The sequence below is a fragment of the Diplotaxodon limnothrissa genome, linkage group LG2 (assembly GCF_057381915.1).
Source record: "Diplotaxodon limnothrissa isolate DT_005_m linkage group LG2, D_limnothrissa_male_GT1.1, whole genome shotgun sequence".
NCBI lineage: Eukaryota > Metazoa > Chordata > Actinopteri > Cichliformes > Cichlidae > Diplotaxodon > Diplotaxodon limnothrissa.
In genome coordinates, this window is record NC_140597.1 from 26,409,280 (window position 1) to 26,464,235 (window position 54,956).

General features: G+C 40.8%; 5 protein-coding genes across 6 annotated transcripts; 3 read left to right on the plus strand and 2 right to left on the minus strand.

The window, feature by feature from the left end:
• Positions 1–4,410: 4,410 nt before the first annotated feature.
• clint1a (clathrin interactor 1a) lies at positions 4,411–16,221 on the plus strand. Of its 2 annotated transcripts, none has more exons than XM_085369174.1 (12): positions 4,411–4,562; positions 8,269–8,373; positions 9,090–9,186; positions 9,621–9,729; positions 10,092–10,256; positions 10,402–10,576; positions 10,758–10,974; positions 11,105–11,195; positions 11,761–11,820; positions 12,365–12,672; positions 13,657–13,867; positions 13,974–16,221. In XM_085369174.1, the coding sequence occupies exons 1-12, from the start codon at positions 4,522–4,524 to the stop codon at positions 14,321–14,323; spliced, it is 1,929 nt and encodes a 642-aa protein (XP_085225300.1). In that variant the 5' UTR covers positions 4,411–4,521; the 3' UTR covers positions 14,324–16,221. The 2 variants fall into 2 exon arrangements, with proteins under 2 accessions (XP_085225300.1, XP_085225307.1); XM_085369181.1 differs by having other exon boundaries at positions 12,368–12,672.
• Positions 16,222–18,698: 2,477 nt separating this feature from the next.
• On the minus strand, positions 18,699–20,526 carry lsm11 (LSM11, U7 small nuclear RNA associated). Its single transcript, XM_085369191.1, has 4 exons — positions 20,073–20,526; positions 19,484–19,623; positions 19,326–19,409; positions 18,699–19,025 (listed from the first exon to the last, which is right to left on the minus strand). Exons 1-4 carry the CDS (start codon positions 20,524–20,526, stop codon positions 18,699–18,701), a joined length of 1,005 nt encoding a protein of 334 aa, XP_085225317.1.
• Positions 20,527–21,101: 575 nt separating this feature from the next.
• On the plus strand, positions 21,102–27,573 carry thg1l (tRNA-histidine guanylyltransferase 1-like). The gene is made up of 6 exons (XM_085369204.1): positions 21,102–21,292; positions 21,380–21,556; positions 21,654–21,823; positions 21,907–21,995; positions 23,665–23,772; positions 27,320–27,573. Exons 1-6 carry the CDS (start codon positions 21,105–21,107, stop codon positions 27,479–27,481), a joined length of 894 nt encoding a protein of 297 aa, XP_085225330.1. The 5' UTR covers positions 21,102–21,104; the 3' UTR covers positions 27,482–27,573.
• Positions 27,574–30,273: 2,700 nt separating this feature from the next.
• On the plus strand, positions 30,274–46,255 carry adam19b (ADAM metallopeptidase domain 19b). The gene is made up of 22 exons (XM_085369215.1): positions 30,274–30,409; positions 30,646–30,758; positions 32,271–32,341; positions 38,473–38,551; positions 38,742–38,818; positions 40,668–40,869; positions 40,949–41,014; positions 41,364–41,435; positions 41,526–41,692; positions 41,820–41,904; positions 42,026–42,165; positions 42,286–42,463; positions 42,551–42,640; positions 42,768–42,963; positions 43,994–44,102; positions 44,211–44,427; positions 44,660–44,737; positions 45,128–45,236; positions 45,341–45,470; positions 45,551–45,653; positions 45,756–46,073; positions 46,160–46,255. Exons 1-22 carry the CDS (start codon positions 30,274–30,276, stop codon positions 46,253–46,255), a joined length of 2,832 nt encoding a protein of 943 aa, XP_085225341.1.
• A 6,743-nt stretch (positions 46,256–52,998) lies between these two features.
• Positions 52,999–54,324, minus strand: gpr151 (G protein-coupled receptor 151). The gene has a single exon (XM_085369228.1). The coding sequence runs from the start codon at positions 54,322–54,324 to the stop codon at positions 52,999–53,001; it is 1,326 nt and encodes a 441-aa protein (XP_085225354.1).
• Positions 54,325–54,956: the final 632 nt, after the last annotated feature.

Genomic DNA, 54,956 nt, shown 5'->3' on the forward strand with positions numbered 1-54,956 from the left:
AATCACCACTGCTGAGGTTATGCTGGTTTAGCAGGACTGACAAGTTGGCTTTGGAGGTCTAAACTGCGGTGGGAGCCTTCTCATCAGCCTCCTTGTATTTATTTATTTTTTATCATCTTCTATCCTTTTTCTCACCAGAGAAAGTGGCAATCCACTCCGGTTTAGAGAGAAAAATAAACAGACTGGTTATCCGCAGGAATGCGAATGCTACTCTCGTCCCATTAGGAACATCTGCGAGTGTGGCTTGAGATCACAGCGGGTTGTCTGTACGACTTTGAACATGTGACAAGCGGCCTCATTGTTTAAGCATATTCAATACCTACACACTGTGCCAGATACGCTCTGTGCACTTGCATAACATATCTATGAAGGGCACACATATTTACAACACATTTACATGAAAGCAAAGACCCACATAAAAGCGCACACCCATCATTCCTTGCTCACATACCCACACACACACACACACGAACACCACTGTGGACCTGTCATGTGTCATGCAGACAGGGGTCAGATACTGTGTGATGTGTGTGGGGGTTATATCGCTTGGGAAAAAGGACTAAAGATCTTACCGGGGCTGCAAGAGGGCCAACAATAACAGCCTGAAATATAACAGCAGCAAAAGAACCCTCGCAGTGACAGGAGGAAAGCCGGGCCCCAAGCCAAGCGACTCCACAGATCAGAAACTCTTCCACGGGGCACAGAGATGGGCAGGATCACTAATTCATTGCTAATGTGCAAAACAAAGAACATTGTTTTATAATGACACTGTAAAACAGCAAAAGAAAAAGAGCGCCAAGTGTTTCGGCAGATTGGAAGCACATGTTTGAGAAGGAAGAATAATGGCAGAGCTGTGCAAGTTTTTCTGCGCGCATTCCCAGTTCAAGATGATGCTCTGACCACATTTGTCATGGGAACTTCAGCCATGTAAACACACAGCCTTGACTCCCAGTGGTTGCACCGACTGACACACACACATATGCACGCACACACTTGAACAGCGCTGAGCACACTCACCCGTGTGCAACACACAAGCATTCTCCAGTACCAGAAAAGTCAGAGTGCCCCCTAGTGCTGCTTGCTTTACCATTACCATGTGTTTGTCTTCCCCAGTATTTCATCTCCTAAAACTCACAAGTCGTTAGTGACAACTTGGTCTCAGTAGACCAAATTGATGATCAACTGAGGAGCAAGATGATGAATAGAAGACATGGTTACAAAATATGAAATATCAAGAAAGGGTTTCCTTTCTTTTTTCTTTTTTTTTTTAACATATCCAAAGAAAGAATGTCTACACAGATTCTTGCAAAATATGTTTTTTTTCCTTTCTTTTTTGAACTTTGAGACTGTGCAAAGCTTTCTTTGGCATCACCTCTCAGCCATGAATAATGCTCAAGATTATACTTTTACAATTAAGTCTTCTGCCAGCACCTTTTCCCCTCCCTGTGCCGCACAGCATTGCACTGTTTTCACAACAAAATTCTCAAACACTCACATTCACCCCTTCATACGGGATTCTGATCTTTAAGGACACAGGGCTTTTTCAATCAAAGCTTTGATTGAATACTTTGCCATCCTCAGCACTCGCACAAACGCAAATACACACCAGTTGTTGACAGAGAATGTCTCGAGCAACATCATTTACCACTTAGGCCCCTCCCCGAGGACCGTGCCATTCCTAATGCGAGTCAGATAGTTTGATAGCCCTGGTTTCTGTCGAGAAGTCCACGTCAATCAACAGCTCGTGTCAACGTCACCAAGGCAAAGTGTTTCTGAAAGATCTTTTTACTGAGTGCCTTTCTAGCCATCCCTTTCCCACCACACCCTACACGCAGTCACACACACACAAACAAAAACACACTCAACACATGCACAAACATACACACAGCCATTTCCATCTCAGCAATCACTTCTCCTAGAGTTCTCCTTTTTCGGACGTGTAACAGTAATTGAGGTTTTTCCCTTGGGTGCAGTGCATTCTGGGCCGTTAAGTGCTGTTTCTTGTTTTTTTTTCTCAAATGGGTTGTATTTTGGCTATTGTGTTGTTTCTTTCTGCTTTCCTATAGAAGTGTAAGCAGTGGGCCATATTTACATGTATCATTAGAGAATAGAAGCCCTGTCGATTGCGGGGCATGAGTGGGTTTATCTTGCCCCGTGGAATATCAATCAATACGACAAAGAGGCTTAACACTTTTTGCACACGCCCAGTCACTGGAGAATCAAGAAAAAAAAAGATGTTTCAGATAAAATGACTACTGCCAATCATTTAATTCATCCCAAATAAAAATGACCCTCTGGAATACATATACGGGTAACTCATGAGCCAACCGTGTCTATTAAATATAATACACAGTCTTTCAAGGGTGTTCACTTGCTATGCTGACCTCCCTGCACTCCACATAAGGCCTGGTTTGAGTACACTCCGTGACCTTTCTGCACGTTGATGACGTTGTCCGTCCAGAAGAGGGAGTGATTGATCTGGATTGACACAAACAGCCAGTGCCCTGCCTGGCCTGTCACACAGCATCACTGGGTCACTGTAGCATGCCTGAATGCCAGATGAGGAGGGATGGTGAACACATGGGGTGGTGACCCGCTGTCTGTGATGCAGCCCATAGTTTGGGGGAAGCTGGAGTTCATCTGGACAAAGAAGAGCACCCATTCCAATAGTGCAGGAAGCTGTGTGAAGTCAAAGCCAAAGAATTTTGCTATGAAATAACAAACTGAGGAAAACGTGTTATAGAAATGGTAACTCTAGACAGTATAACATTGTATTTTGGAGATGTGTGATAGCATAAAATATCTAATGCTGAACAATATATTCAAAGATCTCTTACATCCAGTTTTATCTTCATGTTTGTTTTTGAGTTTGTTTTTTTAAGGAACTGAAATTGTTTAGTTCTCAGTGCTCTCTAATAGGAAAAAAAAACCTTTTGTCACTACTATGGCAACACTGGCCTAATGCAGCATAATGCATCTTGTCTCAACTTCCTGTGAACCTTAATGACTATAAGCTGAAAGCACAAGTGATATAGAAGAACACATCTTTATAGCAGGAATGTCAAACTAATTTTATACAGCCCACTTTCAGTCAGTGTAAAGAAGTATACCTATACAGTTTGGACAGTTCTTATACATGATAAAGAAATGCTGCTGTAGCAACAAGGAAATCTGTTAGCATGATTCTTTGGGCTTAAACTGTAAAAAATAAATGTGTTTTTAAAAAGGAGTTCTGGTAGCTCATTGCTCAGACTGCCCTGTAATTATTAAAGTTTTTGTTAATTCACAAAAAAAATGTGTGTGACTCAGAAAACCCCCCCATAAACATTTCTATAGTAGATCGAAAAATACTGCTGGCTTCCAGTGCGACCCCTCAGGCTCCTAGTAGATGCAGATATGTTATCAATTTGAACATCAAAGGTGACTTTTTTACTGAGTTATCATATTCACAAGATTTTCAGAAAACTTTACCAGTGGCCTTGACCTTGAGCTCAAGATCACCAGGATTCAAATTTGCCGAAGACTTTTAGTAGATGCACCTATGGTATGAATGTGAAAATCCTAGGTGACTTCCTTCTTGAGTTATGGCATTCAGAAATTTTTCAGAAAACCTGATCTCTGACCTTCACTGGGAGTCAAACTTGTCCGCAAGCTTTATTAGATGCGCCTTTGGTACGAATTTCTACATCACCTTGTTCTCAAGTTATCGCATTCACAAATTTTGGCGTCCACTCCACCCACCTGGCTGACAACAATACCCTGTCAGGCTTGTTACAGCTGATGGGTAAGAATTGTTATTTAATTGTTTTTCTGTTACTTAATTACTTTGGTGTAGTATGAATGGTGATTATGGGGTAGGTCTTTATTAGTAGAAAAAGCTGTAAAAGTTGTGAAAATACAGTTAAAAGTCTAAAATGTATATCTATATATATTCTCTTTTTTCAAAGAGAATATCAGCAGAATTCTGGCTGATTTGTTGGCCCAATTCTGGCCCCTGGACCTTATGTTTGACATCACTAATCTATTGCGTAAATCAGAATTACTATAAGTACTTTATATAGGGTCTTAGTATGTTTTACTTGTTATGTTTTGTTTTTTAACTTTACTGTTTAATTTAACAATTTCTCAAATTCAGTGAGAGGTCCTTATTCTAAAAATATGTCTACGTCCTAGAACGTTTTTTCCATTATTTAAATATCCCCATAGTCATTAATAGATGTGAATAATTTGCGAAAGCTCTTTCTCTAACTTTATATAAAGGTTAATGTAATCATGTATCAAGGTGGTGTCCGAATACATGCTATAAACTACAACTCCAATCCTGCTTTACGCAGTTTTGATGACGTTGCACGGGCATTTCCCATAGTAACCTTTCCTGTCTGCTTGCTGGTGCGTTTGCGCCTCCTGTCTTGAAAGCGAGGTGAAGAATAGTTTACTTTCCAGAGTTCAAGGTTTGGTGTCGGTGTTCGTTTGGAGTAAAGGCTTTTGCCGAGGCGTTAAGCCCCCTTTCTCAGAGCCAACATGCTGAACATGTGGAAAGTTAGGGAGTTGGTTGACAAAGCGTGAGTATCTTCTTATCACAGTACGGCTGTAACGAGTTATTTGTGCTTGTAGTTTACCTGTTTGAAAGAGACACGTACCCAAAACTTTGACGTCACGTCATTCTTTACAAGTTAGCTAGCCTGTATGCTACTAGCGAATTAGTTAACTGACTTTTACAAACACCATACTTCTTGTTTTAAGTGTGGGTGTCTTGTTTTTCTTACAGTTCTTCTTGCCTTGTCGTTCAGCTAAACTGTAACTAAAAGGATATGGTGTGACTGCGCTTGACATTTGTTCGTTTTCTCCGAAAGCGCATGCTAACCTGCTTGGCTAACAAGCTAATTATGTAGCCTGTTGACTGGGTGGGTAGCTAGCTGACCAGGCTAGCCAGCTAAGCTAGTTTGACAGCTCCCAGGCTGAATAATTAAACAATGGGTGTTTTTGGAGTTATGTGAAACAGACTTGTCGTCCAACCCCTGTTTAGCTGCTACTGCCTGGAAATACATTTTTAATTAATTAATTTAAGGTAGAAGTGCTTTACGATCGTCTTGACACTTGTAGCTAAGTTACACACGACGTTGTGGTAGTTGCACGAGAGCCCTTGAGTTGTAAGTTAAATTGTTCGTCGTTAAGTTACAATACAACAATTGTCTAGATTGTTGTAGATTTTCCACCAGCGTCACGCTAGCATACACATAAATACATAAATTAACACATCGTGTTAGTTTTAAAATAAAAACACACCCTTAAAAAACAACTACCTTTACACTTTTGGCTTACAATCATGTTGGTGGCAACTAGTTCCCAGTAAACGTAAGTGTGTGTTAAGAAGTTTGACCACAACTTACGACAGTTGTTATTTGAGTTGGCTTTACTGTTATTGAGGGTGCTTTATGTTTTTATTTATTTTTCTACTTAAAAGAGCCACTACAGAGTATTTATTAATGAGTGATCAGTCATCTGCTGGGTTTTGTAACTTGTTGGTGGATGTCAAGCTTTCTCCCTCTCTCTCTTTTGTTTGCTTCCGGTGCATTTTTGCATAGTTTGATGGGAGTGTTGGTCAAAGCTTCCATGGCAGTAATTTATTACCTAGCTTTATCAAAGAGCAATCCAACACCTTTGTTCAGCACATTTGTTCTCCTTTGGCTGCTGGTTTATTTTCAGCTGATGACTGTACTCTGAAGCTTTTGTAGGCTATTGCACAATTTTCTTAAAAATGTATTTTTATTTTTTGTTCTTTCAAGGGCTTAGTGGCTTATTGTGCACAGTCAGACAATAGTGTGTTAAGTCTATCCAAGAATGCAATCCTGTGGATGCACTTGACTCCCCTCTGTGTGTGACCTTCTGCAGCATGTTTTGCTTTTGTTGGAGCGAGTCAGACAAAGAAGGAAATATTTACTTTACAAAATTTAACTCAGTAATTCCACATTTGAAAGAACTTAAGTTTCAGTTGAGATAAAGGAGACGAGGCATAGATGTATAAAGATGCCGCAACTTGTAAAAACAATGGTCATGACATGCCAGACATTCATTCATCTACACACACACACACACACACCCAGAAGCATGTAAATTATTTACTAAACTTAATGTTATATAGATCACACTATCCTGCAGTATTGTATAAATACTGTATATTGTTGCATATATTTATTTTCTGATGCATCTGCACCATTTTTATTTTAACTTATAATATAAAGCAATTTGAATTGACAGACTAAAAGAGAGATTATTTTTATGCCTGAATGAGTGCGCCTTCATTCTAATCTGGCTTTATTTGAGACCTTTGAAATTGGGAACTTGTTGACTTGTTTTCATAAAGTGTCAATAAATGCTGAGTCATTAAGACTGATTGTTGCATTCTTCCTCTGATTAATCAGAGGGTTTTATGTGCATTTTTTTTTGTTAAATATAATGAGTAAAATGCTGATTTGTTTTTCTTATTTTTTTTAACTTTTGTAATGAGTAAAGTTAACATTAATATAAGAACTAAAGTGCAGTTGCAATGAAGAGCAAGGGAAATGCTTCAGCAGTATAGCAGCGGAAATATGTGTGATTGTGTGTCACTGAGAGTATCACAGCTTCCGTTTTATCTAGCTGATATCTAGAACAGCAGCAACCTCTGTGTGAAGATAAGCAGTTGCATCAGTGCCTTTTATTTTTTGTCTGTCATTCATGCATGGCAGGTTAGCATTTTCCCTAACTAGCTAGAGAAATTCTGGATATATAAAGTTATAACTACACATGGAGTAACCAGAATCCTTTGAAAACTCTTGGATATAGAATGTTTGAATGTCTGTCTGGGACTTTTCAGCAAATGTTGACTGTGATCCATGGTTGGGCCCAGAGGCTTATTTTAATTAGCTGTGAAAGGACTCTGGCGTGGTAATTTTCAAATACTTTTCATGGCTTAAGCCACATTTTACAAAAGAGAGTATGTTGTCAGAGTTGTAACCATACCCTGCAACTTTTAGCAATGCAGTCTGCCTGAAAACCACAGAGAGGGTGTATCCTTGTTAACAATATGGCATCAAATCAGTGTTGCTCTGTCAGGCGCTGTGCTGTTTATTGCTGATGTGGCAGTAGTGAAGGAGGAGGTTGTAGAAATTTCAAATTGCTTATTTGCCTTGCCACATTTTATTGCTAAAGTTGCAGCAGGGCCTGCTTACTTATTTTAAAGATGATGCCTGTATGATTATTGATCATAGTTCTGCGGTTCTGTAACAAACAAGTTAATACTCTAAATCTGAATAAGGTCTCAGGTTGTGGCTCAGTTTTACGTTGCATATACAATTTGGGATAGTGGCTATACTGCTTCCCTTAATGCAAACACTGCATTAAGGGATAACCAGTTTATCCAGTTATGACTGAATAGATGCCAAATGACATGTTAAATTAAATCCCCTTACACAAACGGCGATTAGTCAAATAAAGATGCAAAATCTCAATTAAAAAACACAAGGACACCATTGTCAAATAATGCACAGCAGGTGATGTAAATAGAAATTACAGAAGCAGAAATGAACTTTATAAAAAAAGGTAAAGAAAAACTTTATAAAGTCCTTTGCTTTTTTCAAGATCTTGGTGGAACCCTTATACACACTGAAGCTAAGACGTGATATTTTTTTCTTTCCCTTACAGAATGCTGGCTATATTTTTAAGTAGAAACAAGATTTGTAGACTCTAATCCTGGATAAATATAAGGCAGAGTTTGATTAGCCTTTGTTAGTTCTGTACTGATTGTGATTGCGTTTTTTACTTCTTTAGTCTTTTATAATATACGAAGTCCTATATATTTGGAACACAGATTTTAGCCTGAAATGCTTAGAGAGATTCATTGTTTTGATTTCTTCCCATTTGAGTCTCTGATTCCTGTTGTACTAGTTTCTAACTAGAGCTCAAAATCAGTCAGCAACTCTTGTTTTATTCATCGCCATTTTAGCCTGCATGTATGTGTTTACACTGAACGCATTGTGCATTTGCCTGTGTGGTAAGCTGTTTTAGGTTTTGACAAGGAGTTATAGAAAACACGTGATCCTTTTGTTCTTTTAGCCTTTAAAAGGGCACTTGTGGTTGGCTTAAGCATCTTTAAGTCTCTGATTTTATATGATTTTTGTACTGTCATTCATGTTGGTCTTGCTGGGCTGAGGTGCAGGTGCATACTTTGAGCAGAAATGACAAATAAAATGTATTATAATTGAAGTTTGTTTTTGTTTGTTATTATAGAACCAATGTGGTGATGAACTACTCCGAGGTGGAGTCTAAGGTGAGAGAAGCCACCAATGATGACCCCTGGGGACCATCAGGACAGCTGATGAGTGAAATTTCTAGGTAAGGTTTGTTGTTTATTTCATTTATGTTTTACTGAAAAGCACCCACTGTAAATAAAAAGAAAACCTTACATCCCTTTATCTGCATTTCCATGAACATTATTTTTAAAGATCAGGCTTCTATGACAAATCCAGCTCTTACTGGATTTTAAGCCTCCTCGCTCATCAAAACAGGAAACAGGGCTTCTTTGAAAGTCAGCAGAACGTTTCTGAATAAACAACCATAAACAATTATAGTTTAAAAGTTAAGCTGTAAATTACCTGCATCTGAATGTCTAAGAACTCCCGTGAACTACCTCTGATGTGTCTTACGTGACTTTCTTTAAGTGCAGAAAGCTTTGTCAAAAACGTATGAGCCCCGAAGTTATGAGTGACACAGAAGTTTCTAATGACTCATTTAGAAGCTGTTTTTACAAAAAATGGTTTTTGATGTTCAAGCGTCCCGTTTGACCTCAAGTCTTTTCCTGCACAGAACTGCAAACAATGAGAATATTAAACCCCCAAGTGTTCATTGTTGATTATTTATCATATTCAAAGTGGACATCAGTGTTTGAGTTCATCTGGCTTTTACTGTTCATGCTTTCTTCTTATGCAACTATGCATACACAGATATGCTTAATTGCAGATATGCTTTTTTTTTTTTTTTTTTTTTTTTTTTTTAACATGAAAGTAAAAAGTCTAATTCCCCCCCCACCCCTCCGTTTTTTTTATAAACAGAGCCACCTTCATGTATGAACAGTTCCCAGAGGTGATGAACATGCTGTGGGCCCGCATGCTGCGGGACAACAAAAAGAACTGGAGGAGAGTCTACAAGGTCTGCCTCAGTGCTGTTGTAAAATGACACAAACGCATGTTCTTGCATTAATTGTGAAACAAGGCTTGAAGACCTAAGTGCTGAGAACATTTTTCATTCTGTGGAACACTTTGGACTTGCTAAACTAAAATTAATAGATTTGATTTAACTTTAAAGGCCTTTCTCCTTACTTTTAGCAATAATCGGGTATCAGCAAGAACTTTAAGATTGGGTTAAGCTTTTTTACAAATAACCTACTGATGGATTTCACTCAGCAAGAGATGTGAAGACAAACCACATTGTTTGAAACACTGTGATTGAGAGTAAACGAAAGTCTGACACAAGAATCACAACTTGAACAAACTGGGTTAACTCCAAACTTGAAGTTAAAAATAAAATCTTAAATCTTTTTTTTAATTTCCCATTTTGTTTTTTTCTTCCCCCCCTCCCTTCAGTCTCTATTACTGCTAGCCCATCTCATCAGGAACGGGTCTGAAAGGGTTGTGACTAGTGCCAGAGAACATCTGTATGACTTGAGATCACTAGAAAGCTACCATTTTGTAGGTAAGGTATCATTCTGGTCTTCTTTTTTTTTCTTTTTTTTTTAATTTAGATCTTAGATGGCTAGACATTTTGTTTGCTGAATGTTGTTGTAATGAGGTGAAAAGTTCTGTATCAACAACAGCTTTAATGTGGGCTGCAATGAATGGAAGGAGGAAGGAGGCCCTAAGCAGTGCTTAGTCCAGAAACTCTTAGCATACTACTGTAAAGCTGCTTTCAGTGGCCCAAACCATGTGTGTATTTTAGACTTTGTTTAGAAGGAAGGACACAATAATTATTATTCTTTGTCTGTGTCTGGATTTTGTGTATTACTGTTGTAATTTAATCAGTTTTGTTATTCTTTCTCCTTAAATTGCTACCCTTAGATGAGAATGGGAAGGACCAAGGTGTGAATGTACGTCAGAAGGTGAAGGAGATGGTGGAGTTTGTTCAGGATGATGACAGGCTTAGGGAAGAACGGAAAAAGGCAAAGAAGAATAAAGACAAATACATTGGTGTATCCTCTGACAGCATGGGACACAGAGGCTACTGTAAGTCCACAGATGTGCACATTTTGTAAATAGAGGTGTTGGGAAAAGAGCAGCTGGAACTGATGTGATTACTTTTTGGTGCGGAAGTATAACCTGATATCCTATGATGTCCAACTCATGTTTGCTTCTCTTTTTCCACTAATAGCGGGGGACAGGTATGACTCTGGTGATAGAAAGTGGGATGATGACTGGGAGAAAAAAGGGCCATTCCCCTTCAGTGATAAGCTGGGGGAAATCAGTGACAAAATTGGCACCACCATTGATGACACCATAAACAAGTTTAGAAAGAAGGACAGAGACGACTCACCAGATCGATTCAGGTAGGATACAGCCTCCGATCTGATGCAAGGAAACTAAACACAAAAGGAAAGTTTCTTGTTGCTATTTAGGACAAAGACATTTGAAGATGTGATCACAGAGCTTTGTGTGTTTCTTGATGGGTAGAATGTGTACAATGATTGTGTCTGGTCACCTTACCTCTCATGTTGTTTTTGTCCCTAGTGACAACGAGGAGGACAGGGGTCGATCATCTCACAATGGCCAGCAAAGAAAAGAGTTCAAAGATGAAGAGGAGACTGTTACCACAAAAAGTCTACAGATTGTCCAAGCAACAGAGACGACAGCAACACGGAAGAGAGGAGGCCCATCCAAGAAAGTAGACCTTGGGGCCGCAGCCCATTACACAGGAGACAAGAGCCCAGATACCACCGCCAAACAGGTAGCAATAGCGCTCTTCAACAAATGAAATGAGAGAAGATTTTATTGATATGAGGCTGGTTATGTTTACTCTGAATCTTGAGTTTTTAGCTTTCTTATTTTATTTTTTTGGTTGTTTGTTTTAATTCCAGATGCAGCCAGCCGCAGCCCCTCAGCCAACCAATGCTGCCCTTGCTGATCTACTGATGGTGGACACAACACCTAGTCAGCCTGCTGCCACAGGTATAATGTCACTAAGTTTGAGAAACCTTTTGTGAAGCACACTTATAACCTGTCTTATGAGAAGATTGATGAGACTATTATCAGTAAAAAAAAAAAAAAATTCCAGTAGACAAATTGGACAGGATCCTTAAAGAAACTGATGGTCTCTGCCCAAAATGAAAAATACCTTCCAGTCACTGCAATTGTGACATACCAGTAAATCCAGGACTAACCGTTTTAGTTCAGCGTTACAGTACCACAAAGAAAAAAACTCCAGAGTAGCTGCACGAACACACTAGACTCTACTGAAAGTGTGGTGCCCAGCTGCTGATAGCAGCTTCCCATTTTTTGGGGACAGCAGGAGGAGGGAGTTGATGTATAGGAACTAAGTGCACCAGATGTTTTTGGAGGAGTCCCTAGGGAATGGAGAGGGCAGAAGCACTGAACAGATGTTTGGTCCCCTCCACCTATTCACTGCTTCCCCCTCCCCTCCCTCCTACACTTCTGACACTAAGGGAATGCTAACTATGGTGGAATGACACCTGGAGCTCACTTGTTTTAAATTTATTTCTGTTTCTCAATGCAGGCCTGATCGGTGGATTTGCCGACTTCTCCTCACCTGCTGCCTCTGCTGGACTGTCCTCGGGTTGGTTTTAAAAGTTTTTGGAGTGTGTGTTGGTGTGTGTGTGTGTTGGTGTGTGTGTGTTGTTGGTGTGTGTGTGTTGTTGGTGTGTGTGTGCATGTCTATGCTGTCCTGTTGCAACCATACCACTAGAATATTCAGAGGGATTCTGGGAGGGAGCCCTGGCCATATGGAGCCTGCTACCTGCTCTGCATAATAAGAACAGACACACATCAACTCCTGTTATGGATGACAAGGAGATGGGGACAGAGGAAGAAGTTGGTGGGGGTGGAGAAAGATGAGAGAGACTGAGAGAGGGAGAGAGACATTAGGCCAGGCCAGTTCAATAAAAATTTAAAAAGAGCCATCAGTGGTCACTGAGAATGTCCTCAAAAACATAACCTCTTTAGCTTTCTATTGTTTACTGTCAGGCTCAGATTTGTGATTTTGCTGAATCATATATTTGCACGGCTCACAGTACAAATATCACTGTTTCGATGGCAAATAAAGACACTCATGCAGCTGTCTGTTTTTTGTTTTTGTTGTTTTTCTGCCTTTCTTGTTGCAGCAGCACAACCCTCTAACCCCAATGGAGACTTTGGAGAATGGAATGCTTTTCCTGGAGGTCAGATGCCAGCATCTGCTCAGACTGGCAACATGAGTGGAAATGACCTTTTTGCACCCATGAATGCAGGTCCTTCTGTTGCCACCCCAACTGCTGCCCCGGCCCCAGCTTCAGGCTCTGGTCTTGCCTCAGCAAACCTGTTTGACTTGATGGGGCCAACACAGTCTCTCACCTCCTCTCAGAGCCTCAGCTTTAGCATGAGCAACACACAGAGTGTGAGCACCACGGTCCTACCCCAGTCTAAGTCACAGGTATGCATGATTGCACTCATTCATACACACATCCTTGTTAAATTATTGATTGTTCTACACATCATTACAAGAGTCCTATCGGGTGTAAATAGAATACAGGTGGAATCAAAATCTCTTGGGTCACAGACTCTTAGGCTTCATGGATACAGAGCTAGAGATATGGATTAGTGTGTGGTATATAAAGCATAGCATGAGATATGAGACATTGCTAGCTCCAATAGTAAGTTCGAGTGATTAGATCTGGATTTTCCTCAGCAATATTTTTAGATCTTGTCAATGCCGAATCTGAATTAAGCATGTTTTTGTGAATTCAAAATGTGTACCTTTTATCGTACCACATGCTTGTTTGCTCTTGGCCTACAAATTCAAATGCTGTGCAAAATTTCTTTCACATGCTGTTTATAATAGATTAATTCCAGATGTGACAAGCTAGATAACTATTATCACTAAGGGTCAAATACTTCCATTTATCCTCTTACTCCCACTTTTTAACATTGCACCTTGACCTCCTTGTGTGATGGAGACATACTTCATGTGATTGAAAGACAAAGGACAAGCGGGATGGTGGAGAGTTAATGTGCAGCCACTCCAGATGCTCATCTTCCCCTGAGACCTTTCCATAACCACCCACTCCTCATTTTACTGACACCGAATGAGAAAAATGAGATTTGAGTCACAAAAACATTAAAAGTCCAAGGAAAGTTCACATATGTTGACTGTATCTTCATGTAAAAAGGGTGTTGACCTACTTTAAAGGGGGGAAGACATTCACCTCTTCCATTTCGTCTATTTATTTTAAATGATATGTTTTTATTGAGTTAAGAAAGAGACTCGGGTAGATTTCCCTCTGTCGAGGTTAAGTGGGTCATGCTAAAGGTTTAGAGGCTTGAATAATGAAGTAAAAACTGCATCTCAATTTTTTTATGAATTTGGCACAAATGAGCTCTTTTTCTAACATTTTGCCTGCTTGTTTATCTGTGCCAGCCCCTCCAGACAATGGGGGGTCCTCTTCAACCACAGCCCATGCAGTCTCTCCAGCCTGTTCAGCAGGGAGTGTCATCTCAAGGTGCAGGAGCCAAAGCATCCCTTCCATCCACCTGGTCAGATCACTCTGTTAACATCAGCCTGGACTTCCTAGGCCCTGGAATGCAGCCCCCCAAACAGGCCCAGCCCAGTCTCAACACTCTCCAACAAGGTGAGAGGATTAGTACTTCAGATCTGACATGAATGGCAACAACCTCACAGTCCAGGTTCTGGCTTAAGTCTTTTTAAAATTTGAATTTCTCTTTTGTTATTTCCAGGCAACCAGGCACCCGGCAACATGCTCTCCCAGGGATTTTCCAATATGAGTCTGGGACCTACAGCTGCCCGACCTCCTGTTAATCCCATGATGCACCCTGGTGCTGGCATGGGGATGGGGATGGGAATGGGCATGGCCCCCAATCAGGGCATGATGGGAATGGGGATGAACATGGGGATGCATCAAGGTGGGATGAACATGGGGATGCATCAAGGTGGGATGAACATGGGGATGCCACAGGGAGGTATGACCATGGGGATGCCTGGTGGGATGGGGATGGGGATGAACCCTGCGATGGCCCAGCAGCCCAAACAAGATGCTTTTGCTGACTTTGGAAATTTTGGAAAGTGATGGAACTGGAGAGCAAAGATTATAAGAGGAGCAGTGGCAGTCTCCCTCTCCGTCCACTGGTGAAGGATTGTTAAGAGCTGCAAACAAAGAGTACTTGAATGTCAATAATGTCAACTATCATAATACCAACACCCTGCAATCTCTTTTTTATAGTAATATGATTTGGATCTAAGTGAATGAGTGTGTGCGTGCGTTTGAACGAATGATCTGTCAGGTCTGGGTTCATGGTCAGGCACTCTGATGATGGTGTGCCTTGTAGGTTAGTTGTATATCAGTGAGCAGAAAGAAGAAAGTGCCACTGAGAGAATGTCAGGGGGATTTGCTTTATAACCTCAATCAAATGAAATCACCAGAATTGCAAAAAAACACAACTAGCTGCGTTTGTTTTCCTTTTTTCCTTTTGCTATATAATGTCGATAACTTGATGAATCATGAATTTCGATAGCTTGATCTGCCATTTTAACTTCCTAACAAACATTGAAGGATGTCAGGTTACCTCTTTCTTTAATGTCATCGTTCTTCCTTCAACGTGTAAATAGAAATCTGAAGCCCTAACAATAAGTTATGAAGCTCATATATGAGAGGCAGTGACAATGTGAAGAATTGTATCATGTAGACCAAATCTGATATGAATTAAGAACTATAACAAAGCACATTGACACCTTCTCTTTGTACATAAGTATCCAGACTTCAAATGTGCCTGCAGCTGGAGTAATTAATTATTTGCAGTGAACGCTATCAATTGAATTTGAGGAGTTGCACCTGCAAGACCATGAATTTGCCTTTCTTATTGGTATATAGCTATATTTTTCTTCTGATAATTATAATCAGTTAGCATCCAAATGAGATAATCAGTAGGTAGAAAAGCCTTATACAGGAGTAGAGTGCCTGAAAGACCTTTGCCTTTTCTCTTCAGTCAACCTCTTTGAAGGCGACAATGTGACTGCAGTGTTGAAAATAGCTGCGAGGATGGAGTTTTTGTGCTTGGTACAAATATGCCTGTGCCTCAAGCCAAGTGTACTGTCTGTACAGATGGCGGATGCAGTTGTTTCACTAGTTCTGTTTGTTCATCTGATTCAACTTTTTTTTTTCTTGTTTGTTTGTTTTTGTTTTCAATCTATTAAGGCCAGTGAGAACTTCAGAGCTACAAGACACCAAGATAAATTCATTCAAACCTCAAGTGTTGATTCAGACTGTTAAGATTGTAAAATGCAGCTGTCTGTTAGATGTTCATCAGTGCATTTTGGTACACGACACCTTCCATGTTGATTAATGTTGCACATTAAAGCAGGAGCAGGAGTCCTGAAAAGATTTTCTGTCATAGCCACCATCAGTCCGAGTCTGTGTGTTTAGTGACTTATCAGGTACAGACGATTGTGTGAGAGGAAGCACTAACCTGCCGTGTTTCAGATCAGCATGTTGGTTGGATTGCATTTGTGTCATCGGGTAGCACATCATGAACAGTCCCATCCAGCTGTATGCCAGTTTCGTTATGCTATAGATGTACACAACATTGCACTTCAGTGGTTCAAGTGCCTGCCGGTGGTTGCCTCCTGATCCTTGTGATGAGTGATAGATAATCAAAATTGAATCTTGACTGCCTGACATTTTTGGTGTGTCGACGCTGAGATAAATAATTCACTGACCACAGGAGAAGGCGGTGGATTCTGCAGCCTCAGGAGGATTTAAGTTGTGTTTTTCTACTCTCAACCCTCCTCTCAAGGGCTCATAAGGCTGAGCACACTAACACATAGTAGCCTTGCATCGGTGTCTGAAGCATTAAAATGACCAAAATCTGTTTGCTGTTTTTAGTTTTGTTTTTTTTTTCTATTATATACATATATATATCCGTAGAGGTTTGTTTTACGCATTTTCTTTTCTACTTTAAATCCTCTTGGTCCTCTCAAAAATGGGATTGTTGAAACACTAGTATATGCAAATGTAAGATCATGGAAATCCTTCTAGAAAATGAAATTTTGCATTATTCCCATTTTGATTTGATTTACACATCAAGATTCTTTATCTACAACATTAAACAGTTGATTGAAATTTGCTAATGGTGTGTGTTATTTGGTGTGTTGTGTCATTAGCCTCATTCAAAACTGCTTCAAGCAGCAAAAGTGAAGCATCTGCACTTGGCTTGGAAATTACATTTACTTGATGGGAGTTTAATTTGTGCCAGTAATGAGACGGTGTTCAAAAGGCCGTCTGTAAATCAAAGAGAAAAGTTACGCGCTGCCAGATGCATTATAGCTCAGGTAGATCCCCCAGCATTTTATCTTTTTGCCGGCCAGTCACAAGGACTCCTGTACCACTTCAAATCTTTATTATGGATCTCTTATAACACTGATATAATGTTTAAAAAGGTCTTTCAAAGTTTTTCTCTGGACGCTTTTCTGCTTTTCAACTCCTTTTCAGTCCAGTACCTGACCATTTTCAGAGGAATGTTATTTTTGCCTCTTGTGGTCAACAAGCAACTTCACAAATAATCAGTATAAAATTAAATTTTTAAACACAGTTTGAGAATTTATTTTTTGCACCAACAAGGTTATTTTCACAGATCTATAGGTGAAAACCTGACATATCGCAGCATAGTGTGTCCTTAAAAATTTTAAAATGAGAAAACTGCTCAAGTGGAGGACAAAAGGAGTGGAACTAAACTATAGATTAACAGTATCTGAAAGTCATGTCCTTAAAAACTAAAGAAGTCTGAACTCTTATGCAAGCAGTCCTCTGAAGCGTAGAAGTGGTCATACCAAATATTTACCTTAACGCTTGTTATAATTGTGCAAACTCTGATTTGCCTTGCATATTGTAACCCTGTATGTTTGCACGTTTGAATAAACCTGTTTCCAGGTTTCTTAGCAATATATAAAGAAATGAGGTGACTCAAGACTTTTGCACAGGACTGTATTTCAATTGTTAATCCAAACTTAATAGTTATAACTCTAGCTCTAATTTTAGCCAGTGAGTTTATCACTTTTTGATCATTCAGCTTGTCCATTATTGCTGATTAAGTAACTTTTCTTGTGAAACCAGTTGTGGTCCACGTAGGTCTTTAATTAACTGTACTTCTGTTTTCTGATAAGTTGAGCTAATTCCAATTTACCCGCCGGGTCCTGCAAAGGTAGCCCAGGCTGAAAAAACACTGATTATAGAACACAAGAGAATAAATCAAGAAAGCAACGAGCCAGCTGCAGCTCCTGAGCTCAACACATGCTTTGAACCTTTTGCACTTTCAGACTATCGGGACTTAAGGAATGCAACAAAATCCTTTTGGTGTTACAGTTAAGGAAGCGCTGGATTCTTTTATTTGTCAAATTTATAGTCTCTCCCAGTGCAAGTGATGGCCTCATTACTCTGGTATAACACACACAAGAGACAGATGTTGCAGTTGTTGCCACAATTAGACCACACAATCAGTACTGTGCTCTGCTCACACTGCATCAGGGATTGTTGGAACACACTTTTGTGACAAACACAGCTTGCATTAAACAATTGACCCCATTTTTTCCCTCTCTGGAGAGGCCTTTTAAATGGGCTACACTAATAATATTCTGATACATTATATGAAAAGTAACGTTATATACAGTAAATGAATAAAAGCTCACCTTACTCATAGAACATGCCCCACTTATGACATAAAATATATGGAAAGAGGGTCAGTCTCTAAACAAATTAAGAGACGCTGAAATGCAGAAAGAAATCTGACGCAGACCCAGAAACATTGCAGCGACGGTCGTTCTGTGCCACTCATCATCCAAAACTAACCTCTGTCATTTAAAAAGGAAAAAAAAAATGCAACATCTTTACAACTTCTAAGAGATGCAGTAAATCGTGCTTTTATGGGTAATGTGCCCATTAAAGAGTAAAAGCAATCTAAGACGTCAAGACAAATGACAGCTTTTGAGTGCCATCTGCAATCTCGAGCTTCACAAACTCAATTATTCATAATGCATTTATGAAGTCCGCTGAGACTGCGCTGTCATTCCCATTCAAACTAGCGGGGAAATGCAACATAAAGGGACAAGCTCTTTGAGATGACAATGGCCTGTTCGATGGCTCTGGTGTGTTTATGGTGCCACCTGCTGGGAGACAGCCATTTCACTGGGTTTCCTTTACAGGGTGTCAAATAAACTAAACAGGCAAAAACAAAACACACACAAACACACTTTTCTGTAATTACAACTGGAAAGCTTTTATTTATCAAAAGCAAAATCATTTCTCTGGTGGGCAAAGACAAACCTCCATATCAATATGATATAAATCATCAGTCTGTGATCCATCTGAATCTCTAGAATTTGTCAGTACTAGTTAGCGCAGAATGCTCCAAAAAACCCTGCATTGTTGCCCGGGATCAATGTAAGAGTGAAAATCAGAGCGGCTGGGGGTTAACCAGGATGACATTCTCGCCACGGATGAACAGCTGGTTGATGTGGCGCGTATGGACCTTGCCGTACGTCTTGGTTTCTTTCTTCTGGCGAGCCTGTGGACTTTGGACCACGAGCAGTGTTTTGTTTGCATCCTTTTCGGTTTCAGCAGCTCCTGACAGATCTGAGTCTGCTGTCCTGCTGTCTCCTCTCACACCAACGGCAGGAGAAGAAGAACGACTTTCTGGAGTCTCTTTGGGAGAATCTGCAGGCTGCTTCTTCACCGACTCAGCACATTCAGAGGTTTCCTGGAGACTTAGCTTCTCAAAAAGCTGCAGATACAAAGATTTGATCATTCTTAAGATTTTCATCCAACTGAACCACATAAAAGCGCTCCGTGTGCTCTATATGTATATGTAAAAAGACCTTTACAATTTAAGCCAGCAATACTACTGTCAGCTTGCTTGCAAGCATTTAATCAGCAAAGCACAGATAGCTGTTATTATGAAGTAGTCATTAGAAACTAAATGTTTCTAGCTTTCCTTAGAAAATCGAAGGACAAAATTTTACTCATGTGTGTGTGTGTGTGTGTGTGTATATATATATATATAGAATGAAAACTCATCCATTACCCGTGTAGTGGTGAGGGCTTTCTCATGATAGAAAGCCTCTCCAAACAGAGGCTCTCTGTACGTTTCATCCACATCCACCATCGCCTGACAGCGAGAGATAACCAACGATTAAGATACGAAATTTGCGTAGTTCAAGAATGCCACATGAGATCACTGACCATGTTCCAGAACTTGTCGAAGGCCACGACAAAGCCAGAGCACACTCCCCTCAGACCTTTGAAAGTCCTGACGTGAACTTTGACTCTTATCCTCTCCTCCACGCAGCGGTACAGCTCCCCCAGAGGACTGCCTTTACACACTGAAAACACAAGACAAGCAGGTCGCACAGCTGCTTCTGCCTATTATGATAAATGATACAGGGAATTCAGCTAAAACTGATGCTTCTTTAAAGTAACAAGTAATGCTAAAATTATGAATAAAATATTTTAAAAATGAAATATATATATGTGTGTGTGTAATGTTGTAATGTGGTTTTCATTTTATTGGGGGCAAAGGGGTTATACGTAAACCACAACTAGGAACCTGCCAACCAAGCCATTCTGCGTCTTTTATTACTCCAGTAGTCCTATTTTACTGGGACATTTTATTTTATTTGTCGGTTTATTTGGGGTAGTCTGTCAGTTCTTAGTGTATTCTAATAAATACAAATATCGTATTCTAGTCCCTCCTAAAGTTTAAAGCGGCTCAGTGAAACTGCCCAGGCGGGACTAGGTCTCCAACACATTACATGATGAGTGTTGAACCTACGGGGCATTCTCGTCAGGACATTTTTCACAGGTTTCTGCCTCCTCTTCCTCCGCGTCGTGCCGCTGCTGCTTTCTCCCTCCTCTGACTCAGATACCGGGTTGTTCACCATGAGTTTCTTCAGCCTCTCGATGCGCTCCAGGTCAACCACGCCTTTCATCGCCTTACGCTGCCTTTTCTCCACGTTCTCCGGTTTAGCTCTCCCGCGGCCGCCCTTCAGAAAGCTCTCGTACTCGGCCACGTTGTTGAAGCACTTGATGTTTGGGATGGGAAGCTGCACTGTCGGTGAGTACAAGGCCAAGAGTGGATCAAATTTATCCGAGCAGACGTCCAGTTTATCTGCGCCATCGTCCTCGGCTTTACTGCCAGCCTCCGGCGCCGAGGCCGGGCTGGAGCAGGGTGCTGACAACGTCTCCTTACTGTCTGAATTTACACTTCTTTTTTCCCTCTCCTCCATGTTCAAAACAACCGAGGAATTCTGGGTATTTTGTCGTGTTTATCAACTGGACTACAAGTCCCATAGCCTCCTAGATGTACAGTATCTAGTTTAGTTTCTATTTAGGCACAAGATGGCGCTAGAAAGCAAATTACTTTCGTAAAATCTTTAAAACTTAAAAAAAAATTCCGCAAAGCATCCAAAAAAATTGAAAATTGAAGCATTATTTTTAAGGTGGCTGAAGAAACGGGAAATTATTTGCGTTTTATTTTAAGTCTACCGTAGCTCCGAAAATTTGTGTTCCGGGTGATTGTAGTTCCTCTACGACACAATTTCTGGGCGGACCGTATACAAACCAACGTGTTTGAATGTGCGGAAGAGAATTATTCTTATTATTTAGATATATTTAGTTTATATATTCTCTAAATAGAGAACTGACATACGTATAACACAGATCATTTTAATAATAACACTTTCCATCATTTGAAGTTATTGAATTTAGTTTTTTATATCATAGTAGTTGTCCGTTTTGACTGAATATTTTCCCACTGTTGACATATAATTTTCGCTCCTTGTGCTTTCTCTTCAGGATCATCCCAATGCTAATTAGTACAGCGAGCAGATTTGGTGTTTCGTGCTGTTCTCTTACACCTTCGGTCCGTCTTTTCTCCAGATCCAGTAACATGGCCAAAAGTAAGTTTGAGTATGTGCGCAACTTCGAAACAGATGACACCTGTCTGCGGAACTGCTACATTGTCGTGAGACTGGATGGTCGCAATTTTCACAAGTGAGTATTCTTCATTTGCGCTAAAACACCAGGAGCTATTTGAATCCAAATTGTTGTTTTGGCGTCTTAATGCATTATGTGTTTCAGGTTTGCAGAGCAGCACAAGTTTGCAAAGCCCAATGACGACAGGGCCTTGGGGCTGATGACAAGGAGTGCACGCTCTGTCATGGAAGAACTGGAGGATATTGTTGTTGCCTATGGCCAAAGTGATGAGTTCAGCTTTGTTTTCAACCGGTCTTCTACCTGGTTCAAAAGAAGAGCCAGGTGCTGATGTTTTACATAATGTTGAATAACATCATTTTCACACAGACATCTTCTAGCATTTTATCTGACTTCATTTTGTCCCCTCTTTTCCTTACAGTAAGCTCATGACCCACGTGGCCTCCCAGTTCTCCTCCTCGTACGTGTTTTACTGGAAGGAGTTTTTTGAGAATCAGCCCCTCCTGTACCCTCCGGGATTTGACGGACGGGTGGTCCTATATCCTAGCAATCGTAACCTTAGAGACTACCTTAGCTGGAGGCAGGCAGACTGTAAGTGCAAATGATGCTCTGAATGGTAAATCACACATTTGGCGTGGTGGAAATATGTCACATTGTGTCTCTGTTTCTTTAAGGTCACATAAATAATTTGTACAACACAGTGTTTTGGATGTTAGTGCAAAGAAAAGGACTCAGCACAACACAGGCAGAGGATCGCTTAAAGGTGAAACACAATTGATTAATGTATTTTTGAGTGTAAACTGGCAGCTGCAAGTGCTTATTAACAGATATAAGTATTTGAAAAAGGTATCATCAAAAAATCATATTAAGGTAATGCCCACATATTTAAGGTTGTAAGCATCGATATGTTAAAGACTGTCGCTTATAGTCAAGGTCATCCACACAGTATTCAAAGTGTACCATGTCCCAAATGACACACTGGCTTCTACCTACCAATAGATTCCAGCAGCATGTTTTGTAGATCCATATCAGCTGATCATGTGTCAGAAAAAAAACAACAGTGAATGCTCACATCTCTCAAAATGTGCCATATAAAGGATAATTGATTGCCATACTTGGTGATTTTTTTCTTTCTGGCTACAGATACGTTATGGTAGGTATAAAGCTTTTCAACTACGAGTATCTGGTCTCCTAAACAGCATCAGGAACAAGCTAGTGGCAGTGATGGCTGGTGCTGATATAGTTATGTATTATCTATTACTTGTAAATTAAAAGGTTAATTTAGGGTATTGAATATTGTGAATTAGCCACAGTAAGCAAATCTGCCCTTTTAACATTTCCTAGAAGGAAGGTGAGGTCCCAAAACTATTAGGAAAGGGATTATTTCCATTATTTCCCCACACGCTATAGAAAACTGCCAACCAGAAACAAATAACTCACCAGACCACCAAAAAGCGAGGAAACAGGCGATGAGCCCCCAGTTGGCACAATATGAAAAAGGCATCCCCTTCCCCTGAGTCCCAAGTAGCCATAAGAACAACTTCTTAGTTATGTATTAGTGTTATATTTATTGAACAACAGATTTCCCAAAAATCAGAGTATAAAATGAGTGAGCCAAGACCACAATAACAAACAAGTAGAGCTATCCATCAACACAAACTTACATGACCTGGCAAAAAGTAATAAACCCAAATATATAAGTTTACCTACCCGGACTGTGAAAATGAATAAATTGGTTGATTCGTTAGCTAAGAATGTCTTAATTGTAAAAATTCATCTATCAGTATAATTTCAGTTTAAAAACAAAACAAACATCTTCTCCATTTAATAATATCACTTATATACTTACACAACACTTGGCTTTAGGGGCTGATAAGTTTCAAGGTACTATTTCTGATATTTCATCCGAGTAAACAAAGAGGTTATTTAAAAGATGTAAGCTTTCAGCTACGTCATTGTGAACAATTTATTACTGTGCATTAAAATAGTGTGTACAGGAACAGGTCTGTCACTAGCTATGACAGCTGCTACAGACTGACGCAGCTGTCCTCTGGAAATCACCTCATTCTTGTGGGGGCTGTCTGGAACCAGCTGATGGGTTTTGGGTGGATGTTTAGGCAGCATGAGTTATTTATTTATACCTTATCCAACATTCATGGTTCATAATTCCTACGTAATAATAACAACAACAAATAATAACAAAAAAATGACAGAGTGGTTTACTATTTATTTCTTGTTGATTTTCTTCTAGTTTTAATTCCAAAGTAAAAGAAACAGCCACTATATATAACCAGCGGTTTGGTGGGCGGTGGTGTTCCTGTCATGCTTTTGTTGTAGCTGTTTATAAAACTGTACTATCTAAAGACCATGTGAGGGATTGTGTAGCTACACACCTAAGTTTGGATGTCTCACAGTATTTCTGCCTTTTTCAGGGAACATTGGCTGGAGATAAAAATGAGATCCTCTTCACAGAATTTGGTATCAACTACAACAATGAATCTGCCGTCCACAAGAAAGGTACCACCCTCATCTGGGAAAAGGTGAGGTGCTCAAGAAGGGTTTTAAATCTATTCCCCTATTCCGTGGGCTATCTACTAAACTCAAAGGATAGAAACAAAGTATAGATCCTATCACGCAATTATCAGTCCGATACCGATACAGGCATTTGTGTCAATACTATTGATATTTTGATCAGTCCACCCACCTCCATTCATCAGGTTAGGTATGCCTCTCAGTGAAGTGCAGGGACACGCTGATCCAATCAGTGCGGTAAATGTGCAGCCCTGGACATCCATGGCACGAAATCTATTATTGCTTAATCTAATGTGCATGAACGCCACTTGTCCCTGTAAGAAATTGGACTCAGTCTGCATGGGCAGGGCTCTAGACTAACTTTTTGACATGGGCGCACCGGTACGCCTAACTTTAAAAATTTAGGCGTACCGGCACAAAAGTTAGGCGCACTCAAATTTTTCAACCGCATCGCTTAACACCGCAGTTTTACATGTGCACTTTCTTTGGGGGGGAAGTCCATACAGACAATATTCATTTCTAAATTATTAACTAACAAACTTGTGCTTAAAGTGCTTTGTCAATATTGTAGAAAATGTTAAAAACTTAATCATCATCTCGGCCTCCTCTGACGACCTGTTTGCTGCTGTCTGCTGCTGAAAGGCCGTGGGGAGAGGGGACACTTGGGCAGTGCATTTACTGCAGCATATAATGTGTTTTCTGGATACACTGTGCTTTTTCAGCATTCAAAGATTGATGGCACCGTGTCAGAGCACTGGCTATGAATTTCAGACAGATCAGGCCTTAACTTAACAAAAAAGTTATCAATAGTTCTTTTCATCTTTTCTTATTACCCACAGCTACAGTACATCCACTTCTCTCAGGCCTAGGCTGCTCACTAGGGCTGAGTATCATCACTGATTTCTATAATCCATTCAATTCTGGTTCTCAAAGTCCTGATTTGATTCAATTTAGCCTCAGACAGTCAGAAATATTATAATTCTGATCATTTATCAGTACTGATACACATGAGACTTCATCAGAATTGTGAAAATCACAGCAGATGCCTTTGTGTGAAAGTAACTGAGAATAAAACACAGGAAAACATGAAGGAGATTTTCCTGGTCTGGCTTTTAAACCTTAAAAATATTCTGCAATTTTGCATAATTTTAAGAAATTTAAATTTCTTCAGTATTGAACAGCAGAAATTAGACTTTCTTGTCCGAGGTCATTTAAGTGAAAAAAGAAAAAGCGCTGTAAACAACGCTAGACTGGTGGGTAATAAGCGAATGAATAATGCAGAAAACAGATTTGAGACGGGAAACTGTTCCTGAAGTACAGAGAGAGAGAGAGAGCTGTGCAGGAAGTGTGATTTTTATCGTGGTGGAAGCAAAACAGCAAAAGTCAGAGGGAATTCATGACGACATTGATCAAATGTGAAGCGCAGTTTGCTGCTTCTTTTGCTGCAGGCTCGGTGAATTTTGGTTGGAGAGAGACAAAACCTGCAGCTCAGAATCAGCGCAAAAAGACGTAAACACAGCGCGGACCCGAAGAATCGCTAAGCTCCGACAGCGTGTAGTGTTCAGGCCGTCGGGTGAGAAAGCCGAGAAAGACGAAGCTGATTCTGATGTGTTGGGTCCGCTCCGTGTTTAGGTCTTTGTGTGGAATCCGTTAATGAATTGATATCGCTTTATTCAAGCTACTCACCTCTCTCTTCCACCTGCACTTTCAACTGGACCACGGCCAATCAGACAGGTCCCGCCCCTGACTATCTCTGATTGGTTTAGTCCACGATAGGGGCATAATGTGTGTCTGTTGTTGACCACACGGAGAGTTACAGAGATTTTTTTTTTTTTTGTTACCAGAACAGTTGGTCGCACCTGTACGACCAAATATTTATTTTTAGTCGCACCACTGAAAAATTTGGTCGCATTTGCGACCAAATTGGTCGCACTCTAGAGCCCTGATGGGGGTTCAGTACCTAGTTAATATGTCAGAGTTTTTTGTTGGAATTAACCAGACGAATTGCTCCACCTGCGGCAATGCACCAAATTCTGTGTCAAAAAGTTAGGGCAAAACCTTTTAACAGTTTGAGGTGACGTCAGAACCTGTACATAGAAGTTTGTTGTTGTCCAGAAATTGAATCCAAGGTTTAAAAAAATGCCTAAAAACCTGAATTCTTTTAAATAGCCAGCAGGATCAACTCTTGTGCTTGCATAAATCAATTCCCTTGTTATGAGGTTTCTCATTCACATCACGTAGACATTGCTTAAGATTTGTCTGCCATATTGGACCAGTAGGGAAACATGTGTATTCTTCTACTGGTTGGCAGTGGAGTACCTGGAGGTTGCTGGATCTTCCTTGGTGAAATATTTGCAAAGAAGATGCTGCACCCAAAAGCTCATAGTGATTGCTTTGGTTGCTAGCAGGTTTCCAAGGTTGCCTGCGGTTCTTCCTGTTTGTCCACAAGCTTTTGCTAACTACTAGCGTAACAGTAATAACTTGAGAAAGTGTGACGCAAATTGGATAGGGGGAAGATTAGCCTTCAAAGTAAAAGTCGCACCTTTTGAAACTTTGAAAGTCCTACCTTAACATAACACATTGTTTTATTTATTTTTTTAAGTTATTCCCAAATTTCCTGTGAAATAGATGTTAAAGCAGGGTATGCATTTTAGAATGGCTGCCTTATGGTTGATAGATTGCTATTGTATGGTGCAACATCAGTTTTCTTCTCCGTCACATCCACCCCTCGCTAGTTAGATCAGGATTTATAACACCAGTCAAAATGCCTCTCTCTCAAACTCAAAACAGTAGTCCACAAACCAGTGGGCCATGGGTGTGACCATATTTATATAGTCTGTGGTTGTTTTTGCATGTTTAAGCACACTAACGGCTCGCTTTTTCAAATGGTGTCTGTTTTTCTTCTTGTTAGAAGCAGTGAAGTCTGAGATTGAAACATTAAAATCACCACACTGCCTTTTTTCCCCTTTATTGGTATTTCTGTTGTTGTACATGAAAGAGAAATGTCAGCAGCTGCATACACTTTTTTTATTGCACATGACCTCACATTGTGGATGGAGTGTAAGAGAAAAGAGTTCTGCCACTAACATAGCAAGAAGCCATTTTTAGAAATTTCCTTTTCATGTAATAGTAGCAATTCCTTTAATAGGACATTTATTTATGCAGTTAGATGCTCCTTGGTTGTGAAAGGGAAATTTAAACTCACACAAAAACAAAGAAAAGGAAAGAAGAGATTTTCATAGGATCAAATGTATAAATAAATAACAAAGTATAAATCACTGTAATGTGTAGTGTGTCAGGCTGCCACTTGCTGTGGCACTGGATGTAGACCTGACACTAACTGCAGGAAACGCTGGTTTCATAGAAATTTAAGTTAGGTTGCATCACACTGCACCAGCTCCTCTGAGGGTTTTTTTTTTAAATGCACTCAAAACCAAATCCCACAAAATAATTTTACAGGGTTTAGGTACCGGACTGATTGATTATGTACTGCTTATCTATTCTCCAAATGTTGAACTACTTATATTAATCAATTTTCTCATTTGTCTTATCTAGCGAGATGAGACTGTCATTAAACGCACAAAGCTGCCAAATGGGGAGGAAAAGGACATGCCCGTCACACGTAGCAGGAGGAGGGTAGAGGCCTACCATTGTGACCTTATAGGAGAGCAGTTCTGGGAGGAGCACCCAGACATCCTGGAGGATGACAACTGCTAACCGAACCTTTCCTGTTGAAGGAGAACAACTCTGAACGCATCTGACCTCGGAGGTGGTCGGAAGCGGACCCTTTTAAGCAGCCACTCCAGAGCTACAGCTTTATATTGACTTTGTGTCAAATGACATGTTACCCATGAAGATCCAATGTATTCTTACTTTCATATATAAAAATGTTCCTAATATGTTGGAACTTCCCTTCTTTGACTGCATAATGATGTCTGTCATGTTTAAAGAAAAGCAGATGTGAGTGTTTTAATAGTGTGATATCTATTTACTCCTGCATATGGCTCTCCTAAGGTTGCCTTTCCTAAAATATGCCCTCATCTGATACCATGAATGACATTTAGAATACTACCAACACTTGATCTTTCAGTACGTTTGACATATTTTCTCTTGGCCTCCTGCTCTTATTACTCAGGGGTATTCAGCATGTGTCAAATCTATTTTACCTTAAAATTCTAATCCTTGAGTTTTAATACTACTTCTGCAAAGCATTCCCTTGCAGTGTCCAGTAAGAAAAGAAATAAGCAGAGTAAAGCAGAAATCAATACCTTGACAGGAACTCACGGCCTTGTCTTGAAGCCAGCTTACCATTTAGAGACGTGAATGGGCTGCACTGTCATCGGAGCTAAGAATACCTCACACACCCTGCATACACTTTATCCTTGACATGTGCGCTGTGGGGTAGTTATCATCACACTTATAAATGACCGGCTCAGTATGAATGGCTGCTGGAAGCCTAAACTAGTAGGAGCCTACTGTATGTTGTTACTTTAGGTGGACTCGGTTGCAGTTGATATTTTTGGTTCTGTGACCTTGTTAAAAGCATTTAGCTGTACTGTATTTTATGTAATTAGAATTTAACTTTCTAAGCACAGATGTGGAGCAAATTCTAATACGGAGGCCTTTTTGTTTCAAATATACAGCGGTCATTATCTAGAATGACTTCATGAACAATTATATACAGATACAGTTATATAGTAATTAAAATATCAGCATATACTATATTATACTGTATGTTACTTTAATAACATATATAATCTGCCTGCCTGAGTCATTGGCAAACAGTCCGCCCAGTGGTTCAGCGTGTGGCCTAGAAAGTTCAGATAGCAGAACATGTTAGAACAAGTGGTGCAGTTATTTAAAGACAGCATATGCAATGCCAAACATTTACTCGCAGGTCTACTAAGTTAGACAATAAATTCAGGAGTGACCTAAATTGTAAGCTTGTGTTTATTTGGGGTTTTTTTTGGTTAGTCCTTCAGTTCTGATAAGGTTACTAAGCTACTGGTAAAATGGCCAGATGGTGTGTGATAACGCCAACTAAATTTAAAACACAGTCATTAGGTCATTTAAAAAGGAAAACACACACAGCCACTGGACCCATGTGGGTATTTTATGGCATTTTTCAAAAGGTCTAGTAGCTCATTGTCCAGACTATCCTTTAATTATAACACTGAAAGCTTTTTTTTTAATTAACTGAAAAACAAAAGAAATTTCTGTATTGCATAGTGAAAAAAATCTAACTTTTGTCATTTAATGGTTTATTTATTACCTAATTACTTTGGTGTAGTATGAATGGTAATCAGAGAGGTCTTCATTAGTAGGAAAAGCTGTAAAACTTATGAAAATACAGTTAAAAGTTCAAAATTTATACCCTCCTTTACATTTTCCAAAGCAGTCCAGAGATTCTGGTCCCCGGGCCTTACATTTGACAGCCCTGTTGTAGACAGTAGCTTTTAATCTTTAGCAGCTGTCAAAAAGCTTTACATTTGAAACTAACATGACTCTGCAGATGTCCTAGTGATGTCATCAGGAATGTCTTAAATTGGAGTCTAAGTACATTACCAATTTTAATTATTTCATAATAATTGTTCATAATTATTCTAAATAATTATGAAAAACATATATAGCACAGCTAATGTACACTTATCTTTTCATTTATATATTTTCAATGTATAACATGAATGCAACAGTCCATTGTCTAGCCTATGGTGGCATTAAAGGTCCATAACTTGTTCTGAGAGACACTGCAATGGATAAGCATGTTATAAAAAGAGAACAACAGAAAGCCTCCATTAAAAATTGTTTTGGTGGAAAAGAAAGTGAGAAATGAAAATAGTAGTCAAATAATGGGAAGTACATTCTTATTAATGTCTTTTGTCCTGTCTTCCTCCTTTTACCTTTAACTGGTGGCGCAGATGGCTGGCGTGGTTCTGGTAAAGGTTTCTTCGTGTTAAAATGAAGTTTTTCCTTCCCACCGTCGCCAAGTGCTTACTCGTAGGGGTCGTCTGATTGTCGGGGTCTTTTCTGTACTATTTTAGGGTAACCTTACAATATAAGTGTTATTGTGATTTGGGGCTATATAAATCAAACAGAGTTGAATTAAACATGATCTGGTATTTCTGTCAGTTTTGCCACGGCTTTGTCTTTCAAATTTGTGGAAGTACAGTAGGATATCCTTTGAAGTGGTGCAAATAGTGCTAAAATAACCATTTCAAGACTTCTAGAATAAATTAAATGCGCTAAATTGATATATTTTTTAAATAATCCCGTTTATAGATTTTCACTTAAAAAAGCGCTGTGATCGTGATTTCCTTCTCGCTCGTTTGTTCCTGACTGCTAGTCTGCCTCGTCTCGGCTCATCGTCCTCTCTGTCGAAGGGGAGTGGTTAGGCAAAATGGTGTGCCAGCATCTCACGGTTTGCCTCTGTGATGTGAAGCAACCGGGCCGGATCACCGCACATTTATGCCTCTGCTGAGCGACTTCACCCGGAGCCGTTTGTTTTTAGAATGCGTCCAGGAGCGCGTCCTCCACCACCACCATCACCACCTCCCTATGCCGCGCGGTGCTGTGTGTGTGTGTGCCTCATAGTTGTCCTCTACTGTACCGTCACTGCTGCTGTGTCTGAAGCCGCTGTTTACAATGGTGAGTCCAAGTGTTCCCCGGCACGACTAGAATCTGGATGCCTGCTTTGAATAGACGACTGTTGTTTTGCGCAGGGATGCATTCCTGTTTAAATGGTTGCATCAGGTGTGTGTCGGTTATGTAGACGACAACGTGGATCTCCAGTGTTGTTTCTTAACTAGCAGCAAAGAAAAGACGCTAACTCTTATTCTGTGGTATTTTCAACCTTTCCCTCCGTTCCATGTGTTTCTAATCAGGAGACACCAAACAGGCTTCGCTGGAAAGCATCCTTGAGAACGTGGAGAGTTATGAGATTACTTATCCCATATGGCTGCATCCTCTCAGACACAAGAGGTCTGACAACAAAGAGGTGAATTTGTCTCGCTCTTTGTCCTTCTGACTAACAAAATGCTTTAGACGCACTGACACACATCCAGCTTTCATATAAAACCTTTGTGTAAACCACTGCTGTGAAAAAGTGCTTGCCCCCTTTTTGAGTTCTTATATTTTTTGCATATTTCTCACTCTTAAATGTTTCAGATCCAACAAAGGGATCAGGCAAAGATAACCAGAGTAAATAAAAAAGCAGGTTTTAAATGATTTTAAACGATCGCTTATTGAGAGATAAAGCTGTCAAAGCCCACCTGGTCCTAAAACTAATAACTAGTTGTGGCACCATCAGATTGCAAGAACTGCAATCAAGCGTTTGCAATAACATCACTGTGGAGGAATTTTGCCCACTCAACTTTGCAGAATTGTTTTATTTCAGCCAGATTGGAGGGTCATGTCAAAGCATATCCATCTAATTTAAGTCCAGACTTTAACTAGCCCACGCCAAAACCACCATTTAGTTGTTTTAGGCATTCAGAGGTGGACTTGCTAGTGTTTTGTAGAGTGTCCTTCTGCATAACTCGAGTGTGTTTGAGCTTCAAGGCACGAACTGATGGCTGATCGTCCTCCTTCAGGATTTTCTGGTAGCGAAAAGAATTCATGGTTCCATCAATGAGGGCAGTCGTCCCGAAGCAGCAAAGCAGCCCCAGACCATCACACTACTACCACCACCACGCTTGACTGGTTGCTGTGATGTTCTTTTTATGAAATATGAATTACTGCGTTAGTTTCATACCAGATGTAACTGGACTCAAACCTCCCAAAAAGTTCTGCTTTTGTCTCATCAGTCCACAGAATGTTTTCCCACAAGTCTTGGTGATCATTATAATATTCTTTGGCAAAAGTGAGACGAGCCTTTGTGTTCTTTGTGGTCGGCAGTGGTTTTCAGTTTGGAACTCCCCCATTGTGCCGTTTTACCCAGTTCTTATTGTTAAATCATAATCGCTGACCTTAACTGTGGAAAATGAGGCTTGCAGTTCTTTAGATGTTGTTGTGGGGTCTTTTGTGATCTCCTGGATGAGTCAAGTATGCGCTTTTGGGGTAAATTCGGGAGGCTGGTCACTCCTGGGAAAGTTCACCACTTCAAAGTTTTCTCCATTTCACCCATACAATGTCTCTCACCATGATTCACTGGAGTCCTAAAGCCTTAGAAATGGCTTTGCAACCCTTTCCAGACTGATAAATGTCAGTGACTCTGTTTCTTTAGATTACAGTTTGTTGCTTTTTGAGATCTTTTAGCCTACTTCATTCTTTCAGACAGGTACTAGCAGTAATTGGGGCTTATAGAGTGTGGCTAATAAAATTGAACTCAGCTTTCCAGAACATGTGTTGAATCACAATTAATTCATGATTTGAAACATACAAGTGTGACAAATATGCAAAAAACAAAACCAAAAATCCAACAACTAAGAAATCAGGAAAAGGGGAAATACTTCCTTGGCACTGTCACTTCTTCTCACTGATTAGTATGCATTTAATGTTTTGCTTCCAGCATCCAGCAGAGGCACAGGTTCTCATCACAACTGAGGGCCAGGAGCTCAGACTACTATTAGAGAAAAATGAGTGAGTAACTTGAGTTTTCAACACCAGCCTTATCTTTCCATGCAAAATCAGTAAAGCAGTAGTTTAGAGGAGCCGATGAAATCACTCATCGACATTGTTCCTTTGACTTCCACAACATGCCCTTTCCATACCTCTGTTTATTTGGCCAGATGTTAACTGTCACATAGATGCATTTATAAGGTCAGCGCCCCTTGAGGGGGTGCTGAGAAGGGGGATGAGCAGAGGAAAGCAGGCTGATGGTTTTTGGACACTGGAGGGATGACACCCGATCCGTTCAACCAGGGCATGATGAGGCAATCAGGAAGTGAGGACTGTGCCTCTGCATCTAATGCCCTCTAATCTGATGGAGCGGTTCCTGTCCAGTAACAATGGATTGGTGATAGGAAGGGAGCTTGGTGTCTCATCTGTTTAATAGACTGTGTACTAGTTTGGGGGGGGGGGGGGGTTGCAACATTGAGATATCAGTGGTAACAACGGAGCTGCGGTTTATCACTTTTGGATTCGAGCCAGCGCACAAGTGGACCGGGAAGCTTTTAGGAATATTAGGAATGAAGTCCGTTTTTACCCTCGATTGCATACCGTCTCTGTCATTCATTGACTCGTAGGCACACAAATACTAACAAGCCCCGACTCCACCGTGTCTGACTGACTGCCCCCTGAGGGGATCTTGCCCCCTGTTCTCCAAACCCAGCAGGTGGTCACTCACTTACATTTCCTCCTGAGTGAGGTATTTCGCCTGCGCATGTGTGATAAGAGAGTAACTGAAGAAGATACGCCACAAAACCCTTCAACAAGGTGTTGAATGGTGCAAATAAAATATGTTACAATTTTTTCCTAAGAAAGAGGAACTACAATCCCCGCTCGGTACTCAGGACAGGAAAAAATATTGTGAAACTTGTGTTCTTTTGTGAAACTTCTCATTTTTTGTGCAACAGAGAAGCTGTGAGAATGGATTAACTCATAACAGTTTTTTTCTGCCGCAGTCAGAGTTACGGAGATTTCTGTAAAGATATTTACTTTTTTCTGAAAAGCTGGATTTAGTTACTGAAGCAGTGTATCCTGTGATGCACACACTTTAGTATAAAACCGAATGTTTTGATTCTTTAATGTACTGTGTCTGAGAGCTATATTGAGCTGAACAAATGATGCAAATATTCCATCCATGCATCCAGGCAACCATTGTCTGCTGTTTTTGCTTATGTGGATGTAGGTATTGAAGTCAGAAGACAGTTTAACATTCGTTAAAACAACAAACAAAAAACGAGGCTTCAATTCACCTCAGCTCATATTTCCTGTACAGTGCGCTGCATGAGCGGTGCTGCAGGTTCAAAGAAAGCTTGCAGCTTCTTTTGTAGATTCATTGTTTAGCTGAGGCTCAGCAGTGTTGCCCACCAACTCTGTTGCCCCACAGAGAATGCTATTCTGGATTAGCCTACCCTGTTTCTGTTTATCCTTTGCTGGTCTAATGTGAGACTTGAGTCAGGGCTAAGGCAGAAAGCAGTTTATGCCAAGGGAGATTAATGTCTGATTTTGGAGACAAGCCAGAGAAAATGCTACCAGTGTCCACCCTGTGTCCTGGTTACTCCCTTATGTCCTCATTGCACCTAAAACCGGACAAGAATTCAATTCAATTTAAAAAAAAAAAAAAAAACGATGTGAGAGCTCCAGCTGTCCTCCTTAAATCACTTCAAATCTTAGGGGAAAGCATAACTGTGAGTTTATGTGGGCATCAGCCCCCTCCCCATGGCTCGAGTCAACACTCAATCCATTTCTGTCCTCCCTGGTCATGTTTTTGAATGTGTGTGTATCTGTGTGGCTCTTTAGCATTTATACTTCACTGGTGTGGTTGTGTATAAGCGGCTGCCTGAGCTTTTATCTTAATGAAAGACTGTAGTGCACCAGCAGAGGGTTAATTCAGTTAAGAGCAAGGCAGGGGCCATAGTGAGTGCTGACTCAGGTAGCAGGAAAAGGATGTAAAAACAGAGTGAGCGAGGCAGGAAACAGTAAGAAACTGAACGATGAGCTTGAGGTGTTGAAAGTCATGAGAAGAGGAAAGCAGATTCTCTGGTCAGTTCTGGTTCAGAATGTGCCGACACTCTTGCTTCCTCCTCCGCCTGACTTTCTCTGTTCTCCTCTTTAATGTCCTTCCTGCACACCCTTAAGTGCATTAATCTGAATTAAGCACTCTCATGGGAAGATCACACTATACTGTTTCTCCTCTCCTTCCTTTCCCCTCTTGTCCCTTGCCATCATGCCCACACCTTATATGTCTTTCCACTGGCCAACTTAAAAAATGTGCACCCCGTTCTTTCTCCTTCTCTCCCCCCTTCTCTCACCTCGTCTGATATCCCCCCAGGGCTTTAATCCAAATATACATTCCCACATGTTCCCTGCGGTCAGGCTTGGGCGTCTGCGGCCACACGCAGACAGACGACACTCGCAGACACATTTGTGCACCCCCAAAAAGAACACAAACATGACTTGAAAGCGCAGATCTGATGGATTGCAGGTCTGTTGAACAGAGAGTGGGTTCATGGATTTGCTTGTCCTTGTTTCCCTTGTGCCTATGTTTAGTTTCACAGCCGTCCTGTTTGCTTAGATGCATTAATCTAGGCCTCTGTGTTAGCCTGTGTGTGTGTGTTCAACCAAGGCTCCGCACACACAGAACGTTAGCCTCCATCTGCAATAAAAGCCTCTTCATCATCTGTTGCTGAGAGGTAATTTGACTTTGCATCAGCCTTCCCCCTCCTCCCCGTCTTCCAGCTCTATGTGGTGATGTCATCTGATACTATGAGAGAATGTGACCCACTGACCCTTAAAGCATTACCCCAAATTCCCTCTCGCTCCCCCCTTCTTTATCTCTCAAGTACATTAGCATTACTCTTCCCCCATCCCTTCTTTCTCCTCTTGAGGCTGAACCAGGCCTTTGTCTCAGCTTCACTGCCAGACCGCCGTGATTCAGGCATCGCCAGGCTCCTCAATCACAGCATCTGTCCAAGCGCTGGATGACATCCAGTCGCTGCTGCTGACCGCCATTGGACAAAGCTTTTTTTTTTTTATTCCAGTCTCTACTTGAAAGCTGTCACAGTATTCAGCAGAATACATAAAGCTTTGGGGTATTCCAAAAGTGTTGCTGGAGAGTTTCACGGCAGTTGACTCAGGGCTTTGTGGTGCCATTAAATTGCATATCTGGCCAAATTATTACTGATTTAATAAAGGGTGTAAAAGTTTTTAATTATCTGCAGTATTTCATTTAATTTCAATTTCAAATGACTAACTAAGTGATATTTATCTTTCTATTTCAGTTATTCTAATATGTTTCACCACCCTGCAGGTTGTCCATTTACTTGAACCCTGTATAGTATTTTCATTTCTTTCTCTCACTGAGCTCCAACTTCTGGAGACGTTGGTGATTAGAAATGAAACTCAGACACACCCGCAGGTTGTTATTCTCTGGTTTCTGTGGTTGTAACTCGCTCATCATTAATGCACACCTTAGATCTTACAGTTAGAAGTGCTGTAGAGTCAACTTTTATGTCACGATTGCTCAGTCATTGACTCTGTCTTTTGAGTTCATTGTTTTTTGTCCCCAGTTAAGAGTTTTTCAGTGTTCTTGTAATTATAGATTTCTGGAGTTCTATGTTTGTGGTTATGATTAAGTTCTAGTCTAGTGTATTATCGATTAGTATTTTGGGCATTTTGGTTTTGTCACCTGTTATTTTTATCAGCCTCCCCTGTGCTCATGTGTCCAGCTAAGTTTCCGTCAGTGTAGGCGTATTCATGTTTTGTTACTTCCTGTCTTATTTTGCCAGTCCCAGTCTTGTGTGTATTGTGTTCAGTTTTGGGTCCCCTTGTCTTGTTACTTAGATTCTGTTCACCCGTGTTTCATTTTCCTCAGCTGTATAATGGTTCCCTAATTACCTCATGTGTATTTCACTTCCTTTTGGCTGGAGCCCAGCTTTGTTTTGAAATTTTTTTGCGCATTCCAGTGATGAATTTCCTTATTTTGAGTTCAGCCACTGTCTCTGGAGTCCTGCACAGTAGTTAGTCATGGTGTGATAAATCACCATGAATGTGTTGAATCTTTCCAATTGCTTCACCAAAAGGCAGAGGTAATATCACAGAAGCCTCTGTACCGTCTGCTCTGAGATCGATTTGAGAAGATGTATGTTGTTATTGGGAGATATTATGTAAAATGCCCCCAAATTTGTGGACCCATAATGGTCACGTGCTGCAGAACGATACGGGCCTCGACACAGGCTTCATTTGGACACGCCCCCTTTGCTCGACACAGGCCTCGGGGCTTCAACATCAGATGTAACATCACGAATATTGGGTCCTAAATCTGTCTACCGTGCAGCATATTGTGAGATTTTTAGTTGTTATTTTGCCATGTTTTAAGTCTTTTCTATTTCTTAAGCATAGACTACCATCAACGATACCAAAGTAACTTACAAATACATTGCTGGGATTAGACTTTTCATTAAAACTTTCATTAAAATGAGTCCCCAAGGAATAGCAAGATTCAGCTCAGAAACTGCAGCTGACTGTCAAGTTAAGGATAAGGGAGAACAGAAGTGGAGTACTTGTGTGGTTCCATCATGGAAGAAATGACTGTGGAACAGCAGCAGGCTAAAGTTCAGTCATCTAATGTCATTAATTGCCACAAAATTGGCCTACAGTTGACACAGAGGATGATGGGAAATGTCTTCAGGAAGTTAGGGAAGCTGGAAAACTTGTGGAATTACAGATATAAATGACATTTAGCTCAAATCACAACATGACCCTGTTCATGCTGACATCATACGTCCCACCGATTGTTTTGAGGTCCCCCTTTAGAGTTCCTATTGGTCTATGTGGTTAGCCAGCCCCTTCTTCCTGTGAGTCCTAATCTGTTAAAAGTAGTCATTTTGTGTCTTTGCTTGTTTTATTTCAAATTCTCATCAGCAGGCTGTCATTGTCTTAAGAGGCTTGTTTCCTTCTTGGCATCGAACAGGGATGAAAAAGAAAATTTGCATCATCCTTTCAATGAGTTTAACACTGGTGGATCTGTGCTAATTTGCCTTCCTGGTCAGATAGTCAGATTAGAAGCCATTCTTATCCTCGATAAAGCTTATAGGTATAGGTAGGGCTAAATCAAGTGACTCAGAAACATCCCTTAGGTACAATACCGATCCAAGGTTTTGGACTGGGAGGTAGATGGTCTTTTCCTGCCTTTGGGCAGAACATAATTTCCAGCAGTTTAATCATTTGTTCCTCATTGAAATATATGGCAGTGATAAGGATCTTAAGAAATCAAATTTGGCTGAGGCATATTTACAAGAAGATTACATTTTTATTTTTCTATTTCCCTTAAAAGCCACCAGATTAAAAAATAAATGAAGAAGCAATGATAATAAGGAAATCTTTAAGATCTTTGGTCTGTTTGAGTCAAACTCCTGCAGTTTAATGCTTCAGGAAACAACATCAGTAGATGTGCTTGAGTTTCTCTGCAGTTACAGCCAGTTGCTGAGTTGGCCTGAGGAGAAGATGAAGATGACTTAAAGTTTAAAGTTGACTGAAAACAGGAAGAATGGTTTGCAATAAACATTGGACTTAATTGTGCTGATACAGATAAATAGAAAATAAGAGGATTATGATACTTTATCCAAAGAAAGCTTTCGGTGTCATGCATATGCATGTTTCTGCTTCACAGCCTGAAAAATAGCAAAGAAGCTCAAGAGCACTTGTAAATAATCCATCTGTCAAACAAATGCAGTCAGGACATGCCAACAACTGAAGCTGTCAGCATAGGGAAGTTATCATCTCTTGCTTCAGCAATAGACTAGTACTCGCCAAGAAGTAAAAAGGATCACTGGGGGACGGTACATATGGCTTTGATTACAGTTTCCCACATTCTCCTGTGCGCTCTCTTGTCACCAATAGGCTCTTTGTTTAAATCTTTAAAGCACTTTGTTTTTTGGGGAGCGCCTGTGTTAGAGTGAATGTTTTACGAGCTGTGGGCTGTTGCAGAGAGTCTGTCCTCTGCTAACCTCTCAGCTTCCTGCAGTTTTGTATTTCACCGTCTTTTCACAATATTGTTGTTTCCATAGACTGTATTACTGTCCCTGAATTTGTTTTTTTTTACCCAGGCAGCTGTTGGCCCCTGGATATCAGGAAATATGGTACACACCCAATGGAGCGCGCAAGTCCTCTTCTCGACCCAGCACTGTGAGTCTGCGAGATAGTTTCATGCTCTTAGGCTGCGGAGGGGAGTCTTAGCTGATAAACATCAGTGTAGTTGATCAAGTCAAGTGGGAGGAGGGTAATAAACAGTTAGTGACAGGTTTTGGCATAAATACTACTACTTCTGTTTACATTAAAAGGTCAGTGTGTGATGAATGAAAATGTTGTTTTTCAGGGACACTGTTTCTACCATGGCGAGGTTCAGGGCATGGAAGGCTCCAGCGTTGCTGTCAGCACTTGTTCAGGGCTCAGGTAATAAAAAATATTTCTTATTATTCATTAAATCCCTCCAATGAGCAAGCCTTTCATTAAATTACATTGGTCTTGAATTATCAGTCCCATCCTATCTTTAGGAACTCATAGTATCGTATCACCCAATTAGAGCACTTTGCTCTCAGACTGCAGGCTTACTTGAGGTTCTTAGGGTAAAAAAAGTAGAATGGGATCCAGAGCCTTCAGCTTTTAGGCCCCTTGTCTGTGGAACTGGCTCCCAGTTTGGATTCAGGAGACAGACAGTCTCTCTATATTTAAGATTAGGCTTAAAAGTTTCATTTTCATTTTTACAAAGCATATAGTTAGGGCTGGAACATGTGACTTTAAACCCTTGCTTAGTTATGCTCCAACAGGCCTGCGCTGTTCGGCTTCCCATGATGCACTGTTTCTTCTTCAGTCACCTCTTTTTACTCCGTGTGCATTTAATCATTAGGTATCATTATTTATAATTAATCTCTGTTTTCCCCTCTCTGATTCTGGTTGGAGCAGAGGTTTCTTCCTGTTAAAAGGGAGTTTTTCCTTCCCACTGTCACCAAGTGCTTGCTCGTACAGTGTCATCTGATTGTTGGAATTTGCTCTGTATTAAGGCAGCATTTTTGAGGTGTTTATTGTTCTGATTTGGCGCCATATAAGTCAAATTAAGTTGATTTAAGACAGGGGAAACCATGCATCCGAACAGATTTAGAATATAAAAAGTAATAAAACTTTACAGTAACATATATTTAAGTCCAACTCAAGTATGGATGGATGTAGATGGCTCAGAGTAAGAGAAAAGTTTCTCAAGTTTGTTTGAAAAAACACCATTTAAAGCTACATGTTCCATCCATAGATAAAATCTTTAAATTTATCCGGCAAGGAAAAGAGCTGAAAGGACAAAAAAGAGGATGTTTCTGTAAAGTCAACATTTTCTGAAAAAGCAGAGGTAAGAGCTAAAAGACGTGATGGCAGGGGAAAGAGCTGTGCTTATACAAACAGGAAATTGTTTGATACCGACTAGATTGTGCAGAGATTATATTGATCAGCTGGTTGCTCAGCTCATTCATTTGCTTATCTATAGTAGCAATAAGTTGCTTGCTTTTAAAAAAAAACCTGCTAGAAACAAGTTTCTCAAACTTCCTGTCTAAAACATGTACGTATTTCTGTTTTATATACGTGCTGAGAGACGTGCTGAGAATTCGACAGCTGGGCAGTGGGAGTAAAAGATGTATGAATTTGACTTTCTTCAGCTTGTGATCAAGCTGTGCCTCAATAAATAATGTTACAGGAAACAGCCCTGTGTACTGTCCGATGTAGTCTCCAAGTTTATTAGGTCACTGGCTTCAGTGCTGGTTCATTGAGTACAGCTCGGTACTGGAGATCTTGTGTGTTCTCCTGATGCACCTCCAGAGCAGCTGCTGCTTCCTGCTGGAGACACTCAGAGAGAGAGAGAGAGGAGAGGCAGGCAGCAGAGGGGGAACTAGTGAGGGCTGACAAACATCTTAGTCGTGCGTGTGTGATTTCTTTCTGGGTTAATGTTCTGCATCTGGAGGATGAGCGAATAACATCTTCCTGCTAATGTAGATTCTGCAAGGGAATGCAAATACAGCATAAAGGGATGTTGACGTGTGGGCGTCTGACTTTTCTGCAGCTGCACGGCCCGCTGCTCTGCATGCACTCGTGTGTGTTTGAGTATAGGTGTCTGTTATGATCAGTGGCTTTTTGAAGAGGATTGTTTATGTCAGCTGATCTTTATTTACACAACAACGGAGAAAGAGAGAAGCGTGACCTTCTGTCGCACAAATATTAAGACATCGCTGATTTTCTGAATATGACTGTTTTTCCCTCCTAGGGGACTAATTTCCCTGAACACGAGCATCAGCTACCTGATAGAGCCTCTTCCCGTTTCTACGGATGCTGATCGGCACGCTGTGTTCCGAGCCGAGAGTGTTCGTCTCCCCGGGGGTCACTGCCAGCATCACCATGGCAAAGTGGAGCATGAGGAGGGGCTTAATGACTTTATCAAGGGAATGATGTCACCACAGGGTTTGAGGGTGAGCTCAGTAGCAGTAACCTCATCGATGACATTCTTTGAGATTTATTAAAACATGATTATGTTGTCTTTCTCGTCAGGAAAAAAGGGAAGTGAGTCAGAATATGAAGTACGTAGAGCTGCTCATAGTTGCAGACAAGACTGAGGTGAGAAAACAGTGTACTCAGATTGGGTGACTTTTGCAACCACACTGGGGGGGGTTTGCAGTGAACCATTAAGATGTGGTAGCGGGGAGTGTGGCTTTTCGTATGTGGGATTAGGTGTGTGCCATCATTATTATTTATGACCTGTAAAGTTTGCATTATGTATAGCTTCCCACTTCATGCAGTTGCAGGTAAACCCAATTGTGGAGAACGCTTGCAAAAAAAAAAAAAGGTTCACTTCCTGTTTTATTTCAAGTGTGAGATGTACCCTTTATGGGAAAGATATTTTAACAGATGTGTAGACGTTGAGTTTCTATTTCTGTGTGTTCATTGTGGTTTATGGTCGTTGCAGTTTGAGAAGCACAACTCTGATCTTGACAAGACGAAACAGAAATTAGTGGAAGCAGCCAACCTAGTTGACAAGGTAACATCTGATTTGAAACCAGAAAAAAAAAAGAAAAAAACCCCAGATACTGGAGTTTAACATGCCTATTTTTATTCCTTATGCCGATAGTACTACAAAGCTTTAAATATCCGTGTGGCACTAATTGGTCTGGAGGTGTGGACCAGCCAGGACATGATCAGCGTCTCCGATAACCCGCACAGCACCCTGGCAGCGTTCCTGTCTTGGAGACAGAAACAGCTACGCAGTCTCCCCAACGACAATGCTCAGTTGGTCACGTCAGTGTTTCTCATTCACTCTAGTACATTTCATAATCATTGCGCAAGACAGTAATAAACACCGGTTGCAGTCCAGCGGGATGCTCTTGACTTGGAACTAATTTCAAGTGCTCTCTTTTGTCTCCAGGGGGAAGTCATTCCGGGGCACGACCATCGGGCTGGCACCTCTCAAAGCCATGTGCTCCGAATACCAGTCCGGCGGAGTAAACATGGTGAGGGACGAGTGTGTTTAGATTTAAATTTGATGATGCTACGCTACATCAGCATGCATCAAGTCAAAGAATCACACGTTGATTTCTGCTGATCTTAAAATTCTCGTGCTGTGTCGAACAGGACCACTCAGATTTATCAGTCGGCGTTGCTGCCACGATGGCGCACGAGATGGGACACAACTTTGGTATGAGCCACGACATTCCAGGTTGTTGCCAGGCGAAAGCAGAAGACGGAGGCTGTATCATGGCTGCTGCTACTGGGTATGAAATTCAGCTTGCCACAATACAAAAAATTGCATTCATTAAACCAGGAGAAAGGGGATAAATGATAGAATATGAAAGAAAAAATTGAACCTGATTTCTTCCTTACCTCGTGCTCAGGGATCCTTTTCCTCGAGTGTTTAATGATTGCAACATAAAGGAGCTGAAGAGCTACCTGAGCTCTGGAGGAGGAAAGTGTCTCTTTAACCTGCCCAACACCAGGACAATGTATGGAGGGCATCGCTGTGGTAACGGTTACCTGGAAGACGGAGAAGAATGCGACTGTGGAGAAGAAGAGGTCAGTGGGTGTTTCTGTGTATGCACTGCGGGTTTTTCTTTTGATGGTTTTGCCAGGCTTCATAACTCTACAACACGTTTTGCCCAGGAGTGCACAAGTCCATGCTGTAATGCCAACAACTGTACCCTGAAAGCTGGAGCTGAGTGTGCCCACGGAGTCTGCTGTCAGAACTGCAAGGTACATTTATTAGTGTACATACTATTTAAATGGGAAATCACCAACCCTTATTCTCACTAGTACAGAATAAATGTTCTACTCTTCTAACTTTATTTATGTCATTACTCTTTTGTCTTTCACTGTGAAGCTGAAGAGCCCGGGTGTGCTGTGCCGTGCTCTCTCGGGGTCATGTGATCTTCCTGAGTTCTGTGACGGCAAAACAGAGTCTTGTCCTGCAGATTTTTATTTAGTAGATGGCACATCATGTGCAGGCGGGAAGGCCTATTGTTACACCGGCATGTGTCTGACCCTTGAGCAACAGTGTCGCTCACTTTGGGGAAAAGGTGGGTAAAGCGGACTCTCCATCTATAGCTAACTGCTGTTTATCCTCACTTAAACGCACTTGGTTAATTGATCATCAACAAGTCTCAGCACCTCATAAAAGCAGAGGTTTTGGCAGTTTGCTGGTCTGGAACATGCAGGTGTGTTTTAACATAATCCTACAATCAAGAAAGTAATCAAGGTGTTGGAATAGTCCAGGCAAAGTCCAGAACTCAGTCCGAATGAAATGTGGTGGGAACTTAAGAGAATTTTGCATAAACAAATTCAAACAAACCTCAGTGAACGGAAGCAACATTGTAACAAAGAGTCGTCCAAAACTCCTCCACAAAATGTTGAAACTGATGAACTCATACTGAAAATAACTACTTCAACTTATTTCTGCTAAAGGTGGTTTTGCTTCTAAAAATGGTCTTTATTATTAAAGGATTATTAAAGTTTATATACATATATCTTATAGACTAACTTTAAATCAGTATTTTTAGTGAACAATAACTTAACAAAAATAAAACTGAAACAGTCAAATTTTACAAACTGTACATGGTTTGAAGGTGCATGCACTCATGCTTTGAACTTTAAAATGGTCTTGGTATTATTTTAAATACCAAAACCACAGGAACAATAGCTCACTACTTTTTAAGGAAGTGACTGCACAAATAATATCTCTTTTCTTTTCATCCGTAGGGCTTTGAGGGGTTTGAGTCATACCAAGTTTCTGGACTTTTTTTAATTAAAGAAATGAATGTTAAAGAGATAAATATCCAGTCAGGCTCAGTGTATTTAAAGATGAGTCCTTGATGGGTCACAGGACTAGGGATTGTTATTGGACAGTGTCCATGTTCATGTGGTGACAGAGCCTTTGTAGTACCACAGGAGCCACATTGAACAGTAAGGGATGCCATCTGGTCTTCATCAGACGGTCAAATAACACAACCTGACTGTATGCCTGCATGTGTGTTATTGTGTTTGCGTGAGCTCACACTTTTAAATATGTTTCTGTGCATTTTTTTGTTGTTGTTTTTTGTTAAACCACAGATGGTCGTCCGGCCCCTGACCTGTGCTTTAAGAGGGTAAATGAAGCTGGCAATATGTATGGGAATTGTGGCAAAGATGAGTCTGGGAATTACAGGAGCTGTAGTGACAGGTGAAAACCAAAACGTTCAGCAACAAACTAATCACACTTTCATTTACTTCTCCCTCGACTGAAGTCTAACTTTGTTGTTTTGGGTGGGGGGTTCTGTTTACATGACAGGAATGCTAAATGTGGGAAAATCCAGTGTTTGGCTTCAGCCTCCAAGCCTATTGAGCAAAATGCGGTTGTCATAGAAACCACGGTTACTGAGGGCTACAAAAGAATCATGTGCAAGGGGACACATGTGTACAAGCTTGACAAGGAGGAAAAGGAGGCACAGGGTGACACTTTGGATCCAGGTCTGGTCATGACGGGCACCAAGTGCGGCGAAGACTTGGTGAGAGTTATGAAAATGTACTAAACAGAGTTTGCAGTAGTAGTAAAGAGCATGTACCAGTACTACTTTTTTTTCACCCGATCTTAAGTCACAAACAAAGCAGACAAAACTGTTTCGATCAGACAGAGAAAATGGATCATCTGTGATTTCAGTTTTCACCTGAAAGGGGATAAGCAACCTGTCTCGAAGCGCTTCTCTAATGTTCCTCCTCACGCTTCTTTTGTTTGAACAGATTTGCTTTAACGGATTATGCCGCAATGCATCTTTTCTCAGAGCGGGGGAATGCAACGCCAAGTGCCACGGACACGGAGTAAGTTTCAGTGTGTCGCAGAAGAGATGCTGGTTTGATGGATTTCTCTGGACTTCTGAGAAAGATTTGGCAGCTAGCCTACAATTACTGAAAGCTGGCAGCCCTAAGCAGCGCTGCAGGAACGGTCCAGATCCTTTGCTTAATTAAAAGTAGCAACACAACAATATAAAAAAAACATATCATAAACAAGTAAGGGTTTGGCATTCAGGCATCTTACTTATGGGAAACCACGGCTGTATTATGCAGCAATATGGTCACCTCTGTAAAATGTTCCATAAACTATACAATTTTTTTCGGCAGAGCCTTTTTACTACATTTTGTTACAAAACATTGACTTCCTGTCCCTGATTCTCCTTCAGTCATAAAAAATGTGACTTATTCTCTTACCAGCTGTGCAACAACAACCGTAACTGCCACTGTGATCCAGGCTGGGCTCCTCCTCTCTGCGACCAGAAAGGATCAGGGGGCAGTGTGGACAGCGGGCCTGTCATCAACCGCAGTGAGACCCATGCACCAATCATTTATGTGCAGTTAATTAAAGTTAAAACAATTTTTTTGGTGTTTGTTTATTTTCTGACTCTTGTCTATTTTATATTCCAACAGGAAGCGTTGGTACAGCCCTCCTTACTTCCTTTCTGCTTCTCTTGGTGGGTTTGGCTGTTTTTGCTTTTTGGCGCTTCGGCAGACATAAGCTCCCCTCGCTGAAGCCTTCTGCTCCACCACCAGTGCCAAAGTATGTAGTTCTGAAGTTGCTAAACACTAAAAACGTACTTTGCAGATAACGTTTTTCCTTTGTGTTGTGCGAACATCCAGAATGAATGAAATCCACACTTCCGAGCCACCTGACGTCAAGCCTCTTAATCCGGAAAGTCGTGCCAACGGTCATGCCAACCCAACATTCTTGCTAAAGAATTCGGTAAATAAGCCCACTCTTTGACCACCTAAGTAATGTCTGTCATGTAATACCATAAAAAATGTTGAAAATACTTGTCATCTTTGTGCTTTTCCACATGGGAAGCCTTCTCCGCATCCGAGCCCGTCTGCCCCACCTCTACCCAGGAATGGTATTGCAGGGAAGCCTCCCCCTGTACCAATGTGTGCAGGAGAGCAGCGAAAGCAGACACCACAGCCCCAGAGAGTGATCTCTCCTCAGGGCCGCACTCCCCCTGTCCCTCCAGGACAGAAACCCAACCAGGCTTCTGCACTGCCTACAAGACCTCCACCTTTACGCTCCCTGGATGCCAAAAACTCGTCACAGCTTTCAGCAGTACCCAAAAATAGACCAAACCCCCCAAACAGACCTCCACCGCCTTGCCCTATCAAAAAACAATCAGGGGTAAATCCTTCTCTTCTGCATTAATAAGTAAAGTGTGTACTTTTGCAACAGTGAAATAAATGCTGAACGTCTCGTTTGTCTTGCAGGACCCTGTGAAAGGCCCACAGGTTACCACCAATGCCTTGCAACGAGGAAAACCTGGTTTGGCTCCATCTGCTGGACAGAAAATGCCAAACAGGTAAGTGGTCTTGTGTTCTCAAATGTCTCTCTGTAGGAATAAACAGATCTTAATACCGTCCTATATTTTATTAAAATTTTCTTGCACTTCTTCTCTCTAGAGCCTAATCTACAAGCTCAGGGAGGCATTGGGGACCACTGCTTACATCCAGTGACAGACTGCCTCACAATATATTTTCAGTGCGGTGCCAGGTCGTAAAAAAGGTGATAAGCGAGGAATACTTGACGCTGTACACTGGTGTGCAATATGTGGAAAATTATATAATTACAGCAAGTTATAAAGTAGAGATGTTTTAAGCCTAAGATTTAGGCTTAACAATGAGTGCTTTGTGTATTACATGTGTCTGCTTTATCAACTTTGAAGCTAGAGCTCTGAATTGAACCGCGTTTAGTTTCTTTTACTTATGTTGGTAGAATTATAAATGAAGAAGTATTTATTCACAAAATCAATGAGAAATGAATGTTTACAGAGAAACCATTGTACCAAACGTGATGCCTCTCAAAGCGAATTAGCCATAAAGGGATGTCTTATATTAAGAAAAGATGCCAGTAATGAAGTTCTTATCTGTGAATAATAATGGGTTTTAACTGGACTGATAGTAACCAGAGAAAGACCTGCATGCCTGTAAGTTTATTCTTATGGTGAAAAGTGCATGTCTGATATGTAGCAGGAGCTGTGAGGGACTTTTTTCCATTTCTTTAGTTTTTAATTTCTTTAATTTAATTTTTTTTAATTGTCTTTTTGAGTTCTCATGCCCTGAAGGGTTTAAAAGGTGGTCGTGTAACCGCAGGCTTTGGAGCAGTAATAATTTGGCATTACTGTTAGGTGCTTCTAAATATTGTGTCATATTGTGACTGCTTGGGGAATTGTAATCTGTAAAAGGGAAATGCAGAATGCCAACTCCCATGTTTTACCTCATTATCAGACCTATGCAAACACAGGGCTTGTGTAACACTGTGTCTGAAACTGAAATTCAAATGAACACATGGGTAAATAAAAAGATATTGAACATTTTAACAGGTTGTTGTTTTTTCAGCTTTTTCTTCCTAGCTTTCGCCAATACAGCTGCCAGCAGCAGTTCTTGAGTTCAGATACTTGCTATGTTAGATTAAAAAAAATGGCTTTTTTTTATAAAACCAAAAAGTGTGTGAAAAGTGTCAGTAATGAACATATAATCTGACTTTTCCCCTTCATTGTAAGTGCTATGTACAAAAACAGCTCTAGAGGTACTTTTAAACCATAGATTTGAACATGACTGCATCATAGAAAACTTCAATAAATAGCAACTCTGAGGGATTGTAAATTATTTTCCTGTGCATTCTTACAGTAAACTGGAAACACCTTTATTCACCCTGTTCACAATTCTCTTAAAGTGGTTCAGACTGCATTTGCAGAAGAAAAATAAACTCTTAATTTTAGCGTTTACATTCATACTTTGGCCACCAGGTGGCAGCACAACATGCTGGAATCAACACTGACACATTATCACATGACCAAAATAGAAACTTCACAGCCAAGGCTTATAGTCTTACAGTGAAGGGATCATCATTAGTATTTCTTTGGGGAACTGATGACCACCCGACTACCAGTTAACTCATTTAGTCTAATCTCAATGCTGTCGTCGCGTGTTCTCCTCATAGAAGGATGTTTTTTGAACATATTACACTAAAAATAGTCGTCCATATTTGATTTTTCACATCCTGTTCTTCCTGAAAACAACTTGGTAGTAGGAGCAGAGTGGAATAAGATGAGCCAGTGGCTACGTTTATCCATGTTCTGTGCACTGACAGCCATGAAATATAATGAACTTATTTTTTTAACTGTTTTTGGCAGCTCCATCAAAGCAACTGTATCCAGGTCTCAAATATTTTTATGTTTGTTATTTAGAGATCATTTGAGGCAAATGCTGTGGGGCAAATTGAGTCAACAGTCCAGTTTACATTGTACAGCAGCACATTTTCATTGTACAACTTACTCATTTTCCCGTATCTTGGATATCACGAGTTAAAAAAGAAAAAGGCTCTTTTTACCCCCGTCTCCCTTACCAGTTCTGTGCTGAGACAATCCACTGTGCTAAATTGGAGTTGAACTGTTTTTTGTACATTTCCCTCTGCTTTCCTGTCACTCACCTGTCACCAGTGTTTGTATAAGTGTAAATGGCATCCCCTCTTAGTAGGGCTAGAAATGCTGAAAGGTGTCTACCTGCCCTTTAGATCTCTGCATCATTCACTGAGATGAAAGCGCTTTGATTTATTCTAATTAAAAGACCATTAAATACCAGGGCCAGACCCCCCAAACCAATCTATCTCCAACACAAAGACAGCCTATCGCATGCACACACATATAGACACATACACAGTAGTTGACTCTCTGTGGACTGAAGAGCCAGGTGATCTTCCACAGGCATTGGTAGGCAAAGGTTTTAGCATGTGGCTTAATTGCAGCCAGCCTCCCCTGCTGAGCGTAATTAGTGTTCGCTACCATGTCACTTCCTGTGGAGGTTCATTTATTAGAGATGATGATTGGCTGTGGGATGAACAGGTTGTTGTTTTTTCAGCTTTTTCTTCCTAGCTTTCGCCAATACAGCTGCCAGCAGCAGTTCTTGAGTTCAGATACTTGCTATGTTAGATTAAAAAAAATGGCTTTTTTTTATAAAACCAAAAAGTGTGTGAAAAGTGTCAGTAATGAACATATAATCTGACTTTTCCCCTTCATTGTAAGTGCTATGTACAAAAACAGCTCTAGAGGTACTTTTAAACCATAGATTTGAACATGACTGCATCATAGAAAACTTCAATAAATAGCAACTCTGAGGGATTGTAAATTATTTTCCTGTGCATTCTTACAGTAAACTGGAAACACCTTTATTCACCCTGTTCACAATTCTCTTAAAGTGGTTCAGACTGCATTTGCAGAAGAAAAATAAACTCTTAATTTTAGCGTTTACATTCATACTTTGGCCACCAGGTGGCAGCACAACATGCTGGAATCAACACTGACACATTATCACATGACCAAAATAGAAACTTCACAGCCAAGGCTTATAGTCTTACAGTGAAGGGATCATCATTAGTATTTCTTTGGGGAACTGATGACCACCCGACTACCAGTTAACTCATTTAGTCTAATCTCAATGCTGTCGTCGCGTGTTCTCCTCATAGAAGGATGTTTTTTGAACATATTACACTAAAAATAGTCGTCCATATTTGATTTTTCACATCCTGTTCTTCCTGAAAACAACTTGGTAGTAGGAGCAGAGTGGAATAAGATGAGCCAGTGGCTACGTTTATCCATGTTCTGTGCACTGACAGCCATGAAATATAATGAACTTATTTTTTTAACTGTTTTTGGCAGCTCCATCAAAGCAACTGTATCCAGGTCTCAAATATTTTTATGTTTGTTATTTAGAGATCATTTGAGGCAAATGCTGTGGGGCAAATTGAGTCAACAGTCCAGTTTACATTGTACAGCAGCACATTTTCATTGTACAACTTACTCATTTTCCCGTATCTTGGATATCACGAGTTAAAAAAGAAAAAGGCTCTTTTTACCCCCGTCTCCCTTACCAGTTCTGTGCTGAGACAATCCACTGTGCTAAATTGGAGTTGAACTGTTTTTTGTACATTTCCCTCTGCTTTCCTGTCACTCACCTGTCACCAGTGTTTGTATAAGTGTAAATGGCATCCCCTCTTAGTAGGGCTAGAAATGCTGAAAGGTGTCTACCTGCCCTTTAGATCTCTGCATCATTCACTGAGATGAAAGCGCTTTGATTTATCCTAATTAAAAGACCATTAAATACCAGGGCCAGACCCCCCAAACCAATCTATCTCCAACACAAAGACAGCCTATCGCATGCACACACATATAGACACATACACAGTAGTTGACTCTCTGTGGACTGAAGAGCCAGGTGATCTTCCACAGGCATTGGTAGGCAAAGGTTTTAGCATGTGGCTTAATTGCAGCCAGCCTCCCCTGCTGAGCGTAATTAGTGTTCGCTACCATGTCACTTCCTGTGGAGGTTCATTTATTAGAGATGATGATTGGCTGTGGGATGAAACGCGGGGGTGACACCCCCGCCTCCCCTCACAGTGGGAGAGGGACACAGCCAGGAGGCCAGTAAAGAGAGGATCTCTCCTGCTGGATGCTCCCCTGCCTTGTATAATGACCTCATTAAACCCAAGTTGTTTTGCCACTTGTCATGTTGATCATTTAACACACACAAAAATTCACTTTTCGCCAGTCGGCCTGAAAATTCCTCTTTGTCCTGACTCTGTTATCAAGCTATTTCACATTTATTATTCAACACTGACACACCGATGCTTTTTTATTGCTTACTTTCTTTCAAAAGTAAATAGGCTGAATTCAGGATGAACTATTTAATGCCAAAAATGGCATACACTAACAGGCAAACACAGGTACTACTAATCAAATTAATGAAGGCTCTATACCTAGATGAGAATCTTTATTAATGTCATTAGTAACACCTGAGTTTATCAAATATTACAGTTTGTGAAATAAAGGAGCAGACACTGGGAGGCAATCGCAGTTTCCCCCACTGCAGCATAATGTTGAGCTGCCTCTTGGTTTATGCGGTGTAAGACCGTAGATCAGCACACTGATATCAGAGTGAACGCAAACCGTTTCTTTGTGGTTATCCATTGTGTAACAGAAATGTGGGTTATTATCGCCGAGAGGCTAATTTGTGCTATGACAATGGCAGTCACTTCACATCAGCACGCGTTTACAGCCAGTCTCTTCATTGCATGCAGTAAGTGTCTCCATTCTCTCATGGAAGAAAAACAGATCAGTTAATCTGTTCCATAGATTTTTTTATTGATTATTTTATTATTATGAAGTAAACACCCGACTGGGGGCATGATTTCCAATATGACAAGTGATGTATGTAAGCTCTGTGGTCTTGAGCAATCACACAGAAGTGTGAGGGAGTTGTTACTTGGGGCAGGTGCAGTCTGATCAGGCACAATAAGTAAAACAAACTCTAATGCACGCACTAAAAAAACGTGTGCATGACACCATTAAATATACAGCTATACTATATTTTGCATATTCGGTCTACATTATAGCATGTCGAGGAAGTGCACAGGCTCCTCTTGGCTGAAAATAAAATGATTTAATGGTAGCATGCAAATCTTGGAACAATACAAAAAAATCTTATGAAGTTTAATTGAAGGTTTGGGTTCAAGCCTGGAGTTTGATTGTTGTGCACATGCTTTTTGGAAATCACTTCACCTGCCAGTAACTGTGCCAAATGAGCAAGCGAGATGCCTGCCAGATATTAGCAGCTCCTGGGGTTTCTGTTGAAATTGGATAAAATCCCACAACTGCAGATTTACTGGCTCATTTACCAGACTAAATGCTTCAGCCAGAGGTGCCAACAACCATGGCTGTAAATAACATCCGTGTACTTTTGTTAAAGATAGTACAACAGCCACGATTAATGTTCAGTTACTGTTTGTTTTTGTTTTGCAATAACATTGCATTATTTCACCGCTGAAACAGCAGAGGTGAAAACTTCAGTCCACTAATGAGGGTCTAGCTTTTTGTTGCCTTCAGTGTTTATGGTCAGGTCACTACCCCAGGGACTGATGGTGGGTTGTATAGTTAAGTGTTGCTCTGATTGATGTATTTTGCCTCTGGCAATAAAAGGTCAATATAAATGATTAATGAGAGGAAAATGTCATGAGGGAGGGGAAAGAGAAAACAGGGTGATTAGAACCTAAACTTTCCTCTGCTCTCTCTTTTTTTCAACCTTTTACCCTCATTTTAGGATGTAAAACCCTGAGATTTAACTACACGTAAAAAAATAAGAATGTAGGTCTTTCATTAGGGAGGAGGAGGAAGATTATTCAGAATGGGCTTGAGTGTTAATCACAGCAGCAGACAGACAAATTGATTACAGATCAGCAGAGTTTCCACTCGTGATGTTTATCCCTTTTACTGTGATACCTGTTATGTGTGTTTAAATCAGTGAAGAGAGAATTCCTTGTGAGATTCCAGTAAAACTGCATGTGAGTTCAGACGACAGCTCTTTCTCTCTAATTATAAAACTTCAGCAAATCTAATGAATACCCTTATGAAAATACATTCAATGACCCGATCAGCTTGAGACATGTTTGATGCATCCCTTTAGGATGCTACTGTATGTGCGTGAGTGCTACTGATTAAACCAATAACAAGAATATTTTTGACACCACAAAAACAACCACACTTGAGTTAAATTTTAATACTCTTTATTAGATCACAAAACAATCCCCACAGATCTTTTCATTTTTGTGCAAAAAAGCTGGTCTACTTTAGCATTACTTTATAACATTCAGAGAGTATTTACATGCAGTTATTGCACAGCTGCAAAAATTATTTTTTATATGTTCAAAGAGCAGCATGAAGTCCAAATAATATAAGCTGGCAAATATTCCACAGAAACACCAGGACATACAGGATATACAGATCTGTTCTACTGTGTAATTTACATAATCATTATTGCCAGAAGTTTCTATGTACAGCCACCAAAAATCACCTTACTCTAAATATAGTAATGCTAACACATTGTTGTGAATTCGGTCATTTACACAGATATAGATGTAGTCCACATTCACACCGATTGCACTTCTTACCTTTGAATAATACTATAAACACACCTGACAGAATTACAGTTATTTACAGTTCAGCACTCTGCAGTCCTCTCAGCTTCGGTCGGGTGATGATCGGCTGAAAAGGTGGTAGCTATTTTTTTTCCTCTATGCTTTGGTTCTCCCATGGCACAGGGTCGTTTTCCTGTGTGAGTGATCCACCTTCCCTCTCGTGCCAGAACTGCTCCACATCAGGCAAGACGCTCCCATCTTTAAGACTCACGGTGTCCGCTTCCCTCCCTCCTCCTTCTGCTCCGACTTGCTCCGGCTGAGGCTGAGCCTCCCTGGTGGCTTCCTTGCTGCAGCCTGATTGAAGGCTTCTCTCCCCCCGCAGCTGACCTGAGGTCTCTGGTCTAGGACAAGGGGACTGGAGAGTGGTGGGGTTGTGGGGTCCAGGCTTAGGTGGCAGTTGCTTGCGCAGGGTGAGGCGTCTCCAAAGCCCCCTGTAACCCTCTCTGAACTCCTCGGAGAGAGAAAGGACAATGAGAGGGTTTACCAAAGACAGAGAGAAGGTGAGCAGCTGAGCAGAAAGGATAAGGAGAAGGGGAGGAGAGGAAATAAGGGGCTGAGCTCCTTCAGTTTCCTTTTCTGCAATCTGGCGCTCCCAAAGCCACACAACCCAGTGAGGAATCCAGAGGACAGCCATGGCCACAGTGAGGCTGAAAAGCATTAAAGTGAGCTTCCTGGATCTGATCTGTGTACGGAGATTCTGACTCTTACTGGAACGGCGCTGGCACTGGCCATAAGCCTTCCAGAAATACATAAGGGCAATGCTCAGAGGTGCACAGTAGACCCCCAGAGGATACGCTTTCACATACACAGACATGAAATCCTGGGCTTCAGGAGGAACCGTCATTACGCACACCAGCCCACGGATCTCTCTCTGCAGCCGAGCAAACAGCCAGTGTGGGATGGTGACAGTGCAGCCAGACAGCCATATGAAGAAGAGCACCACCAGGATGGAGCCCAGGTGTATGCTCACCTGCTTGTTTGGATTTGACACGTAGCGGTAGCAGGCTTTGGCCATGATGGCCACGGTGAAGCTCTTCACAACCATGCAGGATTGGAGAAACCAGTCGGCTGTCTTGCACACCACCCAGCCTAGATTCCAGCTCGTCTTGGCGTATGAGGCAGCCCTGAAAGGCACTGTAAACATCAGCACCAGCCCATCTGCAAACATCAGGTTGAAAATGAGGGAGTTGATGAGAGACAGTTTGCCTTTGTGCGCATTAGAGAACAGGATGACCATCGCAGTGAGATTGCAAGCCGCGCCCAGGATACAAATGACTCCCAGAATAGCTGGCACCAGGACCCTGAGCTCAGTCGTGTCCAGGTGCTGGAAGGAATCGTGTTCACTAAATGACCACATGTCTACAGAGCTGTTCACCACAGTGCTATTGGTCCCACTAAGCTTATCCATTGTTTCCAGAAGATGCTGATCTGGTCACAAGAAGATAATAAATGAATTTTAAAAAATAATTGAAGGCAGGCAGGAAATGTAGGGGAAAAATGCCCTGGGCGGAAAAAATGTCCAAAAACAATGTGACAATATATCTTGGAGTTTACACCTGTTCAAATTTAAGCACCAGAGAAGCAATGACTTCGCAGTGTACAGAGCACCTGACAGTCCTCTGGTTTATCCCGAGATGCGATGATGCAGCATCTCGAGCAAGTTATAAAGATGCTGTTTGATTGACAGCTGCTGTCCCCAGCTGGCAAAATGTGTGTAGACTACACCCACATGGGGCCAATTAGGAAAATCTCAGCACAGATGAATATACTGGATTGGTGCAAATGATTCATTAAAGTTATGGTCTTAACAGTAATCAGATTCCTTAAATAAGAGTTAAAGGTAACAGTGCCTACCCAAGGCACTACCATAAACTGTGACCTGCATTCACTAGACATCCTGACAGAGTATGTGATTTATCAATGAGGTGGTTGGGACATAATCACAAGCTTCATTTAAAATGTTTCTTTTGTTTTGTTTTTTTTTCAAAATTTCATCATATATAAACAACAATAGATATTAATATTGAGCTTCCTCCAACG

Excerpts from the sequence above, each read along its gene's own strand:
- gpr151 (XM_085369228.1), bottom strand. The coding sequence starts at position 54,324 with ATGGATAAGCTTAGTGGGACCAATAGCACTGTGGTGAACAGCTCTGTA.
- thg1l (XM_085369204.1), top strand. The coding sequence starts at position 21,105 with ATGCTAATTAGTACAGCGAGCAGATTTGGTGTTTCGTGCTGTTCTCTT. Across the intron at positions 21,824-21,906 it reads TAGCTGGAGGCAGGCAGACT|GTCACATAAATAATTTGTAC; the intron begins GTAAGTGCAAAT and ends TGTTTCTTTAAG. Across the intron at positions 23,773-27,319 it reads CCACCCTCATCTGGGAAAAG|CGAGATGAGACTGTCATTAA; the intron begins GTGAGGTGCTCA and ends TGTCTTATCTAG.
- clint1a (XM_085369174.1), top strand. The coding sequence starts at position 4,522 with ATGCTGAACATGTGGAAAGTTAGGGAGTTGGTTGACAAAGC. Across the intron at positions 4,563-8,268 it reads AGGGAGTTGGTTGACAAAGC|AACCAATGTGGTGATGAACT; the intron begins GTGAGTATCTTC and ends TTGTTATTATAG. Across the intron at positions 10,257-10,401 it reads CATGGGACACAGAGGCTACT|CGGGGGACAGGTATGACTCT; the intron begins GTAAGTCCACAG and ends TTCCACTAATAG.
- adam19b (XM_085369215.1), top strand. The coding sequence starts at position 30,274 with ATGCGTCCAGGAGCGCGTCCTCCACCACCACCATCACCACCTCCCTAT. Across the intron at positions 41,015-41,363 it reads TAGTTGCAGACAAGACTGAG|TTTGAGAAGCACAACTCTGA; the intron begins GTGAGAAAACAG and ends TGGTCGTTGCAG. Across the intron at positions 42,964-43,993 it reads TCGCTCACTTTGGGGAAAAG|ATGGTCGTCCGGCCCCTGAC; the intron begins GTGGGTAAAGCG and ends GTTAAACCACAG.
- lsm11 (XM_085369191.1), bottom strand. The coding sequence starts at position 20,526 with ATGGAGGAGAGGGAAAAAAGAAGTGTAAATTCAGACAGTAAGGAGACG. Across the intron at positions 19,410-19,483 it reads TCGACAAGTTCTGGAACATG|GCGATGGTGGATGTGGATGA; the intron begins GTCAGTGATCTC and ends TCTCGCTGTCAG. Across the intron at positions 19,026-19,325 it reads AAGCCCTCACCACTACACGG|CTTTTTGAGAAGCTAAGTCT; the intron begins GTAATGGATGAG and ends TTGTATCTGCAG.